The 72,089-nt window shown below is 43.9% G+C and overlaps 2 protein-coding genes across 6 annotated transcripts in view; both read right to left on the minus strand.

Annotated features, from left to right (window-relative positions):
• Window positions 1-28,958: 28,958 nt before the first annotated feature.
• Window positions 28,959-57,178, minus strand: LOC144720576 (BMP and activin membrane-bound inhibitor homolog). 2 transcript variants are annotated; one of them, XM_078597408.1, is made up of 3 exons: window positions 56,328-57,178; window positions 35,242-35,535; window positions 28,959-32,722 (listed from the first exon to the last, which is right to left on the minus strand). In XM_078597408.1, exons 1-3 carry the CDS (start codon window positions 56,401-56,403, stop codon window positions 32,220-32,222), a joined length of 873 nt encoding a protein of 290 aa, XP_078453534.1. In that variant the 5' UTR covers window positions 56,404-57,178; the 3' UTR covers window positions 28,959-32,219. The 2 variants fall into 2 exon arrangements, with proteins under 2 accessions (XP_078453534.1, XP_078453524.1); XM_078597398.1 differs by having other exon boundaries at window positions 28,959-32,725.
• Window positions 57,179-70,396: 13,218 nt separating this feature from the next.
• The window catches only part of WAC (WW domain containing adaptor with coiled-coil), a 23,801-nt gene continuing 22,108 nt past the window's right edge, over window positions 70,397-72,089 (minus strand). For all 4 annotated transcript variants that reach the window (XM_078597421.1, XM_078597449.1, XM_078597440.1 and 1 more), the window contains 2 exons: window positions 72,040-72,089; window positions 70,397-71,082 (listed from right to left, as the gene is read on the minus strand). The exon at window positions 72,040-72,089 is cut by the window's right edge and continues 78 nt beyond it. In XM_078597421.1, the coding sequence (XP_078453547.1) occupies window positions 71,013-71,082; window positions 72,040-72,089 (120 nt within the window). In that variant the 3' untranslated portion in view covers window positions 70,397-71,012. The remainder of the gene's footprint in view (window positions 71,083-72,039) is intronic.

The following is a 72,089-nucleotide window of genomic DNA, read 5'->3' on the forward strand; positions in this document are numbered from 1 at the left end:
TGTAGGTGTGAGTCTGTGTCGTGCTGTAGGTGTGGGTCTGTGTCGTGCTGTAGGTGTGAGTCTGTGTCGTGCTGTAGGTGTGAGTCTGTGTCGTGCTGTAGGTGTGAGTCTGTGTCGTGCTGTAGGTGTGGGTCTGTGTCGTGCTGTAGGTGTGGGTCTGTGTTGTGTTGTAGGTGTGAGTCTGTGTCGTGCTGTAGGTGTGAGTCTGTGTCGTGCTGTAGGTGTGAGTCTGTGTCGTGCTGTAGGTGTGGGTCTGTGTCGTGCTGTAGGTGTGGGTCTGTGTCGTGCTGTAGGTGTGGGTCTGTGTCGTGCTGTAGGTGTGGGTCTGTGTCGTGCTGTAGGTGTGGGTCTGTGTCGTGCTGTAGGTGTGAGTCTGTGTCGTGCTGTAGGTGTGGGTCTGTGTCATGTTGTAGGTGTGGGTCTGTGTCGTGCTGTAGGTGTGGGTCTGTGTCGTGCTGTAGGTGTGGGTCTTTGTCGTGTTGTAGGTGTGGGTCTGACTCCGTGTTGGAGGTGTGCATCGGTGTCGTGCTGTAGGTGTGAGTCTGTGTCGTGCTGTAGGTGTGGGTCTGTGTCGTGCTGTAGGTGTGAGTCTGTGTCGTGCTGTAGGTGTGGGTCTGTGTCATGCTGTAGGTGTGGGTCTGTGTTGTGTTGTAGGTGTGAGTCTGTGTCGTGCTGTAGGTGTGAGTCTGTGTCGTGCTGTAGGTGTGAGTCTGTGTCGTGCTGTAGGTGTGGGTCTGTGTCGTGCTGTAGGTGTGGGTCTGTGTCGTGCTGTAGGTGTGGGTCTGTGTCGTGCTGTAGGTGTGGGTCTGTGTCGTGCTGTAGGTGTGGGTCTGTGTCGTGCTGTAGGTGTGAGTCTGTGTCGTGCTGTAGGTGTGGGTCTGTGTCATGTTGTAGGTGTGGGTCTGTGTCGTGCTGTAGGTGTGGGTCTGTGTCGTGCTGTAGGTGTGGGTCTTTGTCGTGTTGTAGGTGTGGGTCTGACTCCGTGTTGGAGGTGTGCATCGGTGTCGTGCTGTAGGTGTGAGTCTGTGTCGTGCTGTAGGTGTGGGTCTGTGTCGTGTTGTAGGTGTGAGACTGTGTCGTGTTGTAGGTGTGGGTCTGTGTCGTGCTTTAGGTGTGAGTCTGTGTCGTGCTGTAGGTGTGGGTCTGTGTCGTGTTGTAGGTGTGAGACTGTGTCGTGTTGTAGGTTTGGGTCTGACTCCGTGTTGGAGGTGTGGATCGGTGTCGTGCTGTAGGTGTCAGTCTGTGTCGTATTGTAGGTGTGGGTCTGTGTCGTGCTGTAGGTGTGGGTCTGACTCCGTGTTGTAGGTGTGGATCGGTGTCGTGCTGTAGGTGTGAGTCTGTGTCATGTTGTAGGTGTGAGTCTGTGTCGTGCTGTAGGTGTGGGTCTGTGTCGTTCTGTAGGTGTGAGTCTGTGTCGTGCTGTAGGTGTGGGTCTGTGTCATGTTGTAGGTGTGAGTCTGTGTCGTGCTGTAGGTGTGGGTATGTGTCGTGTTGTAGGTGTGAGTCTGTGTCGTGCTGTAGGTGTGGGTATGTGTCGTGCTGTAGGTGTGGGTCTGTGTCGTGTTGTAGGTGTGGGTCTGTGTCGTGTTGTAGGTGGGGGTCTGTGTCGTGCTGTAGGTGTGAGTCTGTGTCGTGCTGTAGGTGTGAGTCTGTGTCGTGCTGTAGGTGTGGGTCTGTGTCGTGCTGTAGGTGTGGTTCTGTGTCGTGCTGTAGGTGTGAGTCTGTGTCGTGTTGTAGGTGTGGGTCTGTGTCGTGCTGTAGGTGTGGGTCTGTGTCGTGCTGTAGGTGTGGGTCTGTGTCGTGCTGTAGGTGTGGGTCTGTGTCGTGTTGTAGGTGTGGGTCTGTGTCGTGCTGCTGTAGGTGTGAGTCTGTGTCGTGTTGTAGGTGTGGGTCTGTGTCGTGCTGTAGGTGTGAGTCTGTGTCGTGCTGTAGGTGTGGGTCTGTGTCGTGTTGTAGGTGTGGGTCTGTGTCGTGCTGTAGGTGTGGGTCTGTGTCGTGCTGTAGGTGTGGGTCTGTGTCGTGCTGCTGTAGGTGTGAGTCTGTGTCGTGCTGTAGGTGTGGGTCTGTGTCGTGCTGTAGGTGTGAGTCTGTGTCGTGTTGTAGGTGTGGATCTGTGTCGTGCTGTAGGTGTGAGTCTGTGTCGTGCTGTAGGTGTGGGTCTGTGTCGTGCTGTAGGTGTGGGTCTGTGTCGTGCTGTAGGTGAGGGTCTGTGTCGTGTTGTAGGTGTGGGTCTGTGTCGTGCTGTAGGTGTGAGTCTGTGTCATGCTGTAGGTGTAGGTATGTGTCGTGCTGTAGGTGTGAGTCTGTGTCGTGCTGTAGGTGTGGGTCTGTGTCGTGCTGTAGGTGTTAGTTATTGTCGTGCTGTAGGTGTGGGTCTGTGTCGTGCTGTAGGTGTGGGTCTGTGTCGTGCTGTAGCTGTGAGTTATTGTCGTGCTGTAGGTGTGGGTCTGTGTCGTGCTGTAGCTGTGAGTTATTGTCGTGCTGTAGGTGTGGGTCTGTGTCGTGCTGTAGGTGTGAGTCTGTGTCGTGCTGTAGGTGTGGGTCTATGTCGTGCTGTATGTGTGGGTTATTGTCCTGTTGTAGGTGTGGATCTGTGTCGTGCTGTAGGTGTGAGTCTGTGTCGTGCTGTAGGTGTGGGTCTGTGTCGTGCTGTAGGTGTGGGTCTGTGTCGTGCTGTAGGTGAGGGTCTGTGTCGTGTTGTAGGTGTGGGTCTGTGTCGTGCTGTAGGTGTGAGTCTGTGTCATGCTGTAGGTGTAGGTATGTGTCGTGCTGTAGGTGTGAGTCTGTGTCGTGCTGTAGGTGTGGGTCTGTGTCGTGCTGTAGGTGTTAGTTATTGTCGTGCTGTAGGTGTCGGTCTGTGTCGTGCTGTAGGTGTGGGTCTGTGTCGTGCTGTAGCTGTGAGTTATTGTCGTGCTGTAGGTGTGGGTCTGTGTCGTGCTGTAGCTGTGAGTTATTGTCGTGCTGTAGGTGTGGGTCTGTGTCGTGCTGTAGGTGTGAGTCTGTGTCGTGCTGTAGGTGTGGGTCTATGTCGTGCTGTATGTGTGGGTTATTGTCCTGTTGTAGGTGTGGGTCTGTGTCGTGCTGTAGGTGTGGGTCTGGCGTCGTCCCAAAAGTGGGCATCGACGTAAGTCGAACCGACTTAAGTCGAGGACCGCCCGTGATTTTCCTGCTCATTTCAATTTACTGTACCTTGAATGCGGATGAAAAATTGTTTGACAAAATTGTTGCTGGTGTGTCTGCAAATCATTAAATCTATGTTGCAAAAAGAATGGTTAGGGATAAACACCAACGTATTTTCTTTGATAATATGGAATAGTTTTTTGCTAGCAACGTATTTTAATTATCATTGCATTTTCCCCCGTAACATTTGTTAGTGTTGACTTTGAGTGATGTTTGTAGGTTCACCTTTTTTATTAATTTTTTGTGATTTGATTTCCTTTCGTATACTTTACACTCCAATAATTTTTTGTACTGTTTGTTGTTGTAGCTTTCTGACCTGCCCCTCATGGACATCTGTGAAAAATAGCTTCATAGCTCATCGGATTCTTCCGGTCTAAATAAATATTCTGATTCCGATTCAGCGTGATCCTTTGATTGGTGAAAGCAACCATAACTGGTGTATCAGTCTTGTATGTATGTTGAACTTCTTTCACACCGTACATCGTCAATCGTGCCAAGCGGAGGTGCGGAGGAAGGACAAGAAACTAAACACAAAAATAAATGAGTTTTTAATCAAGATTTAAAATTGCATAGCTCTAGTGTCTTCCTAATAACGGAAGGAAGCGCGTTCCAGATGGCCGCAGTAACCGCAGTGACCACAGTGACCATCTTTGTTCGATGGTATGCCAAAAGCCGCTGCGGGGATGCCGAAAGTCACGTGATGGTTTATGGTCCTTGACGAGATCAGCAAGGTATTGTGGTGCATTTGTGGCAAGCACATTGTGTGTAATGAGTCTTGGGCAATACACCTCGATATTTATCAATGCAGTTTTTTTAAAAATAGGCACATATTGGCTCAGCTAGCCAAGCAGTGGTTGCGCGCACAAAGCGGCCAAACAAGCGAGCGCTCTTCCGCGCCTTGACTTTCCTCGAACATTGTATCAGAAAGAGGGGCAAGTGGATCCTCCTTGTAACAAATGCTTATTTCCCGCAGTCAAAAACATGCCGGCACTCAGCGGCGATTGTTGTGATTTTTTTTTTCCAATTATAAGTTCAACACACACGAGGTACTTGCAAGATAACAAAACGCCTCTCCAAATGCGCTTGGCCCAGATCCGAGGCGACGTCACAAAAGCACAGATGGCCGTTGCTGCCAAGGTGCCCAGATGAAAATACAATGCATCAATTACAGGATCATTGTGGGATTGTGCCCTCCGATGATAATATAATGAGATTTGTTTTTAATTCGCAAACACTGAAAGGGGAGCAAATTAAATGAATTTTGCAAACTGTGGGCTTGACCGAGTCACACATTGTGTCTGCTGTGTTGTGGCTCTGCGCTTGGCCAGAACCTGTATCTTCAGCAGAAAGGGACATGTTTATTTTTCTCAGTAATACTTAAACAAAAAAAAGTATTGCCTTGTCCGTAGTGCAAGCTGACATTTCCTCTCTGGATGCCAGCCTCGTGCACACGATTCTTTGGCGAGCAAACCTACTCACCGCAGCAAATAAGGCAAAAATAATACTTCAAGTCAAAGTGTCTCCCATCTCAAACATTATTATTAACCATAATTTTATTAGACTTGCTTATCCAGGAAAACCTCACTAACTCATAACTTTCTTTCAGGGGCGTCCTGCCAAGTTTTCACAGTAGGGGGTGGTGATTGCTGGGTAATTTTTGCGGACCATTTTTCGCATTAGTAAAGTTGGTACCATGACGCTGGCACGTAATGGCCCACTCTTGTGAAGGACGTCATGGGATCTGAAGCAGACGACACATCTGTTTATGGTTAATAGACCCGTAGTATTAATCAGGGCGACCACTGGATACAAACCGTGAACTTCTGGAGCAAGCGGCAAATGCCCTGCAGCCAGGTCGTGGAAGCACTCGTCTCTGTCCGTGGCCTTACGTTAAATGTGGAAATTCCACACTCCCTTTGGTGAGGTCAAGTTTTACATATGGTGACAACTGTTATCGTGCCAAGGGCACTGACAAGGTGTAATGGTTAGCACAGTGGGCTTGCAATCCAGAGGTCGCTGGTTCAACCCCTTGGCACGGCAGTTTAAACAATGGGGCAAGTTTCTTAAATCCCCACCACCTCTGACCATGTAGCAGTGTTAATGGGTACACCACAGTGTCGTCGATAGTGTGGGCACTCCCACCACTTCGAGGATGTCTGACTGATGTGGAATAGTAGGCCAAATACCCCATAGAGGGGCTCTCTGGAGCTCCCTCGAGTAGAGGCCCTTCTGTAAGCAGTCATGTGAGGTAGCAATTGCAGGGCTGCACTTTTAGTGTATATTATGAAAAAATATATGACGGTAATTAATTTATTGTAGCGTCTAAACAGTTCATTTATTCAAATAATTGATTTCCAGAGTCGATCCAGCATATTGGAATGAGCGTTTAATCAATCATTGCTTTGCAAATATTTACCAGGCAGGTAAAATAAAGATGTTCCACTGGTATTTCGCACTGTGGAGTAACGACGCCAAGCGGTGATAGATCTCAGCGTGTGCTGAGCGTGCCTTGTGTCAAACATTAAATAACTCTTCCAACCACAATAATTCCTCTCGACACTGTGAGCATGTGCAGAACATGTCCATTCCTTCATTATTTACATTCAAACCCACTAAACAGAGTCCAGAAAATGTAGATGAAGGGGAAAACTGTGCAGTTGCATGTGCTTTAATGATTCAAGAATTCCTGAATCGATTTTTTTTCCAAAAATTACATCCCGTTTTTGTTGCTCCATAGCCAGACACAGAGGTCATAATGAACTGTACGGCCATGCGTCTTTTTGGGAATAACTTGGAAGTGACAACTCGAACATCCATATAATATTTTTGGTGCGAGCTGACACAACTACTGGACTACCTTTCTGTCACGTGCAGATGAGTGGTTGACTCTAAATTTTCAAATGAGTATTGAGGCAGTGCTTATCTTCACTGGGGGCCACAATGACACCTCCAATTAGCAAGTTTGGCTACGTACTGTGCGAAATAAGTTCAACACATACAACGAAGCAGTCCAGCAAATACACATTCCCATAGAAGGGATCAGGCTCTGCATAGAATGACCACAGTTATTTTCCCACAGAGTGGTACCTTCGTTGGAAATCCCAGAGGGTTGATGGACTGGTTCGATCGTCAACCTGGGGTTTGAACCAGCGACTTTATGATTTTGAGTCGAATACTAACCACAGCACCGCCTGGATGGGTTCCTCATATCTCTACAAATACATAGCGAGGTTTAGACCTCAGGCTTGGACAAAGCTGAAATAGAGTACAACTTCGCATATCCGACTGTCACGTATCCACTCTGACCAATTCACCGCCTGTAGCCAGGGCAGTATTTGTGCATTATTCGCACATAAAAGGTTTTCACCTCGAGGAATGTATTTTTTTTTATCTGGCATAGATTCACCTGACTTATAAAATACAGTGAAGTATTTCCCCACATTTAAAGCAGTTTGATACTTTAATTTAAAGCAGTTTTTTTAAAGCAGTTTGCACATATTTTCTACAGATGTTCACATATTTGCCCTTTTCACAAACAGTCCCCATTGAGCCGGATATGCGAATGTACTGCATGTACAAAATACAATTATTTAATGATGTTTTTGATACTTTCATTGGTAACAAGACTGATATAATCAACACACCAAACAGGAGCATGGGATTTGAACATTAGGTCTTTAGATCAGTAATCCCCAGCCACCACTAAAAGCATGAAAATTCCTCAGCCACGACCTCGTTTCGCACCAACAACCACCTCCTCCAACCCACCCACTGCTGCTGTGATTACAAATATGTTACATAATTATATGTTACATAATTATGAATATGTTACATAATTATGAAATACTTCACCTGGAATGGAACCTTCTACAAGCAAATTGAGGGCACCCCAATGGGCTCCCCCCTATCTCCGGTTGTAGCCAACATCTTCATGGAGAAATTTGAGACGGACGCCATCCAGACTGCCACTCTACGCCCGACCTTATGGAAGAGGTACGTAGACGACACTTTTGTCATCTGGCCACATGGCCGGCCTGCTCTAGACCAATTTCTCGACCACATCAATTCCATACACCCAGCCATCAGATTCACCATGGAAGTCGAAAATGATGGCAAGCTACCCTTTTTGGATGTCCTAATCAAAAGGAGACCTGATGGTTCAATGAGCCACTCTGTCTACAGGAAAGCCACCCACACGGATGCTTATCTAAAACCGGATTCCCACCACCATCCATCCCAGAAGAATTCCCTCATCAAGACTCTATATCATAGAGCCCAATGCATCTCCGACCATGAACACATTTCCAGTGAACTCAAACACGTACGCCAAGCTCTTAAGGCTAATGGTTACTCCGACTACACAATCCGCAAAGCCATCACTCCAACCATCAAGAAGGATCCTGTTGAGGAGCCTTTCAAGACCATCACCTTACCCTACATTGCTGGGGTCACAAAAAAGATCTCCAAAATCCTGATTAAACACAAGATCCAGGTCCGATTCAACACAGTACATAAAATCCGTGATCTGGTACCGTCTGTAAAAGATGTGATTCCAGACATACAGTACCCTGGCGTCTACAAACTAAGTTGCCTCTGTGGTAGCAGTTACATTGGGAAAACCAAACGACACGTCTCAGACCGCATTCGTGAACATAAAGCTGATCTAAAACACGGTAGGACAAACACCTCAGCCGTGGCAAACCACTGTTACAACTCAGTGGGCTCACATGACATTGACTTCTCCAAGACGGAGGTTCTCTGCAAGCCATCTGGCTATCATGAGAGATTCGTTCATGAGGCGATCCACATATACAAACACAGAGACAATTTTAACCGAGAAGATGGATTCAGGCTTAGCAATCATTGGAAGGACGTAATAAACCATTTCGATACACATTAGGGTGAGTTGAATAATACATAGTGTTATATTAAAATGTATAAAGTATAGGGTGGTTTACAGCAATACAGTATATAATTTAATGTTGGGTTTATCTATGGCAGTATATAGTACTGTATATGCTAAGAGAATAAAGTTTAGATGGAAGTGTATTATATACTTCTTACGACGTAGAATTGTAATTTATTATTTGTTGTTAGTAACTCAGCTTATTGTAGAGTATAGTAAGTATCAGTTTATATTTTAGTTTTTTATGTAGTTTGTTTTTACTTTGGTTTTCTACATGGTTGTTTGGTAAATGCAGCTACATATCATTAACATTCCTTTCCTTTATTAACGCTGTTCCTTGCGCCCCTCCGTGGTGCTGTTGATCCTGCATAATGCATGGGCATAATGGGACTTTGAAACCCCTCCGCCCACCTCCTACGCATTGCCCATTGGTATGCTAAATTCCTCTTCATATGCACATTCTTTTGTTAAGGCGCTCCTCCTCGCTACACCTATATAAGCTCCTAGCTTGATAATGTCTCATTCTTCGCCTGAGGACGGCTGCTTGCGTTGTGGCCAAAACGTCGTGAGAATTGTTTTATTATGTTTTATTTTTATTATTTTATTACTTCCCTTCTACGTGACTTTACCGAAAGAACCAAGAAGACTTATCCAGCTGCGCTGGGTGGTAAAAACAAAAAGCAATAACCTCGGTTGCTTGCCTGCCACCTAATATTCATTTCAAAGTAGCCTTGAACTTGTCTTTCCTGGGCCTGAATGGAGATTGGAGGACATTAGTGAGCAAACATCACTGGACGTAGTTGTTAATTTGTTTTCCAAGGTTTGTTTTTTTACCACAGCTGTATGTATGTTGAACTTCGTTCACACCATACATCGTCAATCGTGCCAAGCGGAGGTGCGGAGGGAGGACAGGCAGTTAAGCGGCAAGGAAATGAAAATAAAGGGACGGTTGAAAGGGTTAAATGTACACACAATAAACAATAAACTGTATTTTTACATGCACATTTTTGCGCACAAAAATGCCAAGGTGATTGTTTTTATCCTGCTCATAATTTGGTTCAGACCAGTTCTGAGTGTTTATAGGTATGGATTAAACAGCTCAGATGAGGTAAGGTAAATGCAGGTTGCTTCAAAAAAATGGTAACACTTATATGGGACTATCGTTTTTAATGGAAAAAGAACGGATAATAGCCTGTAACATAATAATAGCTTCAGAAAGTCAAAGAGTCTCCACTTGTTCGCCATCGTTGTCAACACGTGCCTGGAATCTTCTCCAGGTGGTCTCCAGAACCCCGAGGCGGCACATTTCTTGCGGTATTGTTGCAAATAATCAGAAGTGTTAAAACAAATGTAAGCACCCTGTACTTAAACGATCTGAAAAGGGCCTGTGGTGTCACAGTGACTCTAACAACGTGCAGAAATCTGATGTCCTAGGTGTTCCAATTTGATGTTCCAGCTGAGGCTGACAAAGAAGAGGCATTATATATCACATATGAACATTATCCGGTGTCTGATTTGTAAAAGAAAAACGCACCCTTGACGTCATGTTCCAGGACACACACCATACCGCATTTATACAAATGCCACGTCTCAGCCTTTTCATCGGAGATAATGCCTCGTGTTATACTGAGGTGGTACTGCAGTGTGTATACTGCACATGCCCTTGGTGGACTGAAAGATCGCATTACTTACTTCCCTCGTTACTCCAGGGCTGTTATTGACATGGAGCAAAGACGCTGCCCCTCCCAGACAGAGCCCACAGCAATCTGCAGAAGCTAACAGCCGACTTCACGTATAATCGTTTTAATTCAAATCAAAAAGCAGTGGATCACTGCTCATATGACCAATGAGGCAGCATCCATCCGTTGGTATTTATGCGTAGCTCTATACTGGATTTGATTACAAATATATAAATTAGCTAAACTAAGTGGAAATACACGTATATCGTTTTTTTTTACAATAACTTTTGTTGAACAATTTAAAGTGACGTGAAATGACCATTTAATGCATCCTTTAATCGTCTACACTCTACACGATCGGAATATTACACTAGCTGCAATTGTGTAAACAAATCTCTTTGTTATTTTAATATTGTGGATTAAGTTCATGTATTTACCCTCGCATTTGCTGAAAGACATCCTACCACACTATTTAACAGTGTCTTCTTGGCTACATTTCTTAAAATTTAAATTACTGCATAAAAATTACCACATAAATCTTTGGATCTATCACCATTTTGGTTTATTTACTGCGGTCAGGCATGCTAATGAGCCTTTAGATTTTATTTATTTATTTACGATGAGATGGAGCAGGTAATTCACGTTGTCACTTTACATCAAAGTTGTTCTCAGGCCACCTCTCTCCCTAAACAAAAGCAAATGAGAAACCAACTTTATGTTTTGCTTCTCTGTACGATGGTTAATTCACCATGCCACTGCCTCCAAATCTGTTATCACCGTAATTATATTTCATAGCAGCATGCACAGCACCCAGGGACATAATGACATTTTTATGAGACCGTGGGAGCTTATTTATATTACTACACTGGAATGTCTGTGTTTAGGCCCCCTCCGAAAAACAGGCTTCTGCGTTCAGCACAACCTCTGCGGGTCAGCATTTCGAAAAATAAATACTGTAGAACTAAACTCAGACTCAATGGCAGAAAAAAACGAGCTCAAACCAAGATGAGGCAACCAGGGAAAGAATGGTCTTGCATTCACACCCAAAAGTCAATCCACTAGGAAGAAAACACGACAAAAGTCACAGCAGTAAAGAAATTACAAGCTTTGGAATACTCCATAAGGTTTTTTGTAGCTTGTGTCACATCTGGTGGAGAGTTGTTTGGATTCCATATATTTCATCCTCCTTTAGAAACCAATTCCTGTCTGGGACTGTGTCTGCAGTGTAAATTGTCAAAATTAAACAAAACATTGATTCTTACAGGCCTCGGGCCATGAGACAACAATATGTCAACGTTCATGACAGGTAACACGTTGTCCTGCTGCAGGCTGATGTTTTTGTGACTCTTCAGCTGCCCATTCTAGTTTGAACGTTCGTTTATTGCAGTTAGAATAACGTACATGTACTTAACAACTTGGATACTGTGGATTCATTTCTTGGGGATTTGGCAACTTCGTTTCGCTTCACCCTCACCGTGTTAAACCACCACACTGCCGGCCAAAACACTTCTCCTGCTGCTACTTCCACGCACTGCTCACATTAGGAATTCCCTCCCATCGTATTGTTTCTTAAGTTCTTATCACTTCGATTATTGCAAGTAAAAGATTCACTCATTGATTGTACCTTCAATCGTGCTGTTTGTTGCTTGTCCTTTGGCGTTTTGAGTCTTTGGGCTTTGTAGTGTACTGTATGTATATAACTGCTGTAGGAATGTGTCCCACTCCACCTGTTTGTGCAGGACGGAAACATGCCTTCTGTTGCAATTGCAGACGCTGTGCACCTTAATGTTCGGAGACATTCAGAGGCAACATTGGTTTCATAAATATCACAAAACATCCATCTCGTTTGCCAGCAAACTTTAATTTGGTTTTGAGATGTGGAATAAGTAGCTTCTCGCATGTAAAGCACTCTGACATGCCAAGGAATAAAGGGCAGTCAATCAAAAACCAATCATTACCATTATATAATTCACAAATCAAAGTGTCAGTATTGGCAAAAGGAGGACAAGAATGGCCAGGCATGGTGCTTTGTCTGCCATGCCGTCCTTAGCAAGTGCTCACTAACAGTACTCGTTCCAATAGTTTTTAAAGCTAAATGTTAAATCTTGGCTGATTGAGGCCTGGGTTTGGCCAAGGGATTGCTCACTACTTGTCAGCTATGCCATGCCCTCTTTTCTCTATGGTTGTGAACACCTCTGCCACCTGTGTATGGAGACCTCAGTTCGATTTCCAGCCATGGTTAGCGTCAGTAGTGAGTGTTATCTGAATCAGTCAACGGTATCATCTTGGTCAACTCAGCCATAAGTTAGTAGCTAGTGGATGTATAAACATTAGCACTTCGGAGACAAAGGTGCCAGGCATAGTGATCGCCACACCACCCCTTTCTCTGCCGTGCCGGTCTTAAAACGTGCTTGCAAACAGCACTTGCCCTAACAATTGATATAGGCTACATGGGGAAACTTTGCACATTTTATTTGTGTATTAAATTCAGCAGCTAGGAGCCCATTAGTGGTTCCCGCAGCGGGCCCCAAAAACCCTTAGACCAGCGCGGCTGCCCACACAGAATTCCCAGCATGCTCGTAACATTTTCCCGTGGGATCCGTGCTCCATAAAGCCATCTTTAGCACAGCTCGAATCTCTTTGGGTAAAACATTGCAACTCACTCACTCTGGCTAGCATCAGGGAGAGTGAATAAACCAATGTTTTTCTTCTTCACCAGAAACAACCACTAAACCACAACATTGGAAAATGAGCAAACAAAGTTTCATACATCCCCATTCATATCTGTGTAAAGATAATTTACGCCGCTAACAATTAATAACGTGTTTTAAAAATAACATTCTTTGCATTTTTTCCAATTGTGTTATTGGCATTATGTCATGAGATTAAGTATTCGTTCAAAACGCTCACAGAATATTGCATCATCCGCTGTGAAAACCCCGTGGAAAGGGATATCGCAGAACTACATTTGAGATACGTTCAAGGGTCATCTTATTCACAATAGGAGCTCTGCACTTTCCCATGCGTCCTGCTATCGAGATCTTTGTTGTAAGGCAATTATGTTTTTTTATTCTCGGAGCTGGCAAAGGGAGTGGAAAAACAAACTTAATATGAAGGGGTTTTTAATGCACGTCATTGGAAACTCGACTAAACTATCCACTTGACCTGAAAATCAAGTTTAATAATCATAATCATAATTTGCACTTAATTATAGCACCTTTCACAATGTCTCAAGGCACTTCGCAGCTGTTTTAAACAGATGTGCTTTCAGTCAGGACTTAAATATACCAACACCGTCAGGAGTGCAATAATTATAGATGGCTGTCTGGATTGGAACCCAGGACCTCAATGGTGCTGTCTGAGTGATCTGATCCCTGAGCCACTTGGCAATCTCAAACGATGAACTTGCAGAGAAATAAAAGTGTCCGGATGTTGGAATCAATGTTTGGGAGCAACTGCTTGATATATTTACATGTTTAGAATTCTCCTTGTACAAACAATATTCAATATAAGAAAAAAACTACGTATTTCAATTACAGAACATTGTAAGACGTCTAGTCCTGCTGTGGAATTAAACTACTTTATGTCAGTAATAATGATGTTAGAAAGACTCAGGGTGTTGATGTGTGTAAAATATTTACAGCAAAGTATGTTGTAGACTACAATAAGGCATTTGATTCAGTGGAAACTGACGGATTCATACAATATTCTCACAAACCGAGGCCTTAATAACATCATATGATAATCAAAACCATGAAAATGTAATAGCCATACTGAGGTTGTGTGAAAAATAATAATAATATATAAATCAAGTTAAAAGTCAGGTAAGGAGATATGATCTGACCATGGCTATTCATAATGGCTTTAGAAGGCTATTCACAGTGATATTACATTTTTTTACAATATTAGATTGAGGAAACGAAGGCAGAAACATAAATGGGGAAAGTATTACCAATATGACATTTGCTAATGACATGGTCAATTGTTGAACGAATGCTACTGGAAAACACGACAGAATAGGGATGCTTAGGGCAATTATTGAAGACTGTATGGGATTAAAGTTTATTCAATAAAGAGGCAAAGGAAATAAGGTTGGAGTGTTTTTAGAAACTTGAATTTAATAATGAAAAGCAACACACCAAATGTGCCTAAAGGTGTTCAATCAGCAAGTCCCAGAGAAGAAGCTCCCAGCACTTGGAGCTAAAGATTTGACACGCGATAACAGACCCAAGAACACATGTGAGAGCGACGCTGATTAAACTATTCAAACGGCCCTTTCTGACACTCCACCATAAGGCTGCGGTCAGAATCAACCACAAATGCAAAGCGAAAAAGGCCTCACACATCTGCTTTGTGGGTGTCGAAGATTCTTTCACATCCACAAACGTTTACCCGGATGAGACACTTACCCCCTGAACATACTGGCTATCGATCTCGTAGCCACCGAGCACAATATTAACGCAGGGTCAAGCATCCGATCGGTGAACGTTGAACCATAACGGCAAGTGAGTTAAACCACTGCACTGCCCAGCAGCAGCAGCAGCGCCCTGCGGTGAACACGAGATGCTTTGACAGGTCACGTGACAACCGATCGATTTGGCATCCATGCCAAACCCTGCAGACAAACCGGGGGATTTGTGGAGAGAGGCACTGAGTCTGACATGACATAGCAGGGATTTTTAACATTGAAAAAGTCAAATATCCACAAGAGATTCTAATGGCCATGTTACCATTGAAAGATCTAATACAATTCATTATTACGTGCACATAAAACGCCAAAAAGTTACTTTTTTCCTCTTTATGTGCAGAAATCTGTTAACATTAAACTTGTGTGAATGAGAATCAGTTTCCAAAATACAGTAAGGTCTGGATCTAGTCTATTTTGAAACTTTGCGGAACAGCTACATTTTTAAAAGTTACGCCTATTTAACGTTGCACATGTTGCATTTGTTTTGTTTATCTACGTACATTTATCTGATGAACACTTTTAGGGGAAAACTGCTTGTCGGAGGCTTTTACAGGCATTTGTCATACTATATTCTCCATATTATAAGATGCTCCAGAAAGTAAAATGCCTCCAAACGTAAAATGCGACAACTCAGGTAACAATCGGGAGGATATGTCTCTATGGAGCCGTCTTGCAGAACGCATATTTTCTGAAACATTATTCTAATTGGGTTGGTAGTGGTTTTATCTGTCATCTGGGTTGTAATGAACCACTATTAAAAGCTGTGTGACAGAAGATAATGAGAATACACGAAGTCAATTGATTATTTCAGGTTAAAACTGTTTTTTCCTTGACCTTCACCCACGTTAAACTAAATGTGCATTCTCCAGATAACAAGACAGACACACCACCACATTTTATAGCACGGAAAAATTGTATTATAATCCAGAAAATACAGTATTTTGTAATTTCCTTATTGAGAATTTTGTACGTGTGATGCAACGTTAGTGTTTAGATAATCCATATATATCTAAAATAGAAAACACCCAAAATACAAATAAATATTTCCGCAATCTACTTTTTACTTATCACTTGCCATCTCATAGTCTTCCAGGTGGGTGTCTTATGCACATGACGATCTATGTATGATCCAGAAACTCCATCTGCAAAGAGGTGGATTACATGAATGCTTAACCACGCCCGGAAAATTATACCATCACTCAGTAAGCACGGAGACAAAAGTCAGATTTACCCAACACACAAAAGGGCATAAGGCTCACGCAGAATTGTGGTATTTCAGAGCCAATCAAATTGTCACCATTAATAGCAGAGGTGGCCAGGAGATGCAGTGGAGACTTAGCCAAGTCAACTTCTCCATGCTCCAATAAGCATTGGACAGTGCCCTGAGCCAATGGTGGAAATTTCACATTCTTATGATGGTGCCAGTCTGGGCACATGACAACCAACGTCGATTTACCCAAAAAAGTTAAACTCATTTTGCAGCACAACAGGGATAATGGACTGAGTTGAACTACGCATGGGATTTTAGGTCGCAATTTTACATTTGTGAGTGAAACACTCTAAATCCTTAATTCATCTCAAAATGGCTCGGGACATGAACACGGCACACCAGAACCACCCAATGTGTTTGCCAGACACTGAGAGATTGTTCACTCATAATCCCAGCAACGCATCGCTCGGTTCACACGACGCAACGACAAACTCCATGCACTGTACCTAAAAATGGCTTCACCTTTAAGTAGTCAAACGCAACAACAAAAAAACATCAAGGAAAAATGTGGGCTACTGGCAACGCCCTTTGACCAGGAACACTTAAAACACAAAGCATGCTAACTGACAAGAGGTAATCCTCTAGATAAAGGGCAGCCATATCCAGTGCTACCCCCAAGGGCAGAGTGGTGCATGGTGTCATTTGCCTTCTTTATGTGTGTGTGTGCATGCGCGTGTTTGTTTCTGTGAGAGACGCGACAGGTCGAGGCAGGGTGAGCTGTTTGTTTCCATGTGACCATAACACGGGGACATACAGAACACACACGACGAGAGATACTCCCCCCCACCAAGCCAACCATAGAGACATTGTCTTGGTGCATCAATTATATTATCAATGTGTACGCAGCGCACTGGATCTTCAGATAAAAAAATAGAAATAAGTCCATTAAATGAAATGTACTCCGTTATCAGCAGTGTTTGCATAGGTTTAATGCGATAGGGGGTAATGCTTTTTTTGTTTGCATTTGAATCTTTCCTTTGAAGAGAGGGTTCATCTCGCCTCCATCTCATATGGGGCTCATGCAAAAACAAAGACTGCAAAGCAAAGCGAGGAAGCCTGCGGCTTGATACATGAGGGCTACTGTGTGAAGCATGGGTGGATTGCACACGCAGTGGCTTCATACGCCACATTATGTTAAACACACTGCATCGCTCTCCGATGTGTTTTAGGGTTGAACACCGCGTGCTGTCGGCCAAAGTGTCCGGCATTTCATTCCATGTCCTTGTTCGATAAACTTTTAAATCCGTTCTTGAAAAAGCTCCCAGCATTTGGAGCGAAACTTCGTCCGTTTCTAAACATTGTATTTTACCAGGTAAGGCCCACTGAGCAATATAGCTCTTTTTAGAAGTAACCTGGCCACAAATGATAGCTCAACGAAGTGGCTTATCGTGTGGAAATGTATCAAAGCCAAATACTCGAAATACACATTTTAAAATGTGGAGAGATAAACCGAAGGGCCCAATGAAAAATCCACACGACCAGGGGGAGAGAGACATGCAAACTCCAAATATACAGGTATCAGGGTTGGGATTGAACCCACGACCTCCTGTATACCAGGCGAGGTAGTTAACATCTCGCCACCCTGGCGCCCATCATGCCAAACAATATGCAGTAAAACACTAAAACACAGGAGAGCGCTATACAAAGCACAATCGCAAAAAAACCTGCACAGTGGAACATAGTGCACTGTTTAAAAAAAAGTCTGGATCCAGTAAATTAGTCCTTTGGAGAGCATCCTTAAGGAAAATCACTCAACCGAACTGTTCTGCGAAGGAAAGTAGAGAACCTGAACATGTAATCAAAACGAGTGAATCCTATTCGACTACCCGGACACAGAAAATACCTGGCTCACTTCTGACTCGATCAGCGTTATCGCTTGGAAACCATACAAAAACAGCATACTGCAGAGAGACACACACATCCCAAAACAAATGCACCCGGATGTTGAGGATCCTACTGGAGGTCTTCCTATATATGTATGTTGAACTTATTTCGCACCGTACATAGTAAACCATGATAATCGGAGGTGCTTTATACAGTGGTACCTCGGTATACGTCGTTAATTCGTTCCAGTAGGTAGGACTTATACCGAAAATGACGTATATCAAATGAATTTTTCCCATAAGAAATAAAGGGAAAGGAAATAATCCGTTCCAGAGTATAAGAAATTATATTTTATATGGCACATTATACATTAATGGGGTTGTATATAAAAAAATTAGACACTACTTATTACTAAAATGCAACATACATTTAAATAAATGCATAAATAAATTAAAATAAATTGAAATAAAAATTAAATGTAACATCACTTTACCTTGCTGATAGGAGTTGATAGCATACGAGGAAGGGGAGGAGGAGGAGATGATATTTTTTGGAAGGAGAGTCCCCTTCCATTAAAACTTCAGGAAGCTGAAATTCTGGGGTTTTTTCTATTTCTCTTTTCTGTCCTTTTTCTTGACTGGACCTGGTTGAGGCTCATCAGGTTTGAGTTTTACCAAAAACCTGTCCATTGAAGTTTGTTTTTGCCTTCTTCTAAGAATGTTCCTGAAGTGTGACATTGGTCATTCCACACAATACTGTTACGGCTTGTTAGAGCCGTAACAGTATTGTGTACGCGGGTACTGTACGCAGTGACTCATCCCGGCCCATACAAGTTCTGGCAAGCGCGTCGTATCCCAAGACATTTTTTTCTCGTCAAAACACGACGTATACCAAATTCGACGTATTCCAAAGCGGTCATATACCGAGGTACCACTGGAAATATAAAGCCTCCTTAATATACAGGACAACTCGTATAATGGTGATGGTTGTTTAGCGTCACAGTTCAAGCCTGGCTAGGGCTGCGGTTACATTACACAATTGTCATAAAAAAAGTAGCTGCAGATGCTGGGGCAGATAACTCTTGAAAAGGCCTTACACCCACAGCTGCCCTCCAGAATTGAGATGTGATGTAGAGGATTTGCCATTCTACTGAGATTCTAAGCCCTCTAACACGATGTCACTATCATAGCCACTGTCTATTTACCTGTGGCACGAACCACATTGAATCGTGATGCTTTTCTAACAGTTTGTTAATTCTGTTCTTGGGTCTTTCGGTAAAGTCACGTAGCTAGGTTCAAAGAAAGACCCAAGAATTTGAATTCCTACAGTCACGAAAGCTTTAAGTCAAAATTTAGTTTGTGAATTATAAATAATATTTCGTGTGGGCATTTTGAGCTATGGGTGGGGACCTGCACATCTACAGAACAGCCACTGATGACTTCCCACAAAGTGGTATATATTTTGTCGACAACATTAATGATGGGCTGAGACAACCCCAAACAAGATTTTATCTCTTAGCATTATAAGTATGGGTTGAGCTCTGCAGCATAGCACAGCCTAATTTGGTTTTATTTAAGAAGAAACACATTTTGTACTCCATTGTTACATTTGTAGTGGAGTAACGCGCGTGGGGTTTTTCAAACAGTGTGCATGCACTTATGAGCAGCTGACAGTGAGGTCACATCAGGGCGAACAGGAGCTGAGAGAAAACAACGCAAGAGAGACGACCAATTAAGATGCATAGCTGTGATTGGTTGGCTGCAAATGCAGGAGCGGAGTAGGCGTCTTGGGGTCTGCAGATTGAGGCGATAGCAGCGGACGCCACGTACAGGAGGTGACTGGTGGACGCCAGCTTTATTACGGCGTTTAATGAGGAGGATAAATACAGAACGGGTGAGGCACGGAGTTGAGTTTGTTGGAGTGAAGAGAAGAGGGGAGACATGAGAAATCCGGGGCCCGCTCTCCACACCTCTTCCTCTCCAGCGGTGATGGCTAAACTCCCACTGGAGGCAAGGTCAAGGTTGGAGAAGTGAGGGCAGACAAGCTAGCAGTAGAGAGGCTAGCGGAATCCTAAGTGTGAGTGTGTGGACTAGCATTAGAGAGGCAAGCAGAGTACATAGCGGAAGGCTAGCAGTGGAGAAGCTAGCAGAGTATATAGCTGGAGGCTAGCAGTGGAGAAGCTAGCAGAGTATATAGCGGAAGGCTAGCAGTGGAGAAGCTAGCAGAGTGTATAGCGGAAGGCTAGCAGTGGCGAAGCTAGCAGAGTAATTAGCGGAAGGCTAGCAGTAGAGAAGCTAGCATAGTGTATAGTGAGACGTTAGCAGTAGAGAAGCTAGCAGAAGATATAGTGAGAGGCTAGCAGTGGTGAAGCTTGCAGAGTGTACGGTAACAGGCTAGCAGCAGAGAGGCTAGCAGAGTTGTACGGTGGGAAGCTACCAGAGTGTGTAGTGATAGGCCAGCAGCGGAGAGAGCGAAGCGAGCGGAGCGTGGCAGGCAGGCTAACAGTAGAAAGGCTAGGAGAGATAGAGCAGGCAAGCAGTGGAGAGGCTAGGAGAGTGAGAGAGCAGGCTAGCAGTGGAGAGGCTAGGAGAGTGAGAGAGAACAGGCTAGCAGTGGAGAGGCTCGGAGAGTGAGAGAGAGAGAGAGCAAGCAAGCAGTGGAGAGGCTAGGAGAGTGAGAGAGCAGGCTAGCAGTAGAGAGGCTGAGAGAGAGGAGTGAGCGAAGCAAGCGAGCAGCGCAAGCGGGAGACTTGCGACGGAGTTACGGGGTGTTGAACGCGAGGAGTTCTGTTCAATAAAAAGTTACACAGGAGAAAAAGGAATAAAAACACTGGTTGCATTGCCCGCAGGTGCCAGTGGGCACATCTCCCAAATTGCTGCAACCATAGAGAGGGCCGGTTGATGTGGTTCGAGTTGTGCGGCTGCAGTGTGTCCAGATTCGGTTTGGTAAACGGAGCTGGTTTGTACACCCCTATCGTTTTAAGCCGTTTATCGCGCCGTGTGAGTTTGTTTCATCTCCATATCGCAGGGGCCAAGTGTCGGGTGTGCCCGATGTGCTGGGGCGTGCGTCTGCCGACGCGGGTCCTGAGGAGAGTTTTTCTGTTCCGCCCCCAGGCACCGCGCAATTGATGCCTCGCACGCGGCCGCTCATGTCGGCCTCGCGTTCTCTGGACGTGAAGGACCTGACGACCCGGCCTACTGCTCTTCTTGAGGAGCCGGCTTCGTCGGTTTCTTGTTCCCCCCGGCCTTTCCAGGGCGGTCGAGCCCAACCCGCCTGGAGGGCTGGCGTCACAGACTCGTTCAAAGACTCGATTCGCGTGATCCCCGCGCATTGCACACTCCCACACCGTAATGGGTTGTCGCGCTCGCATGAGTCGTGGAGAGTATTTGGCTGATCCTGCTCGCCATCGAGCTCACGGGCGTTGTTACACGTTGTGGGTTGGAGATGTTAATTGTGGGGATCTTGTACAATGCGATTGTTGAGTTCATTTTTTTCTCTCGCTGTTGTGTGGTTTTTCTCTCTCTCTCGGTGTATATACTGTACAGTTGGGTTTGGGTAATTTATTGCATTGTTCTGTTATTGATGGAGCACACTTGTTTGTTATTCTGTATAATTGTACGTCGGTTGCTTACTTGTGGGGGAGTTGGCAGCTGGGACGGTTGGAAGCTACGGAGGGGGGGGGGTGATATAGTGACTGTGTATGTCACTGTGTGGTGCCGGGCTTACGAAGCCACGGCGGATAATGTGTTGGCATTATGTGTAGCCCACTTACTGGGCATAGTACCAGCCCTAGCAGGGCTTGGGTGAGCGCTGGTCAGCGCGGAGGCACCACGTACAGTGTGTGGTGCGGGCTCCCGGTGAGGGAGCGAGAGGGAGTGTCAGCCAGCCACGGTTACATTGGGGCATTATACGCTGGTTGACCTGCCGACACGTGACCGGATGATATTGGAGGGGGGCCACCAGTGAACGGGGCCACTGGGCGGTCACGTGGTATAGAGGAGCTCTCGGGAGCCTTCGGGAAAGAGCTCGAGATATCTAGAAGGTGGGCGGGGCGTGGGGCGGAGCCAGCCCCAGCCCAGGCTGATATAATGGTGGGCCGTGAGGGGCTTGGGGTTCTTCGGTGTTGCTGGTGATGAAGATCCACGTCGAGTAAAGGAAGTCTCTAGCGACGTGGTCATGGACCCAGCTTGTGGTCCGGGCCGGGATAGCGAACCGTGTCTAGTTCTGCCGTAGTGTGGCTAGATGGGCATTCAACACCCAAGTGTAGATTATGTTATGTTATGTTGAGTTACTGAAATAAATAGTGTTGCTCCCAATACATAGTCTGCGACTCAGTTGGACTCACGACACATTAAAAAAGTGCACCACAATTATAAGACAACAGCAAGAGCAGTAAGACTCCTAATTGGATTAGTTATTCCTGTCACATTGATTTACAATTTGTGATGTGGGACTATTCTCTTTGAAGCCTCTAAGGAGAGAAAACAAAAATTTGCTTTATGCAATAGTCAAAAAAACGAATGCCTTTCAGGGCCCATATTTATTTCCTTTTACATTTCAAAATTCCACCAAATCCTATCACAAAGCTGTCCACAAAGGCAATCCATCACGTCAATTGCTCATGCGCCTCATCTCTCCTTATCTCTCTTTCTGCTACATTAATAAACAGCAAGGAGCAGGGTTTAAGCAGCAGTGATTGAGGCAGAAGTAATGCCTCTTACTTCACAGGTCACAAAGCTGCATTTCAACAAAGCAACCAAAATGAAGGTTATAACCTTTAGAGATACATCTATGCACAGGATACTTGGAATGTTATTGTATCGTAGGGTTAGCATCTCGGATGTCTGGAATAAAACAATGCAGGAAACTTTCTGGAGGTGTAATTAGGAAGAGTTTGTGACGCATAGGGGTTCGTGTGCAGGTTTGAGGACAAATCACAAATACAGACATTGGAGTGGGAACCCAGAAATCAAGAAGCACACAAAAAGCTCTATGATGATGCAAATGTAAGAACAGGTTTTTGAGGTCAGGTGCAACAGTTTCGTGAACTGGCAGTCAGAGGCAATCGCGAGGCATGGTGGTGTGTGCCGTGATGATTGCTTAACCTTAAGCAGCCAGACAGCATATATATTCAGTATTCAGGTACATTAGTACAGTATTTAGTATTTACACTGCTATTTATTGTCTCAGAATGTTTTTGTGTAAGGTTTTTACATGTTTATTTCAATGATTTTCGTTTTAGTTTATTTGGCATACGGTAACTACTTATTTCAATCGTGGTGTCTGGTTTTGGCTGCCGTGTACCTAACCCCATCCTTTTAGGGATGGTTTAAGTATCGACTTTCGCGGTTTTGGGTTTCACAGCTCTTTCCAAAAAGGTAACCCCCGCGATATTCAAGGGTCGTCTCCCCCTGTATTCTGTATTCAGCCGCACAAATCGAAACTCATTTTGCCCACACAAACTGGCTCCATCGGAGACCAACCGTGACGGGCCCACCAGGGGTGCTTTCACCCCCACCATTAACGTTGCTTCGAATTCATTCCCAAACACTCCAAACTGCCAACAGGGCTCTCAGAAATAACATTTTCCCTCTGAAATGTGTCTTCAGCACAGCTGTAGTTTCAACATTCCTTGAGAAATCCGCACTGCCTGATGAAACATCAGTTGGCTTTATTTTTCTTTCCCAGCACCACTTTGATGCGCCCCGATGTTTGCTAACTTTAGATTTTGCTTGACTTTCTCATAATTTCTGCCAGTACCTTGTTCACAGACGTTTGTGAATATGCTTTTTTTATTTTAACCATATATCTTTAGACTGTTATTTACCAAAACACCCCAATTCTTTTATCAGTATCAAAGAAGATAAACTTTTTTTGTTAATTTATAATGTTTATTTTAGTCACACTATATTTTTTGGACGAACCTCGTAGGTCTTGCTACAACCTCTAAACGAAACTCTTGACTTAAAGCTTTTATGACTGCAGGAATTCATATTCTTTGGGTCTTTTGGTAAGGTCACGTAGATAGCTTCAAAGACAATAACACAAAACCACGACGTTTTGATCACAACACAAGCGGTTATCATCAGGAAAAGGGGGTTAGCCTCTAAAGGCAAATTGTTTATAAAGGTTTCAAATGGGCGTAGCCCAAGTGTCAGCAGCATTGGCGGGGTAGCTAATGTTAATGGAAGGGATGTTGCTGCTAGAGGTGATGGTCATATTGGGTAGTGATGGTGCTGGTGGTGGGCTTCCAGCAATTAAAGGGCTGCCAGGTCTAAAATGCAAACATTACAGCCAGTTATGACTTAAACTGGTTGATAACGTCCTACCAGTGATTGCTACGTTTGTACCCATCTTCTCGGTTGAAATTGTGTCTATGTCTGTATATATGAATGGCTTCATGAACGAATCTTTGTTGATAGCCAGTGGGTTTGCAAAGTTCCTTCGTCTTAGAGAAATCTATTTTGTGTGAGCCAACCACATTAACACAATGATCAGCCATGACCGAGTTATTGGTCGTCCCGTATTTCAAATCTGCCTTATGTTCATGAACACGGTCCGAGACATGTCGTTTTGTTTCCTCAATGTAATTACTGCCGCAGACACAGCTTAGTTTGTAGATGCTGGGGTATTGCATGTCAGGGATCACATCCTTCAGAGATGGGATCAGATCTCGAATTTTATGTACTGTGTTAAATCGAACCTGGATCCTGTGATTTTGGAAATATTTTGGTGACCCCTGCTATGTATGGCAAGGTGATAGTTTTGATTGGGTCCTCAGATGGTTCTTTCCCAATGGTTGGGGTGATAGCTCTACGGATTGTGTAGTCTGAATATCCATTCGTCTTGAGAGCTTGGTGTACGTGTTTCAGTTCACTGGCTAGGTGATGATGGTTGGAAATACATTGAGCTCTATGGTGTAGAGTTTTGATGAGGGAATTCTTCTCGGATGGATGGTGGTGGGAGTCAGGTTTTAAGTTGGCATCCGTATGGGTTGCTTTCCTGTAGACAGTGACCCATTGAGCGATCTGGTCTCTTTTAGATTAAACCACCCAAGAATAGTAGCTTGCCATCCTTTTCCACCTCCATGGTGAATTTTATGGCTGGGTGTATGGAATTAATGTGGTTGAGGAATTGGTTCAGAGCTGGTCGGCCATGTGGCTAGATGACGAACGTGTCATCTACATACCTCTTCCACAAGGGCGGACGTAGAGTGTATGCCTGGATGGCGTATGTCTCAAAATTTTCCATGAAAATATTGGCTACAACCGGAGATAAGGGAGAACCCATTGGGGTACCTTCAACTTGTTTGTAGAGTGTTCCATTCCAGGTGAAGTAAGTGTTGGTGAGGCAGTGTCTCACCAGGGCCGGTATATCAGCATTCAGTCCTTGTTGGACCATCACTGCCCACTACTATCATCACTTCTAGCAGCAACTTCCCTTGCATTAACATTAGCTACCCCGCCCATGCTGCTGACATTTGGGCTATGCCCAATTTACAGTAGCCCTTTATTGGTGGAAGCCCACCACCAGCACCAGCACTACCCACTACTCCCATCACCTCTAGCAGCAACTTCCCTTGCATTAACATTAGCTACCCCGCCCATGCTGTTGACACTTGGGCTACGCCCATTTTAAACCTTTATAAACAATTTGCCTTGAGAGGCTAACCCCCTTTTCTTGATGACGACGGCTTGTGTTGCGATCGAAACGTCGTAGTTTTTTTTATTTTAACCTATCTACGTGACTTTACTGAAAGACCCAGAGAATAGAAAGGCTTTCTGTTATGCAGATAAGTACGCAAATAAGTCATCATAGGTGGTCGTACTATAATTAAGTACAAATCCATTTTTTTACAATAGTTATTTTGTGCAGTCATTGATGACCAGTTTGAGTACTTAAACTCAGGACATGAAAAACATAAAAATAGTCTCAAGACTTTACTTCCAGGAGCGTCTTGCTCGGGATGTTTAGCTAAGTCTTTATTGCACTTTTAACTGAAACTGGAGACGTATACAATGGCAGTGAGTTGCCATATAAAAACCTACACAGATAAGACTGCTGTCTACGAGTACCTGCCTGCCACTGCAGCAAGGCATTATATAGATTGACAGCCTCCGCCATTTTTTGAAGCAATGCACTACACGTAATAGTGTTAATCTCATCAGATTTACCATATAAAACTAAAAGGTGCATTCAATACCATTGCATTTCCGTGTCTAACCAGATAATCATTACTATTGCACGAATTTGTTATTTAATTTGTAGGTTTACATGTACGTATAACGATGATATCTATATATATAAAATCGCAAATCTGTCTGTCTGTGTGTCGCCGGACCATACGCATTTTGATTGGACGGCGGTTGCCCCTGGCAACGGGTAGCGACGCATTCGCTGCGGGGTGGACGCCATTTTTAATTCCCGTTAAAAATATGCACACGCATTAACACGCGACTCTGAGGTAAATTCATTAAAGTTTCACGTCCTCTTCACTCCCCCCCCCACCACAATGTGTGAAATTACTATTATAGGGTCGGTAGATTATAAAATTATAGCGATTAGACAGCATTATTGTAGCGCGGGGGGGGGGGGGGGGGGGGTAACGGCCCCGGTACCCAGCCTCAGCCGGGTGGGCAATCTAGGCGAGGCCGGAGGCTCTGCACGGTACTAGGCCTCGACACCCCACCACACTATAGGCCGTACATATTACTGCACAGCGGCCGAGGAGATCGTGCCTGGGGGGGGGCAGGGGTAGCAGCCCATCTGTGTATATATGTAAGGTTATTAAGAAATATATTTTTCACCCGGGCAACGCCGGGTACTTATGCTAGTTTTATCATAAAAAACTAGAGGGGAAAATTGTGCAAGCAATGTGGGTGATTGCAAGGACGTTAATAGTGCTACATCTATTCAGTATTTTTGAAATGTGGGGGTTAAATCAGCTTAATACAGCATACGTTGAGATATTTTAACTCACATGTTTATTCGAAAATAAGATCTTGAAAATAACCTAGTAATTGTATTACTTTCTTGATTTGAAGCTTTCGTGACTGCAGGAATCCATACACTTTGGTTCTTTCGGTAAAGTCACGTAGATAGAAAATTAATAGATCACTACGTTTCGATCGCAACACAAGCAACCATCATCAGGTGAGACAGCAGTTCTCCTGCTGTGTTTGTCTCACCTGATGACGGTTGCTTATGTTGCGATTGAAACGTCGTGATATATTAATTTTCTATCTATGTAACTTTACCGAAATAACCGAAGAGTATGTATTACTTTCCTCAATAAAACAGTGCCACTTTCAGGATTACAATTACCTGACTTAGGAAATAGAGTAATTTGCTGTTGTATCCTTCTGACTGGACATCTGTGAAAAAGAGCTTCATAGCTCATCGGATTTATCCAGAATAAATACAGATTCTGGTTCTGAATCGGTAGAGGGAAAATTACTTTCCCTAGAAAACCTTTGCAGCACTATTAGTCTTCAACACAGACCAACTCACAGCTTGTTCGCCTTTAGGCTCAGGCTTGGAACAAGAACTAAAATTCTCATTACGATTCCTTTCATTTCATGAAAACCGTCTTCTTCTTTCGTACGGCTGATGTAGATGCAGAACAACAACTATAATTTCACATTCAGGTGGTCAAGCCATATAACCTCATCAGGAGCAGCCGAGTGGATCGCTCCTATGTCTCCTTTGTATTTGTGGATTGGGCATTGCGTAGTTATATGCTGTTATGGTCTGTTCTGGATGACCACGGTCGCACACTGTAGAGCTTTTAATGTATCATTAGTGCATCGGGTATCCGCATCTGCCATGGTTTGTACGAATGCAGTTTAGGGTGGTCGATGAGCTTTGTGGAGGATCAAAACCAGGGATCTTCTACGTTGGGTCGTTGTGAGTTCTTTTAAACTCAATGGAGCCCATGGAAATACGGGAGTGTGCGCGGTAGAGGCTGCTCCAACTGATTGCTGCGCGCTGTTTTAATAGCGCTCCTCTCGTCACCAGAGCCCAGCTGCTCCGCCGCCGTCAGACATGGTCGTGCAAATTGGCGACATGGAGTGGCAGCCGCCCTGGAGCTCGCGGAGTGACTGCTGGGAGAGCATGCAGCCGTGGCACATTTGTTAGCAAGACCTGGTGGGCACTGGTCGCGTGTCCCCTGCGTTACGTCATAGTTGCCACTGCAACTCCACTGAAGGGCTTGCCATCTCGTTCTCATGGTCTTTGTCGCAATGTTCAGGTTCTACGCAGTCATCGTCATCGTCTTCCTCACAATCACCATTAGTCTGACCTTCATATCTGAATTGCACGCTTGGCCACAAACGGTGCGAAGGAAGTTCAACATACATGCAAATCAGTCGTCATAATCCTTGTCCTCATCATTTAAATATTCATGCAACCATTACAAAACCTTATAATTATTTAAATGCTTATATTATCAGCACCATTATTATATTATGCATGGCTGGTAATTGAACTTTAATCATGAATAACTAATTGATTTAGACATTTGCATGACTTTCACATTGGGGAAATAAAAGTATTTGGCAAAAAAAATCAGACGTGTTCCATGCACACAGCACACTGTGAAACTGCATTCCCTTCCAGATGGATAGTTTAAAAAAATATATTAGAATGTTTAAACCATGAGTTGGAAAATATAAAAATATATTTCAAATGCTAGACACATAGTTTTGCCTCACTGCTAGTTAGCAGCAGGGCTGGTTGTCTCCGTTAGGGCTGTATCTTGCCTTGTTAATGGAAAAGCTCTATCATCTAATCAGTCCCCACCTCTGTTTCAAGAAAATGCATGCATATGCATGGATTATGTAGCTTCAAAACATGTATTTGTCCTCAGAGTATTTAATTAGTGATAGCATTACCTCCTGAGCCATCCAATGGGCAAATGGATCAAAGAGCAACCCTTTTCTCAATTTGGCTGGCTTTATATAGGCCGAGGTCCCTAATTGCAATACGTACATTATACTCATATGTATTAATATTGTATCACGTTCATGGAAGTTATCATGACCCCTTGTTACAGAGTTAATACAAGTAGGAACAACAGTTCCCCACTGCCCACCAGGGATTATTTGTCTGTCTGTCGTGCATAACCACGCCCTCGATTTGTATTTCATAGAGCGCTTCGGGCGGGCTCAGCACCACGTGATGCGCCGCCCCACGCAGCTTGCGCCGCTTGACACGGATCGTACAAATGCGCTGTCCAACCAAGTTCCTACCTGCCCACTCCGAAGGAACGTGTTTAGTTAGAAAGTCTCCAAAAGAGTAGTTTGAGTCACAATAAGGGGGGATTAAACAGCTATGGCTTGCAATCGGCATGCCTTTGTTGTTTTGTCGACATTCAGATGTGTGGTATTTAGTGATAAAGTGTTTGCGGAATGTCTCTTCAGGGTACTCAATCTGAAACGTTGCTTGAGTTGCAGTCTGGATTCTTAATTATACGCGAGATGCATTTCAAATGAAAACGCCCACAGATAACATTCGAGAGTTCCGAAACAATTGTTCATTGACCAACAAGTCATCCTTTGGATAAGCCAACCCACGCCATACATTCTCACACGTGGCATATGGTAGCACGGAGAAAGGAATGGCTCCAACAAGTTTGCTTATTGGGAAGTTGTATTTTTAGTACAGCTGGCACGGGTAAGGGGATGGTATGTAAATGTCACTTTCCAATCAACCAATCATCATTATCATCCCAAGATAGAAAGCACGCCACCTTTGAGACAAATAAGTCAGCACTTGCCCGACTGCAGGCATTTTATACAGTAGGCCTCTAAAGCTTATGTTAATACCATTAGACATGCCTGAGAGGAAATGGGATGCCTTGGCCTCTAATCTGATGACTTGACTTGAGGGAGGCAGGGTGAGGGGTTAGTGCCGCTTGTTTGCAAACACAGCCAAATGAGGCGTGTGGGCCAAGGGCCACCCAAACATGATACCCACCTTATTCACATGGCTCCTCACAGCCCCAGAGACTAGGTACTAAACAGCCCACATGCTGCATACACCGATTGCTGTGATGTCCAATCATGGTCTACATGCTCAACAACCACTGTGATAGCTTGCGGAGCCCGTGGCTATAGCTGACTATCGCCACCCATTTAACAAAGGGCACGTCCTGCTGCGACATGAATGGTAGAGTCGGAGGCATCAATCGTAGTCGAGCAACTACGCTATAGACCAACACGAAAAACATAGAACTTTACGTGGGAGATTGGAATTTTAAACACATATCTCAAAACCCAGCACACCTCTTGAGAAGAGGGTGAGTGGGGGCTAAGTGCAGGAACTCTATTGGCTGCCTCGCCACTTCCGCCACGCTGTCCCTGTTCCCTGTGTTGTCAGAAACGAGAGACCGGCTTGTTGTTCACCCTGATCCCTTTCCCATAACTCCCCTGTTTTAAGTTGGGTTTCCAACTTGTGGACTTTCACTTCCCCCGTGCTTCCACACTGCCACTGGGACACGCTGTCAAACACGAGAAGAAATAAATATACAGCGTGCGTTTAAACAAAAAATATAACGGATTGGTCCGCACAATGTGTGGACTTTGCGCATGATAATATGTAAAGAAAACAGGGGAATGTTTTTTTTTGTAAAATAGCTGGGGCTGCGTGGTCCGCTGCATGACGCTGTTTTTCGTGAGGGCCGCAGGAACGGGCCGAAGGCGACAGGCCAAGCAGACTCCGCACGTCGCTTGGACAAAAAACAAAAACTGCTGCACTCCGATATCCGCAGCTCTGATTAGCACTTTCGGCTACATATGGTAGGAAAGACGTTCAACGTACATACGTACGTGAATTGCGCTCAACGCTTAGCCTTTGTGAAACAAAACTAAACCGCCTAAAAGGTCACTTTTGTAGGTGCATAATCTCCCTTTAAACAAATACATTTCTCCATTGTTCTCTTTCTCATTGAGCCTTGCAGATTGCGAGATCCTCCAATGAATTTTCTCAATGTTTTGTGTGTGTTTAAAAGACCATCCCGCATATCAAACCCTCGTGGGGACAGAACGTGCATTGAAAAATGTTATTTTCCCTGCCTTGGTTAGACAAAAACAGCACAGCTACTTTTAACATTGTAAATACTGTGCTAATGGTAGCCGTGTGGTAAATATAAATCGTATTAAACTTTTATCTCAAGACATCTGTAGCCGAGAGAGGGACATGGAACTGCAAAACTGAATGGAGCTTTAAAAAAGAATTTGTGCACAAAACCACTAACTTCATAACCACACTTAATATGGAATGGCCACAACCAATATAAACATTCCTGCATATTATAAAATAAATATGCACATCCGATATGTGGGATCAGTGGTCACAGATAAACAAATACATTTGTAAGAGTAGTTTTCATCCTGAAGAAAGAACTGATCTACCACATTCCATGTTTAGCGGTTATCAGGAAAGCGTTTGCAACGTTTTATTTATTGCATGCCTTACCCTCATCAATAAATCGTAATAAAGTACTTTAAATGCTTCATGAAATTAACCATTTCCCACTCCAAGACTTCCGCAAGTTGCAAGGTAGGTTTCGTTCACCACTGAATCTCGGAATGCACAAGCAGTTAGCATGAATTTTATTTAGAAAGGCAGAGAGCCATTGTTTTTAAAGACATTGTACTAACTGCAGAGAACTGTAGTAGCACGACCGCACTCTGTGATAGCTGCAGCCAAACTGTCCCACGCAACCCCCCGCATGGCCTTGAGGGAGCCTCGGTACGTCTTCCGACTTGAAGACGTACCGATAAAGTTTTCCTTCCGATTCCGTTGTGATGATGGACACGTACGTGTGTGCACAAAAGCGCTAACTTAATAACCACACTTAATATAGAATGGCTCCAGGCAATATTCAAATGCATGCACATAACAAAAAAAAATATGCACATGTACATCATCGGAACAGAATCAAAAGAAAAACGGATGACGTACATGTAGGTATACGTCATCCCAATTGGGAAAGGGTTATTAACATTACTTGTCATATGGGTTTAAAGTTCTGCTGGAGGTGTTCTGTAAAAAAATATCCGAATGACATTGCCGGAAGTGTCGTGGACACATTAAATAATATCGCACGTTAATAAGACAAACCACAAGTGTTCTGTTCAACAGGGAAAATATATTATTTTAAAATGACAAGCAAACCCAAACCAACTTTACGGACAACATCCAAACGCACCGTAAAATTGACGTACTACATTTTTTTTAGAAATTACCATGACGTCATCCTTGAAGAATAATGCGTCCACACGTGGGGAAAAAAAACACACACTCTACAGTATTTTACCAAGTGGCTTCAGCCATAGTCCGCTCTGCAAGACAGTAAACATAAACTTAAAACATAAACATAGACAAAAAAGATACGTAAAAAAGACACGTGTATTTGTCGTGAACATGCACTGCAGTTCACAAAGTTTCAGTTCCTCATCAGCAGTGATTCCCTTCGGCTGTCAGGTCACCACGAGGAGCGAAGATAGTCCGTGGAGCAAAGTGACGGCTCGGTCCACACACGGGGGCTCTGTGGCCCGGCTCTTCAGGGCTTCCTCCCCAGATTTCACAAGACTTGCCCTGAAGTCTTCCAAATAGGCCTATAAGTTATTCTTGTTTTTTTACCTTTTTCTCTTTTAACTCCTTTCAACAACATCAGGCTTACACAAAAAAGTGAACGATATATAACCATGCTGTACTGAAAAACAAGCCCATTTTAACGACGGTGAAACGATGTGCTCTTTAAACTTGTGTACAATTGAATAACAACACCGACAGCATCTCCCACTGTTAGTCTGAGGCCACAGCAGCCAACGCAGCAGGAGCAGCAGGAGCAGCAGCAGCCTCCCCACCCCCTCTCCGGGCTGTGCCTCAAACAAACGCAACTTTCTCGTTGGCGCTGCCAGACGAGCCCCAGCGTCCAAGGGACCACGGCATCGGCTTGCGAATGCAGCTCGCGCCGCCCGCGCCGCCATCCGTCTTCTGCCCGCCGTAGACGTGGCCCCAGGAGGGCGCCAGCGAAGGCCACGCCGGGGGAGGCCTGCGCACTGGGCGGACGCACCCCAGCCTCTCGCACGCCGGGCAGCAGCAGCGGCGGCGGCGGCCTTCCCCAGGCGGCTCGCGGTGGGGCCAGCTGTACGGGAGGCGCCGCCGGGCACCGGCGTCGCGCCGGCGGCAGCGCGACTCGCTGCGCAGCATGCGCAGGGCGAGCACCACGAGCAGGGCGAGTGCCAGGGCGCCCGCCACGGGCACCGCTATGACGGCGGCGCGGAACCAGAGCTCGCGCGAGCCGTTCGCGTCCGACGGGGGCCACGCCGCGGGGAGGCCTCCGGCACCACGGCTGGGACCGCCGGCGCCCCGCGGCGCATGCTCTGCTGCTGCCGGACCACCGGTGGGGGGGGGGGGCAAGGGGGGGCAGCAGCAAGGGAGGAGGCGGAGTGAGAATAGCGGACGCGCACGTGGGCCCTGATATTGTGGTAGAAGCTAGAGATGGTGCACGTTTAGCAAGCGCAGTTCTGATATAAGCAACACTTCCTATATCACACTGATGGGGGAGGGGGAGGCAAAGGATAGATTCTGATACAAGCACACTTTGAATATCAGCACACATGGAATTGCTCCCAAAGCAGTGTGCTTGTGTTTGGCTACATGGTTTTATTTTATAATAATCTTGAAACCCAACCAACTTGTGTTTCATATAGACCATGTTGTTAATGCAACAATCATTGCTTCGTCAAATTTGTGGTCTTTGTTTGGATGTCACATGATCAACTACAGGCACTGCAGTGACCTCCAAGTCTCTCTGCACCCAGGATGAACTCATATACATCCACACATCAATACGGGCATGCACATGAGTAGTCTAACGTCTCTTTACATTGTTGCAACGAATGCTGTTGAGGGGCACAGGATAATTATGCGAGAGGGCGGTTTCTGCAATGTAATACCAAACTCGATATGAATCTTAGTCTGAGCTAACCCACAAGATACACAGACCAGGTTCAGGTGCATATCATATGATGCAATGCCTTGGAATTGAACCTCGGTCACTGGGGTCATAGCAGGGTTCTAACTATCATAGCACTGATGCACTCACATACCCACAAATGCACGCAAACGTGCACACACGAGCACCCATACACACGCGGAATGCAGGGTCTCAGCTAACCACACATTACTCTCCCTCCATTACCAGCAAGGTCACAGGAGACAAGAGCCATTAACCTTTGGGGGTTTTTAAGAATGACTTCCCCGACTTGTCCAAGCATCCTGCCGATGGATTTTTAACCCTTTACATTGAAGCTGCTAAACCGTGAATGAAACTGATCTGGGAAGCTACTATACCGTGCGTCATTGTTTTAGCAGCCATAATTAATAATAATAATAACATTGCCAAGTTGCGTAGCATGTCAGACGCGGTTGTTTTTCACATTTGTCAGGTCTACCAGCACAAATAACATAAAAATTATGTATTTTAAGAACAGTTTTTTTTAAATATATGATCCTTATGGCGGTACCCCGGGATAGCAAATAATACAAAATGGCCGAGGCAATTCAATATTTTATTTCTAGGACACTATTTTTTCGAGGGGTTTACTTAACTCCGCGACTGGAGTTCCAATCAATCCGAAATCAGTGCTACTCCGCGATGTCCAAACGCAGCGAGGACGATTTCGCTGAAACCCTGAACGCACCGTAGTGGTGCATCATGTACAGCTCGTCGAGATGAGCCGATTGCCGCATCGACGACCATCAGCAGACTAAAAATTACTGCATCACGGACATTATGCGAGAGCCGAGGTATTATGGTACCCCGGGGAACTGCCATAAGGTTCATATATATAATTTGCTATTAAAATCAATAAAACAAGCAGTTTAATAAAGTTTTTTTTTTAAGATCAAGAAGTCACCTTGGCTAAAGCCAATGCTGCGAGACACCAAACGGTAGCAACCATTTGACTGCCCATCAACATTGGTTTCACCACTTGCAGTGTTAATGCACTTTTTGTCGTTGTACGAAAGGTGTGGATGCTTTTGAATATTATGAGCAAAATCAAGATTGAAAGAAGATTGGCATCATAGCCAGAGCCATTGATGTCACCACACCTCTACCTGCAGTTGCTGCACAGTAGACACATGTCACCTCCAAGAAGGCAGCACATGGAACTTACAAACAACACTCGAATTTCATAGCAGCAACCCTTTTCTGGACTTTCCCATGTAATTGTATCATCAACTACAACCTAATTTGTGAAGTGGCAAATGAAGAATATTCCAGAACTCTCAGAGCGAGCAGTCTTATAAATTAAGTCGGGGACCAGCCTTGGAAGATGACATCACAGAACTACATCTGAATCACTTCAATCATCCTCTCTCATTCAACGATCAATGACGTGCCCATATATTCCCTATCAGCAGTGTTTGTCGTATAGTAATTCAGCCAAAAATGTGGGTGCTTTGGTCCGAGTTGGAATACATGAATGTAACAACAAAATACTGTATCATGACATTCATGTCCAGTCAACGTGGGAGCAAATTAATCTTATTGACGATCTAAACGTTTTTTCTCTCCAAAAGTATGTTATTGAACAATCACATCAGGTACACACAGAGGGCATGTATGGGAATTGACACCAATAGTATAGATACAATGCAAAGTATAACGATTATTACCAACGTTTTATATTTAGAACCTATCTATGCCATGTGTTTAAATAAACTCTACATCCCTGGTGTCTTATTCCTTAACTCAGATAAGCATGAGGTGCAGGGGTTATGATCTCTATGTATGTATGTATGTTGAACTTATTTCACACCATACATAGCCAGCTGGGCTAACCGTAGGTGCTGGGGAAGGACAACAAATTAAACACAACAATGGTGCAGTTCTCACCGGGGGTGTCTGCACGAGCCGGCAGTGCAGGCAGCCGGTCGCTCAGCGCGTTGTAGTTGCACATGTCGTCCTGGCAGCAGCGCACGACCGGCCAGCGGCCCGTGTGGTTGCGGGGGCGCGGCGCGTGGCACGGGTGCGGCGGCGAGGGCGACAGGGCCTCGATGCAGCCGTGCGCGAGCGGCGAGCGCGGGTCCGTGGGCTCCAACAGGCGACGGAAGCACACGGACATCTCCGACTTGCACATGTAGCCCGTGGGCACGCAGTGCGCCGCATCGCAGTAGCAGCGGATCTCGCCTGCATTCACAGTGATATCAGTGTCAGCATCACGGTGGCGAGATGTTATCTCCATCGCTCAACATAAAGGAGGTCGTGGGTTCCATCCGGAACCTGACTACTGTTGTATATTTGGAGTTTGCATGTTCTCCCCGCGGTCGTGTGGATTTTTCTCTGGGTCCTCCAGTTTTTCCCCTCCACATTTACAAAAAAAGCGTTTAGATTATTTGGCTGCTATAAATTGATAAGCCACTTTGTTGAGCTATCATTTGTGGCCAGGTCGCCTCTGAAAAAAGAGCTCTGTAGCTCAGTGGGCTTGACCTGGTAAAATAAAAAGTTGTACCTGTTTTGTGCAGTTGATCATCATAATTACCATCAATATCATCATCAGCACTTGGGCAAACCTAAACCGCATCAATTTCAGGAGCAAATGGAAAATAAAACAACTCTTTGTTCAGTGTGTGGTGACTGTGGTCGCACAGAACAGATCCTTGGAACAGATCATGACTCAATGGCTGATTCACAAATACGAAGGAGGCATCGTCACAGAGATACACTCCGCTAATTCCAGACGCAATCATCTGGTTCCACCACATCATGTATAATAATAGTTGTTGCTCTTCATCTACATCAGCCATACGAAGGAGGAGGTGGAGATTCACCAATACTTGAGCTGGATAAACTGTTGAAAGGTCATAGTTATGCATATCAATATGTAGGTTCTTGTAGTTGTGCTGCATAGCTCTCAGATACAGTTTTTGTGTTTATCTTGATACTGCAATTTCCTCCAAGATGAAGTAAATAAATAACGTCACCCAGCCAACAGCAGAAATCAGCAGCAAAAAGCAGCAGCTCACAATGCTGTATAATTGAGGGAAAATACGAGCTGCTTGCTCAATTACATTCCTGAAGAGGCTCCCAGCACCTGGAGCGTTGAAACGTCAGGCCCGAAAAACATGCAAGTACAACCCGCAACGCATCAGAGAGCTGTTTAAGTCATGGAGTTCGACTGGCAGGGCGATCATTTGACTATTTTTCAACTCCCGCGAGTGCAAAGTTTTCATTCACCAGACAGTCTATGCAGCATGTGCGGTCAGCTTGCCCTTAATACGCTTTGGTCAGAGCATGTATTTTTTGGTGGCTATAAGTAGTGCAAATTCCACATTATTATGGCAGGGTCCAGTCCTTTATCAGGACAACCACCGTTGGCTTCTAAAAAAAAATGTTTTTGCTGTTATACGTTTTCTACTCCGAGGCATAACTCCTTGGCCCAATGTCATTTAAGAGGTTATCCTCTGCCACACATTATGCTGCTTTTGTTCGCTGTGTAAAAGAGAGAGTGGTGCACTCAATGGGAAAGGTGTGTCAGAAGGGCCTACACTGGATGAAGCCTCCAGAGGAGTCCTCAATATAAAGTAGTTTGACCTACTCTTCAATGCTGGCCAGACATCTAGGAAGAGGATTACCCACACTTTACGCCACCAGAAGTGACCTGCTAATCGCAAAACTGGAGTATTCATGTTTACTGGTGGTTTGGCAGTGGGGGGGGGATTTTAAGGAGTCCTTCCCATTGTTTCGTATGTACGTTGACTTTCTTTTGTACCATGCGTAGCCACCCGTGCTAATAGGAGATGTGGGGGAAGGACAACAAACTAAACACAAAAAGCAATTCTAAATAAATGAGTTTTCAATCTATATGATAGCTTCAGTGGCTTCCTAATATTGGAAGGAAGAGCGTTCCAGACGGCCGCAGAAGTGCATCTGGAAACATATGCAGTAACCGTCTTTGTTCGATGGCGAACCAAAAGCCGCTGCGAGGATGATGGTAGTCCGTGTGTGATGGTTGATGCACCTTGACGAGATCACCAAGGTATTGTGGTTCATTTGTGGCAAGCACTGTGTGTGTAATGAGTGCAGCCTCATCATGCATTCGTTCGGGAATCATAAGCCAATGCAGCTTGGTGAGCACTGGACGGACATGATCGGATTTTGCAGTAACTGTCACGACATGCACCAAGGGATTTTATACACGCTGGACCTTGGTAATGTTTTTTTCCAGACGTCCTCTTGAGTAGTGAGTTGCAATCATTGAGCCTTGGCGATAGTATGTGACATGCCACTGTGATGGCTACGTTATAACTCAATAGTGGTCGAATGTGCTGGGAGATGGAATCAAACCGGCGACCTGTGGATATCAGGCACAGTGTGCTGAACAGTGCACCATGATGGCAGCACCTTAGCATGTTTTAATAAACATGCTATCGGTGTTGGGACTGAAAAATAACGTGCTCCAAGATTTACAATGACTCGAGTTTTCACAGCAGTAATTTGTGACCTCGCTGAGCAAATCAAATTATTTTTGTAAAGTTTCAACATTCTTGCACACTTAGGTATACTCTCACGGAAACACACAAACACCAACATTTTTGCAAGCTTCATTCTGTAAATGTCCCTTAACACAGTTTGGGTATTTTGGCTCGTGGAAGCAGTGCATACGTCATCATTTCACACTCTCCAGCTAAAACCATAAACAATGACACACGGGTGAGTGACTGAGTGTGACAAATGAATTTAGCATCCCAGAGCAAGAATTGTCCAAGTAAAATGTAAAACGTTCACACATTGCTATATAATTGTGAATGAAATATATAATACATGCCCAAGGTGTAGAGGAAGATGGGACACAAACATTCAACGTTTGTTAGGCAAACTTTAGTTATGTAAAATAAAAACTGGAAAAATAAAATTGGCAATGATAAAATGTGTTGTAAAATGTTATATTGCAAACTCAACACCAACGCTTACTTAAACTGATTTCCAATAATTAACAATGGACAATTTCAACAGATGTTTTGTATGTGCATAGTAATGACGTGAAACTTCTAATGCATTTGGTATGACAGAAGGTTACTGCCGAACGTTGTGATACAATGATTGTGCATTAATTGGCATTTGGTATTTCAATTGGTATTTGGTATTTAACAAATTCGAGATGTCAACTCCCTCGCCTGGTATACAGGAGGTCGTGAGTTCGATCCCAACCCTGATGCCTGCTGTATATTTGGAGTTTGCATGTTCTCTCCGTGGTCGCGTGGAGTTTTCTCCGGGTCTTGCAGTTTTCCCTCCACATTTACAAACATGCTTTTAGAGTGTTTGGCTGCAATACATTTCCGCGTGATTATCCACTTCGTTGAGCTATCATTTGTGGTCAGGTCGCTTCTGATAAATAGCTATATATCTCAGTGGGCCTTACGAGGCTTTCGTTGAATGTATGACTCACTGTTTGGCGCGCATAGCTTGCCACCTGCGAGAACGCTACGATCACCACACTCCGGAACATAAAGGTTTACGCAAAGAAAAGTAAATACCATAATAACTCCCAGCTTGACACTGAAACAAACAGAAAACAACCCAGCAGTGCCCTGTAACAGCGGAACATTGCATTCCTTTTGCTTGTGTTAAATAAGATTCGTTTACTTTGAAGGTATAGTATTACGCGAAATTAGGGTGTACGTTTATTTAGAAACCGTTTGTGATTTGAAAAAAAGAAATGCCAATGATTGCATGCTTCCCCCTTTTCATGTGAGATTAACGTTACGCTCGTGAAAAAAATCTTTAGCGCCAATGGACACTTTCAATCGATTTGCTGAAAGGAAGGAGAGGTTAAGGAGGAAAGAGAGTGATTGAGGAAGAGATATGGATGAGAAGCAGTGAGGAATGGAAAGAAAGCAAGAGTTATGGATCTAAAGTCTCGGCGAGAATACAGTCCACAGAAAACAAAGAAACACGCCGTGTTTGCATGTGTGAGTAGATGTATGTTTCTCTGCTGCAAGTAAGAGGAGAATATGAAGCAAACGGGGACATGGTCGGAATAATATTAGAGGGGCAAATTCTGAGATGATAAACCCACAGCATAGATAAGCAATATGTCTCGTTCATAGATCTGTCTGTCCACATAACAAAACAATCGTGTATTTTGCACAGTATGTCGGCCTCCCATTAGCCCGACAGCCTTCTGGGCGTGCATAATTTCAGCAGCATTGGTTCAATACAAGCAGACGGGTTATAACATCCAGGCTCATCAGCAGTCAAGCTTATGAGAACCAATGCCGGTGAATAAACCCACGTATATAAGGAACCCAATAACAGGAAACTAAGTGTACCAAGTCTGCCTGTTTGCTCAAATATTAATTCTTGATTGCCTACAAGCGACGAATGCAATTAAAAAAACTAAATAAGTTAACCGCTTGTCCTAAAACTTGATTTGAAGCTTTCGTGACTGTAGGAATTACTCTTTGGTTCTTTCGGTAAAGTCACATAGAAAGAAAATACATTAAATAATAGAATACGACGTTTCGATTGCAACACAAGCAACTGTCATCAGGTAGAACTAAATTGAGAGAGAGACAAAACACAGACACGGAGACACACAGATAGACACACAAGCAGAGAGACAACACACACACACACAGAGATACACAACATAGACACACAGAGACCCAATGCCTCTGTGTCGAGGCCTTACATAGAGAGAGAGGGGGGGTCTGCTGGATCAGCTGCTGGAGCAGAGAAAATGACATGTAATAATAGACATTGGTGTAATATCATCGACAGATCTATCTTATATAACATACACATTCCACTCTCATTATGTTTTGTTGATGATAGGGGTCGGATTTGAGGCTACAAAACTCGGAAGACATGACAATATGGCGTTATTATAGCAATAACTGGATTGGTGAAGTTCCAAAAAAACAACACATTAGCTTTAGAAAAGCAATCACCACAGTAAATGTTTGAGAAACTCAACATTCTTGCAACTGCAGGAGTCATTCCAAATAATAAATGTAATACAATTAATTAATAACATTATATATTAGTATTCTTGGTTCCTTCGATAAATTAAAAGCAAAAAAACCCACGACGTTTTGATCGCAACACAAGCGGTCTTCATCAGGTGTAGATTTAGATTTTTGTTTTCTATCGACGTGACTTTACCGAAAGAACCAAGAATATGAAATCCTGCAGGCACGAAAGTTTTAGGTCTAAATTATATATTAGTTCAAATTCCTAGGCATGTCATTTTACAGTGATTTTTGGGTGTTTTACATTATTATTTTAACTAATCACTCTCCTTACATTTACATGAGCGATTTAGTTATTTCAACATAATCTTTCACCAGGAATTGATATCCATGTATCTTATCCTTTGGTTCCCTCTGCAAGATGGATTCATCTCAATGTTCAGTTCAGTTTATTTCTGAAGTACCCCATGAGACAAGAAGCTCTTAAATCGGGTTTTATCAACAAAAACAACACCACTGCTTCCCCCGACAAACACAACATGTCACAATAAAATAAATCAATAATAAACAATAGCAGATAAGAGAGAAAAAAATGCTAGCAAATCATAATCGTTAAATAAAAATTAAGTTACATTTATCATCAAATACCATGCTGTATCTCTAATTAATTCTAATTTAAATCTGCCATGGTAATTATAATGCAGATAGCCTCAAACATAGCATTATAGTGGGAATAAAAAAACAGCATCATTAAAAACGTCGTGTAAAGCATGCACAAAAAGTAGTTGCTTACAGGCAAATTATATTTATACCTCGTCTAATGCTTTATACATTGGCAGCTAGACAAGAATTAACTTGAAAGTAGCAATGACTACAGACAACGCTTTGGCCAATATTCTTCCAGAGACGAGGGGCAGCCACCGAAAACGCTCGTTCGCCAAAACTTGTTTAATATCTAGGAACGTTCAACAGAAGGAATGATGAAATCCTCAGGTGAGGTCTGCCCTCCCGTCGTGTCAACAGATCCAACAAATATTCTGCCGAATTACAACTAAGGATATTGTAAATAAACAAGGCCTGGTGAATCGTTCTACAATCAATGGTCTCTCACCTCTTATTAATGTAAGGAATACCCTTTATGTAAAAATAACAAGTCAGTAATCCTTTTCCTGAACAGAAAAGCCTTACAAATTTGAATATTCTTTCAGGGGCAACTTGCATTTGGGTGTTGGGCCACTACTTGAACAAATACGAGTATAAACCAGTCACTGTTCTAATTCTTTCAAGAGATGTTTTTTTTCTTCCATAAAATGTAATTTTCATAGGGTTGAATGTCACTCAAGAGAGAGAGAGAGAACTCTGAAAGCCAGGAGATAATGCAATCCAGGCCTTCCCTGGATAAGTGTTTCAACCGAATGCAGGGCTTCTCAGTAACCCAGGAAATGGCACAGCGAACTCTGACATGCTCGCCCTAAGAGCCTGTTTCTTCTCTCGTGTGATTTGCTACTAAAATATCCCAAACCTTTTTTCATCGGAAGCCGAGACCAGCATGGCATGGGCCATTAGCAATCTTTTAGTCTGTGTGTGCATAGGCGTAACTGCCATCTATCCACACTAATGGCTAAAGCAAACCATTTTTCGTCATAGTTCTACTTGAATATTATGTCACCAAAGAAAATGTTGGTTGGTGAGCAGTGTGAAGTTTATGGCCCGCTGAAAGGTTCTTCCAATAATACTTGAAATATTACATTAATCATAATCATCAAACGCAAAGTCTAAAGTGTCCCCATACTCAATCATTTGGCAGTACTCACCTTTGTTGGCAGTACTGACCCAGTGGTGAAAATTAAACAATGTTATGGCAGGGGCCAAGCTATTTATATACCAACCACTTTTACACATTCTACAAAGTGCTGTTCATTATATCAACCAACTCAAGTATGATGAGTCAAGTCAATACCAACTCGAGATTTGAACTCCTGACCTTTCAATTGTGAGACAAGCACTGCCACAGCATCACCCAGGCCAGGCATAATTAACAATAATTATATTGTACTATACTCCACCCATCTCACATGTTTGTCCACCCATCTAAAAAGTATCCTGGTTACACAACTTGAAAATAACTGAACATTTTGACGAACCATTGAACGCTCTTCCTTCCGATATTAGGAAGCCACTGGGACTATTAACTTTTAAATCTAGATTTTAAATTAATTTCTTTACAACTGCTTTTAGTGTTTAGTTTGTTGTCCTTCCATTGCACCTGTGAATAGCACGGTTGGCCATGTACGGTGTGAAAGAAGTTCAACATACATATGTCTCTATTAAGAAAAATTACTTGGAGGCAAATGCAGTTTTGGAGAACTGAGAGTAAGTAAAGAATCGAGCTAACGTTTTGGAAAAGTCTTTGTGGGGAGGGTAAACAGTGAAGATAATGACTTGTCTCGGTGGCAATGTGAAGAAAATACTCTGGTAGCTAAGAGACAAGTGGAAAACGGGGAAAGCCATGCAAACTGTTTTTACCTCTCCTGCTTTTACTACTATAAATTACAATCTCACAGCTGAGGTTTACAACAAGCGTGAGCAGTCGGCGAGTAAAACAATAATTTTGTCCTTGAACAACCTTAACTCATAGAGGTGCTACAAATTTCGCCCGCCGAGCAATGTTCATCGACACCGCAAACTCCGCAGTGGTGGCCTCTCGAGGCGGTGTTTGCTGCACGTACTAAATTACTCGAGGCTGCGAAACGCTGGAAGAAAAACCCTCTAGATGTTTCCACGCTCGCACTTTATGTTCAAACTCTTTTCCCAAATCCTCACATTGACCCCCGCCAAAACTCCCCCAACCTTCTCCGCTCTTGCTGCATTACTAGTTCTGTTGGCTTCATGCAGGACTCATTGTTATTTTCCACATCTCACAGAGGCATCAAGCATCTTCATTGCCAGCAGGTGCGTTTGATAATGTATAGGGTTATCAAGAGATTCACGAGCTCTTCGAGCAAGGGGGACTTATACACACAGTTAGAGGGAAAATGTATATATAATAGACAATGTGTTGGGCAATGACCCTTCTTCATAACACATTGTTATGAAATAGGACCAATGCTCAAAATGTTACTTATTACATAATGATTCATTGACAAACGTGTTGTGTTCTTGTTATCTGTGCTTGTGCACCACTGCCAATGCAGTATCACCGAATACATTTCAAGGGATACATTGTACTGTACTCACAAGTACACCTGAACATGCATCTGCACTATGCAAAGCGAAAAAATATGAATTAAAAAATAAGTGTCCATATGGTGTGAATAGCAGATATCTCTTTAAATTCAAGTGACAAATCTGAAATATGTTGGTACATTCCTGACATACGTGTCACTCGTGTAATGCGAACAATAAACGCCTGATTTGAACCAGCCGTACAAGTGTGCACATAGCACGTAACAACTAAGTGGCATAATTGCGGTACAACAAATGTTAGCACAATGACATTGTCTGACCAGCTTAGAATAATTAATTTGGTGTAATCCACAAACACGGCAATCCAGGCGGTTTTGCCAATTTTCAATTAATAAATTGCGGTGAGCTAATATGACTGTCCAGAGCACTTGGTTCTGGAGCATAAAATATCTGCAGAACGTGTCAATACCTAGTGGCCTTTGGGTACACTTAGAACACATTTCTAAATATGTAATGGACCATACACAACAATTACATTGTGTTTACAAAACATGAGGTAAGAAAGAAAACAAAATAATTATTGTAATGTGCAGGTCCTCTTTCATGTTTTTTGTTTGTATATTTAGTGGATATGCATTCATTGGCTCAGATATAGCAAACGCAAATTGTTAAACGTTGCGTAAGAATACATTTGACTGGAGGAAAGTTCCATTCATAGCTAACTTAAGTTCTGACAATAAGGTGGTGCCTCACCAGAAATAGGATTTTACAGTCTTACTTAAAATCACCACATTCCTCATTATATGTTTTGTTTGTGCCAGTATGGTTTTTTTTTACATATTCAAAAATAGGCCCTCATTGCTATATCTGTTTTGGTGAGATTATACGCTGAGAGCACATAATCATATTTTATTTATTTGTTTACCCTGGCGAATTTCCCGATGATGCTGGATGTAATTACCAGCAAAACGTCGTACTCAAAAACTGTAAATGTTGTGGATTCACTCTTCAACACACCGGTGGGCTAAAGTAGTGAACTATTTTGTCTTTTGTCAACGTGACACTTTTTTGCTGATTGGCCGTGTCGGGTGGGGGAGGGTTACGACACATTTATAAATAACGCGATCTAACCCAAAAACGTTTATTATGAACTAGTGTCTTGCTTGTCATGTTTGGCAAATTCTTCTTTGAATAAATTCGCTTTTTGAGGAATGTGGAGAGCCCCGAGAAAATGGGGACAAACAAGGGAAGAACTAACCCAACACAGAGAAACAAAGAATGTACTTGCTGTACTGCCAACGACAAACGCCTCAACGGACTCTGCAGGAAGGGTGTCTCGGTCGAATGAGCTTGGCACGATCCACCAACTCAGCCTTTTAGACACTAGATCACAAGCATTTGTCCATATGCCCCGTTTTACCTTGCTGTGTGATGATGAGTTCAATACATTCTTGTTCGTATGATCAATACACCGTAATCATGTCTCCATATTTAACTCAATACATTGTGTTGTGCTCATGTTCTTAAGCACCCCAAGTACAATTGTGAAATCTCACTTTCTTATGCCAGAGATGACGATATTTCCAGAACCACCACCACCGACCTCCCATAAAGCGGTACAGTACTTGTTTGATCAATGCAAAGCCAATATCCAACCAAGATTTGAACTCGCAATCGTTCTTATTTTAAGTGATCCGACCACAGCGACACCTGGCAAAATTGTGCATAGGGTAGGTCTCCCAAATGGCTGTTTGGCAACGTATGGGGGAGACAGAGAGAAGGTGAATGTACCGAGAGAAAGCAAACAAAATCACTTGGCATTCCTGAGATGTTCATTCCACTTCGAATGGAGAATTAAGGCGCAGTGTTTACCATCCTGGCAAGTGAGGGGCTTTACTTCCTTCAAATTAGGTCTGCCCCCACGATCACCCTCCCAAGTGGAGTTTTGGAATTTTTTGCTGGGCACGTCGCTGCTACTGCAGTGGGCGCCTCGACGATGACTTGGTAAATAAAGTCCTCATGGTGTTTCGTAGGTCATAGCATTTTTTAAAAACAACAATTTTATTTTAAACTCAGGAGCCAATTTTTGCTGAAAGTTCTAACGTGATGGTGCCACAAGCATGAGGAAAATACATCGATGCAAATTAGTAGATCCACTGGTCGCTTTGGAAAGTGCACATTAAAACGTTGTGAAAAATATCACCATGCTCGTCTCATTAATACATCGCCAGTAGCTGACTCATGCATTTGAACAAATTAGGAACAGCGATATTCACGGCCATGGAAGAGCCCCTGATGATGATAAGAATCACATCATGAAGGCCTTGATATACATTCCATGGATGTTGAAGAATGTCGCAAAAGAGCTGTTGCCTCTGAGGCTGCAGCTGATATCCTGGCTAACTCTTCGATGTGAATGTAATTTACTTATTCATGCAAAGCCATGTAACATTTTATTTATTATTCATTAAAAAAATTAAGGGTGAGCCTTTACCACTAAATACATGTTTTATGCTCGTTGTGGGTGATTGCAGGAGACCATGTGGACAGCGTAGCAACAGAAGGGTGGTGATCAATAAAACCACAATTACAACACATCCCAGATGGCTTCGAGTTAGCTGGAATACACGAAGAACAAATATCCCTGTATGGCCAGATATAATGTTGGGGTAATTGCTGTTAGCAAGCGCCCACTCAGGCGTGTGTGGCGCACGAGGGTGTGGGTGGTAAACACGACCTTTGACCTCCCAATGCTGATGGTTACAAACCATGCAAAGGTACTAATTTGAGGCAGATTCGATCTAGGAAAGGCCCAGGACCAGTTCAGATATCTGTCACCAATGTTGGTTGTGAGTGGGAATCAAACTCAGGTCACCAGGGTTGGCAGTGCACTGCGCTAACCACGACACTATCATTCCCCAAACAAAAGCACACACTCACAAACACCCAGGCTACGTGCACACCCACACACAGCACACAGGAACCACATATCCAATACGTCCTTGTGGTAATTAATTGACCCATCATTCACCGCAGAGCCAGTGCGATGCTCCATTAGGGCACTGAAAGCACGTATTGCTCAGCACGCCAATAATGCATCCTGGGAAATTGACTATGTTTTAGATGGGGCATCCGGTGTGTCAATCTACGTCCTTTCTTTAACCAGGTAAGGGTCACTTCATATCCACTATATAATTCACAAGGGAAACCCATGCAACCATTGGCAATTATTAATTATAATAATGTACTGGTGGATGCATTTTTTTTTATTTCTGCATATTGTCTTGAACGTATTTCAATTGGTGATAATTGGTTATAAATAGAATGCATTTACAATTTAATATTTGGCACACTTGTGAATAACAAAGCATGAATAATCTCAGACATTACCGTGCCACAACTGGAATCAAATCATCCAGCTCTACTAAGTAAGGTGTCTAAAGGAGATAATGTAGCAAGTCGGTTCGCCGACCTATGCATGCACAGCAAGAATATTGTGTAATGCACAAATGAGAATTAAGGCAGCACAATTCTCTTGTTGGTAGCCCTGGACGAGTGTGGGACTTCACAAATTTGCATGGTGGGAGCCAGTTTATCCATTTTATGATTACTGTTGACTGTATAAAATTGGTAATCGTTTGATTCACCTGGAAGGATAACAACTGTAAATACGTTATTAAATGCTGTGTTTCACATTTTGTATACATTTCATAGTGTTAAGTAACCCATTGGCATTGTACGATTTGCTGGATATCAGCTTTAGTATAGCGATTTGTTTTAGTTTAAAATGAAAGCAGAAAGTACAACAGATTAAAGCCACGAGACCATCCTCAAGAGATATCCGTAAAGTCAAATAAATAAAACATTAAATACGTTTCATGTTCCGAAATTAATTTTATCGCTACCTTCTTTTTCTGCCAAACTGGCAATAACAAAAAACACAACATGTATAGAATAAGGAAGTACTTGTGGTATTGCTTAAAAATAGATCACACATTACATACACAGGAAAAAATATTACCCTTCTTTTTACAAACACCTTTTGTTTCTGAATGCAAGATATAACCTCCTAGACCGCACCTCCGATTACCATGGTTGGCTACGTATGGTGTGAAAGAGGTTCCACACACATACATAGCGCATAAACAATGCATAACTAGATTCTAAAGCCTGCATCAGTGTTTGCAAACAAAAGAGGAATGTATTGTATTTATGGTACTTAAATTGAAAAGTTACTTTCAAAACTATTTTGCATACAACGCAAATCCTATACTGTTACCTAGTTTACAAGAAGTTTATATTTCAATTACGAATTTTTGCATGGAATTACCTATGATTTATTCATGGAAATCCATCAGTCCATGAACTGTGTGGGCACAAAACTCTCAAATCATATGAAGTAGCACTGTGGCAGAGCAGCTGCCTCAGTCCATCATCCCTCCAGGGCAGATAAAATGAGGACAGTTTTTTGTGGGGAAAAACAACGGAGATTGTCCTTTGAGGATCGTGGAAAGTCCACCTTTGTTTCAGAGTAACTAATAGAGATGAGTACCTCCCCACGCACGAAGACGTGTTTGTTGGACCCTCATCCACACTGCATACCACCACCACTGCACAACTATACACACTATAATCACCCAGGAATGTCCTTAACGCTCGTGACGTCACTCCACATCGACCAGCCCCCCTCACTAATATTCATGAGCAGGTGACGTCCTCCAAATGGACACCCCCTCATTATTATTACCGATTATGAGCCAAGAATGCCTGTGTGCATCGCTCGTGACGTCACTGCACGTTCACCAGCCTCCCTCATTAATAATCATGAGCAGGTGACGTAACTCCACATCGAATCGCCCCCCTCATAAGGTGACGTCCTCCAAATGGACCCCCCCATTCATAATAATTAGCGGCTGACGTCACTCCACATGGGAGGACGAGGCGCCTCCTCCCCCCTCCTCGGCGTCAACATACAACCCTCACTACAAAGGCAGAACCCTCACGTCACGCGATCTCCGTAACGCTGTTGAGACATAGAAGTAAAAAGGTCGTCATGATGAACAACGGATTATAACCTTTAAATGAAATAGGTCTGTGTCACCGCGCCATTACAAATTTCACACGAATGGATGCAATGAATATCACGTCGCGGTCTGCTTTTCGCTTGCAAGTTTCATATTTACTGCACTACACCCGTCTTTGGACGGGCAAAAGGCTAATGGATACATAGTGATCAAAGCTTCCCTTGTAAGAGTTTTATGAATACAATTTGGCACCCTACCTGGTTAGATGATGAGACAAACTCAAGCAACTAAAGCAGCTTCCCAGTCTATCATGATACAAGAGAGGGCCCCATTCGATGCCAGAGCTGTTTTCTGCATTCAAAGTTTAGGATGACAAACGTCGTTGCACCCCTCAATAATTGTGGCCACAACAACCACCAGTCTTTAATATTGTCCGATGTCCGTGTATCTGAATTTTAGATTAGGTACGTTCAAGCAGCTCAGATCAATGCTAATTTTACACCCAAAGTCTTGATTTATTACAGTATATAATTAGGTGATTTATTGTCTCCTGATATTCTACCCTTACACTGCACAGATAAAATTGTGATGTGCTTCGACTAAAAATAAAGACTCGTTTCGAGCACACGTCTAGAAGAGCATTTTCAACCAAAAGCATTTTGAGGATAAACAGTGGAAACAACTCCACAATGTAAGCCATTCAATCAAGCATCCACAAGCAACACATCCGCACAAGCAGCGTACGTTAATTTCACAAAACACATATAGTTTACTTGCAATATGTATATTGAGTTACTCCAATGATAAACGTAAAAACGAAGGGCCTAAAATTAGGATTTTTTTTCCTTCAGAAAATCCTAATACAATCAGTTGTGTCGGCATCATTTGAATATATATTTTTGAACTGACGTATTTTATTAGTTAGGCACGTTATTTTTTTTTATCTTGTGTGGCTTATTTAATATTCTGCCTGGTGGCTGTGATCTTCTTGCCTTTTCATGTTCAACACAGCTCCCATTGTGCGCCGCACAGGTAGGGTTCTCCGTTCCGTGTGGTCTGGCTCTTTTCACTGGAGCCATTTCTCAACGTTTTCACGGCAGGAAATTCCAGCCCACAAACTTGAACCGAATGAAACACTTACGTGCCCCAAAGGAAAATATAGTACCATTTTCCTTTTCCCACTTCCATAAAAGTGTACTTGTTTTCCTGAAAGCGTTTGCTTGGTGTGGATTTTGTTCTCTCGTGCGAACGCCGAGCACCAACGCCCGCTAAGCGGAAGGGCAATGGATTTTTTATGCAGTACTCGCGCTACTGTAACGCGCTGCCTTCCTTGGGACGCTGACCTCTGTATCAACAATCCCCTGAATCCACAATCACCCAGCCGGTGCTGCCAAGGGAAATGAGTTACGACGTGGGCCACAAGCTGAATCTGGAAGGAAAGTTAGAGCAGCTATGCTCGTTCCAGCCCCACCGCACGTCACAACCGCACGCTCACAACTCCGTGTCGTCACGCTTGACAAGCAGCCACAGTAAACATTAGAACAGTTACTTTTCATTAGAACGTTTTATTCGTTTTCTGCTAATTGCAGGATTTTGGCAATTAAAAAAAATACCTTTGCACGCTCTGAAAATTATATATATATACACATATTTAAAAAAAAACATGCTGCGAGAGAACAGAGCGTTATTTTGTCGGAAAATCACTGCCCGCCACTCCGGCGGCGGCGGTAGCCACAAGCTTGGACGCGGTTAGCGTCACATAAATCACGCGTGGTGCCCACTGTCCAGGTCAGGCTCGCTAAAAGGAGGGCGGCATGTGCTGTTCATCAGTTTCACACTTGCATGGAACAATTACTGGCCCAGCACACCACACAGTGCAGCAGAGAAAACGTTGACAATCATTCAGAGTTAAACTTAATGTCGCACGGCACAGTAGCTGGAGTACTGTATGGCTCCATGAAAAAAAATGGTTGTGGCTGGGTGGAAGAGGGAGTTCATGTCCAGGATTGCAGTCAGTGGTACTGGTAGCCCGACTTGAAGCTCTTCTTGGAAACGTCAAATCAAGTGAGGTGTTCACATTTAGCGAGTTATCGTGGGTGGATCATTGCTAATATGTTTAGCATGCTGCGTAATGGTGATTCAAAGTCGATGTCAAGCCATGGCTAAAATCAGTGGCAATGTATGCATGTATTTTGAACTTTTTTCACACCGTACGCAGCCAACCGTGCTAATCGGAGATGTGGGGAAAGGGCAACAAACTAAACACAAAAAGCAGTTGTAAAAAATGAATTTTCAATCTGGATTTCAAAGTTCATAGCTCCAGAAGCTTCCTAATATCGGAAGGAAGAGCGTTTCAGATGGCCGCAGAAGCGCATCTGAAAGCGGGCGATGCAGTGACCGCCTTTGTTCGACCAGCAGCCAAAAGACGCTGCTGCGAGGATGAAAAGTAATATCAGAACTGGTCCTGATTCCTTCCCCCCTCACCAACACGCACTGACCAGTGTGGAGAAATTAGGTCCTCTCATTAATCCCAATGGCAAAAGTCGTAACTACATTCCATCATAAGGTAATTTTGTAAGCTCAAAATTCATCTGGGCCATATAAAATGGCTGAATTTGCCATATTCTACATTTACGCAGTAAATAATTCACTCGAAAGATGATGTATTGGTTCTGATGAGATACACCCAATGAGTACTGTAAAACGAAGATAAAAGTAGACAAAATGTGGAATTTACACAGCTGACTCAGGGATGCCTAGGGAAATGAGCACCACCGCACGTGTTTACATGGAGACTTTATGGTTACACTAACCCCTGCACTTTAGAAAAAGTTTGGTTAAAAAAAATCTGTTGAGATTACAAAGTTATTACCACCCCACCCAAACATTGCTGGCAATGTGCGTGTACTATGTACTGTATATGCTATTCAGAATGAATAGCATGCTGTCAAGAATCGTATCCGTAAAGATAATAGCGATCCCAAAAGCTAAACCACTGAAACCGATATCTGAATAGGCTTCCAATCCAACCGGCAATTAAAGCTCCCGACACAAGGACAAAAAGTCACCAGCACTGAGCATCCAGCGCATGTCCATTTTCAACTTAACCAACCAGAAAAACAAACTCGATTGGTATAAAATAGCCCACACAATATTCCCCGCCATAAAAACATGGACTTTCTACCAACGGTGACAGATGAGCAATGCCAAGGACTAATTTGATTGCGGGGACGTTGAGTACTCGATGAACAAACATTATTCCAATGGGCTGCGTATGGTTATAACTTGTTCCTTTAGCTACCTTTTCACACGAGAGTAGATCTGCTTCCGACTGAATCCTGACAATCTAACACATTCTGGGATGTCACTGTGCAGTGCCAGCCCTAGAGAGGCACGGCGTGTGGTGTAGCGACATCGCGGATAACACAAGGGTGTGAGTGTAGTACCGGCCCTAGAGGGGCCCGGTGAGCGCTGATTGATAGCGCTAGATGGCACCATGCTTGGCGTGCAGTGCCAGCCCTACAGGACAGGGTGTGGGAGTGCTGGCCGTAGGAACGAAGTTGCTAAAGGCCATGGCACTCTGGTTGACCCGAGAGGACACGTGACCAGTTAAGTCTACAAAGGGACCCCAAGTGGGGGCTAGGGGGGTCACATGGTTGGGATCCAAATCCTGCCCGAGGATTCTGGAAGGTGGTCGTGGCCAAGGGCAGAGCCAGCCATGCCGCATAGAATATAAGCCGGGTCTCGATAGGGACCAGGGTTGTTGTTGTTGTTCATCCTGAAAGAAACCTTCGTCTACGTTCTCCGTTCAACGAGTCTCCAACACGTGGACCTGGACCCGAGCTGTTGGGCCCGGTCCGTAGTAGCTAGTTATGTTGTAACTAGTGTAATTAGGTTGGTGGTCACCACCACAGGTTGTTATTCTGTTAAGGGGGAAGTTACCCCATGTGTTGGAGTTAAATAAATGTGTTGCCTCCAAATATACATCTGCGACTCAGTTGAACTCACTACAGTAGTAATAATTGTATCACCCTAGGTGGGATAATGGGCTGAGTCTGCCACTAACCGGAATGAACTTTGCAACCATTAAATTGTGAGTTGAGCACTTTGCCACGGATATTATTCCAATATACTCTACATAAGTGAACAATTCGTGCCTTAGCCCTGATGTTTTAAAATATTGTGCCATCACATTAATCTGTCACACATCTTGAGACATCGTTAAACGTAAATACAGTATAAAACTATTTGCTAGAAATAAAATGTAATTTCTGACATGCAGTGCACTGCAGCATTGCAGTATTTATGAATGCAGCTTTTAAGACCATTCCAAAAGAGCATGAAATCGGCTGTGTGTCTCTCACCAACGACAGCTCTCTTCATTCACTCTGATGACATCTGCAAAGTGTCTGGAATTGGGACCGTTTCAAATTCACTCTGGCAGGCTCACTCAACAAAAAGAAAAAGTGTTTTTATGTCTCAGATAGAATTCCTTAAAGCTGAAGTCTAGACAACCAGATGAGAGGGGAACATTTTCAGTATTGTGACATTATTTTTTGATAATTTTTTTAAAATAAACAAGTACTGTTCAACCTCACAGGCAGCTATTCTGATGTTGGAAATTCCACATTACTATGGAGGGGGCTGCCACGGTTTCTCCATAGACAACCTCAGAGAGATTATAGGCTGAGTCAACCATCGGCTGGGATTTAAACTCACGTCTTCGCAAATTGTGAGCCACGAAGAAGCATCACCAGATCAGGCATTATTATTATTATTGTTCCTGTACTATATCATACATTTTCAGGCCAGACATTACAGAGCCCGTCTGGAGCCAGGCTGATTGAGGGAAGACTATACACACGCCCCTGCAAGATATCGACTGGGCTGAGAGTGCACACCTCCCCTGCATTTCAAAGGGCAGCGATGCAGGCATAGAGCGTAATGAGCCACGGCAGGGAGGAGACACCAAGCCAATGTAATGTTCCGCTGTCAATTACAACACGGAGCCAATCAATCTCTGTTTTTGTCTCTACAACGCAGGGCATTGATTTTACAACAATTTGCATTACTTAAAGGTGGAGAGAAAAAACTTGGGATTTTTTATAAAATCTTTAAGTAATTGAATAACAAACTAGATTCGAAGCTTTCGTGACTGCAGGAATTACTCTTTGGTTCTTTCGGTAATGTCACGTAGAAATAAATAAAATAAAATAATAATCGAATACGACGTTTCGATTGCAACACAAGCAACCATCATCAGGTACAAATGAATGAGAAAACAAACATAGTAAACTTGGAAATATAGTTCAATACAACACAGAGAGTCGGCCAACAAAACAGTCAACACCCCACCTGGCTGATTACGTTCATCCAAAGATTACTACATTTGAGAGAGAGACAAAACATAGACACGGAGACACACAGACACAAGCAGGGAGAGACTCCTACAGAGACAAACAGAGAGAGACACACACATAGGCACAAAGAAAGACGTCTCTGTGTCGAGGCCTTAAATAGAGAGAGGGGGGGGGGCAGAGGGGGAGTTGTGTGGAATTACTGCCCATAGGTGACGGACGAGCTGGACACTGGACTTCTAAACAAACAAGCACGGAGCGTTGTGTGGAATTACTGCCCATAGCGGCCGGAGGAGAGAATGGACCCATTAACAAGCACGGTAGAATGCTAATTTAGTAAAGTTATGAAGTGGAATGCAATGCAACACAGAGAGTCGGTTACCACACAGTTAACGCATAGCCTGGTTGATTACGTTCTTCCACAGATTGCTAAATTAGAAGTTAAGTGTGAAACAAACAAGCACGGCAAACCCTCCCCGTAGAGGTGTTTCAAACTCGATTCGAAGCTTTCGTGACTGCAGGAATTACTCTTTGTTATGGGCATTATTAGTATACTATTTTTCTTAGTATATTAACATGAGTGGAAGACAAATTGACCCTGTGATGCATTAAATCATTAAGTTATTTTGAACGCACTGTCCCAATAATCAATCTAGAGGATGTACAGCACAGTAGTATCAAAGTCAAGGCAACGTGTCGCTGCCTAAACCGATGGTGCTCATCTTCTTTGACAGTCCTGAGCCTGTGATTGAAACTCCACCTTCACATGGCAAGGTCCATTCCATCCAGAGCCACACCACTGTTGACTTCCGAGAAAAAGGTCGTACTTGTATACGCTGCATTGTAAATGCAGCGCCTCGCGTCCATGTACATTAGTAGCACTCGATATGTAAAAAAAAAATAAAACTTTTGTTCGTCAATGTGTTAAAGTGTAATCAATTGTTGAACATTTTATATATTCAGGATTATTTTGGCTATTTTTGGACTATATAATATTGATATTCCTAAAAAGTCACTTGATTATGATATATAATGTAATATTGTTCAGAAAATTATAAATGTAAAATGGTTGTGCCAGTAGTTCTGTCATTATTAATTCAAAATCAAATAGCATTTTAAGCCAACTTTACTGTCAGTGATTTTCATATATTTTACACTTGCTAATGTTGGCATACCCATGCGATGAGTAAGTAAACAAAGTGCATCCCGCACATGATTGAAAAAAATTGACATGTACATATTTTTCTTTGGAAGTTGACACTGAGGCAAACTGCATTGCACAAGATCCAACGACACACTAAAAAACCGGTTCAGTCATCGGAGTATTTCTAATCATTTCATAGTCTGTACAAATGACTTCCTTAACAATACATCATGACCAGATGACAACGCACTGAGACTAATCTCTCGGAGTAGAATTAATAATAGAATAAGAGTTGTATTTGCATAAACGCTACTCTTACCATTAAAACCCGCACCTAATACTAACCCGATCCCTAAAATGACACATTTCACTAAGTTACCCACAAAATCTGAACTCTTTTCTAAACACGAGTCATGTGCAGACACATGAATCGTAACGTTTGCAATCTTCTATAAATCCACTGTTGCATGAAGGCTGCCCACAACATGTCGATCGTGGGTGCTATTGATTGACCAAACCTCACGACACAGGTGAGTGAAGCTTCGCCACTGACGCATTTTGGATAGGGTTTGTATTTTATTTTAGCACAGTGTATTTCAATCGGTGTCTAGAATACATTACTATGCACTCTTAAGCGCACATCCGCGGAACCGCATATATATACAGAGAACTAAAGTCACCAACAAGCACGGAAGTGAGTACTGTGCTGCATGACAGCTCATTTTCAGCCTCTAGATTGTTAGACAGCAGCTGTCAGCGAGCATCTATGAATAAGGGGAACACGGCTGCCAACTCATACTTCAACAGCGCCGATGCCCATGACACTACTACTGCTGCAGCAGGCACTTTAGATGTAATGCCGAGTCAACCGAAGGATGATCGAGTTCACATTCAAACACAGACGCAACAGATCCCTGTTGTATATACTGGTGTGGTACCTGGATTTTGTATGACTGCGTCTCATATCGTGTCACAAAGACACCCCGGCATAGCCTACACAGCCTGTTGCGCAAGTAATGTTCGGTAGCATCTATTCACGGCGCACGAGGGGACGCGATGTGGGTCAGAACCACACCGCGGCCGCCTTTGTCTCCCTAGTGGTGATGTTAACAACAAACCACCCAGACACTCGTGAAAGGACGACGCCGACCATGGAGAGGCGCAGGCACGGCCAGGTATCATTCGCCGTGGCTGGGAATCGAACTCGGGTGGCCGGGTATTCGAAGCACTGCACCACCGCTGCCCACAGGGAATGCACGCGGAGCTGCACGTGCGCGCTCGGTACTTGTTGCGGTACCTTTAGTCGCGGCCAGGAGGAGGGTGAACACATCCAGATGCAGCCAGACGTAGCAGAACCCAAGCAGTCGCTCCATTGCGGCGGCCTCCGCGGAGAGCGCTCACGGCTGGCTCTCCGCGCCTCGGAGTCGACACAGAAGCGTGAGAGATAGCAACGTCCCGATCTACCCGCAGCGTATTCCTCCTCCTCCTGAGCCCAGCTGATAGCGATACACGCGTACAGCCCTGGCCGGGCGTTTAGAGGCTCCCCGCACGAACTCTGCCGTGATTGCGCGAAAGCGTGGCTTGCTGAAACTGAACTAACAACACGCCACTTTCAAACTCCGTGATAAATACAAAAACGCGCCCCCTGACCCGCCCCCTCCTTTCCCCGCGACTTCTCATAGACAGCGCATTCATTTGTCGACACGCGTACTATGCGTGCAGACAGACACTATATACACACACACTATACATACACAGCGTGTGTGTATAGTGTGTGTGTATAGCAGCTGACAGCCTCCTATGATGCCCGTGCAGAGCGGAGCCTACGAATTCGTTGCGCTCCTTTTTCCAGCCTTTGTGGCAGCGCTCACTTACATATAGTTCCGCTAATATATACACACATCGAGTTAGTTCCCTGCACGTCTATATATGTGTGTTCGCCTCTCCGTGTGTATGCGTGTACAGCACAACACACATATATAGAGAGAGCCTCCCCGACCAACGCATGCGCTTAACGCTCCGGGCGAAATGCGGGCTGACGCCGCCGCCGCCAATGCTGTTGGATGCAAGAGTTGAGGAGCGCGCATTTGGGGGGTAGGGTAAAGGGATGGGAAGTTGGGCTCTGTTGGCTGGGAGAACAGGGTTGGGGGTTGGGATGGCTGCAAGGGGTGTAAGGGGGGAGAGGGCACTAGTTTTGGCTGTGCGCGTTGCACAAAGACAAAGGTCCTCCCCCCCACCCCCACCCCCGTATAGCCTTTCCAGGCTGTGGGGGCAAGTGATGTCAGCGAGCACCGAATGAAGACGGGAACGGTACAACGCGGGGGTGGCCAGCACCACGCCCGACCGCCTTTGTCTCCCCCGAGTGGCGATGTTTTTTTTCGCGCACCACACCAGGTACTCATTTGAGGCTGAGTCGACCTAGGGGGGGGGGCAGGACCGGTTCAGATAATCCTCACTGGTGTTGGCCGTGAGCTGGAATCGAATTCGGGTCGCCGCTTTACCCCCCCCCCACACACACGAGTGGGAGCCCAGCTGAGAGCGTGGAAGAGAAGGGAGAGAATCATGAATCGGGTCTGAAAGAAACGGTTGAAGGGTTCCGATGTACTGGGAATGCTACTAGGGTTACATATTTTTGGTTATTTCGGTAAAGTCACGTAGAAGGGAAATAATAAAATAATAACAAAAAAACATAATAAAATAATTCTCACGACGTTTCGGCCACAACGCAAGCAGCCGTCCTCAGGTGAAGACCAGGTCTGTCGGGGAGACAGAGATTAAGGCGGCCGGGCGTAGTTGCTATACGGGGGGGATCTTTGTGTGCATCGTGAGTTGTGTGTGTGTGTAGGATGCGGTATGATAAAAAGGGAGACGCATGTCGTTTCCGTTTGCAGTTGCTTTGTCAATCCACTGCTGGACGATGTTCTCCACACGGCGCGTCGGTCGCGAGGATTGTTTGCAATGCGCCAGCCACTTCGCCACCGCTCGCCCTTGCTGTGGTTTGCTACCAAACGGGAAATCCATGCATCGCGTCGACCCGCTCGTGCCATGCAGAGCTAAACCGAGAAATGAACGCGCCACACACTGTAAAAAATTAACCCGTAAAAACAAAGTTTTTCACTCTAAATCCTTTATATGCGTGGCGGCTAGAGTCCTCTCGTCCTCTGGCTTGAGATGGCTGCCACCTATGGGTCAGATGATTGTCTGCCAGCATTAAGCAATTGGTAATTAAATATTTAAAAAAAATTCCCTAAACAGTGTAAAATTTTGGAAACATTTTTTCACGAAAATTAATTGTCACGCACAACGAGTCTGTGTGGAAAATGTCAGCTCGATGGGATCACGGGAAGTGTGTTAAAAAACGACCGAAAGATTTGCACGGTCGTAAGCAAGCAAGCAAGCACGCAAGCAAGCAAGCGAACTTAATATAACGGATTAAAAAAAAGGAATGGGTCAAAGCGTAACTCTTTACCAAAGCTTCGTCGTTAACCCTGAGACCACAATTGTAGAACATCGGAATCGTACGGTAAAGTCACGTATAGGTAGAAAGAATAATAATAGATCACGACGTTTCGATCGCCACACGAGCAATCTCTCCCACCTGAAGACGATTGCTTGTGTGGCGATCGAAACGTCGTGATCTATATTATTATTTTTTCTACCTACGTGACTTTACCGAAAGAACCAAAGAGCATGGATTCCTGCAGTCACGAGAGCTTCAAATCAAGATAGGAATCTTATTCGTAACTTCAGTGAAATCTGCACGGTATTTCGTATCACAGAAGTATGATCCGATGTGCAAGGTAAAGGGGGGGTCGTGTGCATTCAAACACTAAAACCCTAAATTTGCACGTTTTGAGAACGCGACGCTAAAAAAGGGAACTCTACAGTTACGCGTCGCTACTTTATCGCCCCCTCTTTCTAGCAATCCGTAAGCGTCACTCGGCTCGTCGACCGTCTGTGTTCCACATTCCGATGGCGATGATGGCCAGGCATGCCGATGGACAATCGCTGTTGAGTTGCGGCAAAGGGGCCGTCCATAAATGACGTCACGCGATTTTGGACGATTTTTGACCCCCCCCCCCCCTTCGTCACACGGCGTCACACAAAGTCAGACCCCCCCCCCTCAAATATGACGTCACAAAGCTCTGCCCCCCCCCAAAAAAAACATGCTTCAAATCGCTTCAAACTATTGTCATTGTAGTGCGTATTTAATGTAGCGCTGCACTCTGATGTTGTAGGAGAAAACATTTATTAAAAAGTATATTTAATTAAGTCGAACGTTTTGTCTATATTTATTTAAAGTTGCGCATTTTTACGTGACGTCACATTTCTCAACCCCCCCCCCCCCATCGTCACACATCGTAACAAATGTCTGACCACCCCCCCCCAGGTGCGTGACGTCATTTATGGACGGCCTCAAAGTGATAAAGAGGGGATGGACTGAATCGACCAGCCAACCGGGGTGTAAACGTACAATATCGTGTAGTAGTAATAATAATCATCATCATGAGAGTTCCTGATTCCAGAGATTACTACGTTAAACAATAAGGTGACATTTTAAGTTTTGTCTTTAGCCATGGTAAATCTACTGCTGGATGAAGGCCTCACCAAGATGCCGCTGCTACTCACGATCATGCGATGTCATAATCCGCCTAGCACCTGCACGCGAACTGATTTCATCGCTCCATCTCTTGGGCGGATGTCCTCCACATTATGAGTGTTATCAGTTTATTTGACAATTCCTCGCGTATGACGCCAGTGACTAATAGACGAGTAACTCAGACCACAGACGAGATCTGTTCCCCCCCGCCCCCATTCATATTTGGAGAGTCATTCATTATGTTTAGAGGCAAGAATGACGATATATGGACGCGGCATACGTTCGCATTCAAAGAAAACCTTATCAGGATCACAACTTTACTTGTCATTGAATGTTGCAACCGCCTGTTATTGAGGGTGTGGTCTGAAAATCATGAATGACAGTGTTAATTTAATGCCATGGTGGCCAGGAAATGAAGTTATAGCGTCGCCCTCGGCAGCAATGCAACGGTGATATGACACGATATGGCCTAAAATTAAACTAAACTTTTATTTTACCAGTTAAGGCTCAATGATCTATACAGCAATTTTCCCAAATGATAGCTCAATGAAGTGGCTTATTATGTGGACATTTCTCAGGGCATGATATAACGGATAAAGTCATGCCTTTCACGATTAAACGTGGGGTTAACATGACATAAGTAACTAGGTGTATACTGTATACGTTGCAGATAATCATATTTACATATAACCAAATCATACGGAATGCGCCCTATCTCGTCACATCTCGGAAGATAAGCAGACTTGTACCTGGATAATGTTTGGATGGGCGGCCACCACGCATGACAGACATTTTCAGTTACTGGGCTACGTTGTTTGCATCAAACGGCAGTGCAACAAAATAAATTGTTGTATTGTATATATATGCGTCAACGTCAGTTTAACACGTAGGCACGTAAACACGTAGAATAATCCACGTATTTCGGATGCTTCTACGTGTTTGCTTCCTGCCTTCAAGCGACCTTCGCGAGGAAGCATCGTCAAATAGCCCCCACGGGTGCGCACGCCGGGGGGATGCCGTTCTCATCCAGCAGTGGATTTTATGAAAAGTTGGATTTGCACAACAAACCGCGGAGCGCTGTTGTTAGATTATGAGTCACAATCGGGTTGCGAATTTACATCACGGTCACCCTGCTGTCGATCTCCACTCATTCAAATCGGCATTACATCCATCTATAGTTCTCCCGCTAGCCAGCCAGCCAGCCAGCAAATCTTAGTTTCAATTGCAGTATTAAAAAAAAAACACACACACACGTAAAGATACTCATTCGCCAGTCGCTACTTGCCCGCTGCCCACAAGTGCTCCGTTGCCGACAGCGGCAATGATTTGTGGGCGCGCGTCTGCTGCACCTGTGCACCGCGGCGCGCACACGTGCGTGCATCACCCCCGCAATGCCGGCTGGGTTTTCCGCGTCGCAACAGCAGCATTGTCACACAGAGAGCACTGCAGTCAAATGTGCCTCCCGGGATCATCACACGTGCTCTGGACGGAACATATCACTGTTTGTGTTTTGTCGGGGGCCGCACGCCAGGGGCCGCACTAAAGGCCACAAGGGGCCGCTAGTGGCCCGCGGGCCTTGCACTGAAGAACACTGCTTTATTTTCCTCCAGGCTAGAGTCACTCCACACGGTACGCATTTCCCCCTCCCCCCCCGTGTACCTGCCTCTTACACCCGTCTCATCCATACACACACAAAATAAGTCGTTACACGCTGCACGCTCCGACATGTTCTGCGAGAGAGAGCGCACTCATTCAAATTGAGAGGAGCGTTAACAACACAGTGGTGGGGAAAGTGCTGATAGCGACGAGCATTTATGAAGGCCGGAACGACACACGAAGGCGTGGGTGTCCAGCACCGCGTCCGGCCGCCTTTGTCTCCCTAGTGGCGATATTTACATTATCGCACCAGCTACTCATTTGAGGCTGAGGCGACCTGTAGAAGGTCCAAGATCGGTTCAGATAATCCTCACTGGTGTTGGTTGTGAGCGAGAATCGAACTCGGGTCGCCGGCTTCGCAGTGCGGTGCGTTAACTGCAACACTACCGCTCCCCCACACACTCCCCAAATACGCAATGTGCGTCATCGTTGCCAGTATCAATGATTCTTATGTGTGTCTGGATTAGGCCACGCAAGTAGTTTTATGCCCAAACCCTTGCCAACATCCTCCTCCACCAGACAATATCGTCGCGTCTACAAAGGCATAATTTGCGCCTGATAATGTACCGAGTCAATTCTCACCTGAGCGTTATTGATTTCATAAGTTCAAGGTGCAGGAGGATTGAGATGGGACGGTCGTGGTGCTGGACTGTGGGGGGGGGGGGGGTGGCGACGGTGTGGGTGGGAGGCCTTCACCCAGGAGTGGATAGACAGATAATGATGACTTACTGCTTGCCTGTCGCTCTGTACAGCTCATAATTTTGCTCGGCCACCCGGGGCGTGACGCCTCGCCTGCAGTTACACACCTGGGCGCGGTGGCGGCGTCACACGAGGCTGCAGCGCCTTGGCATCAACCAACACACGCACACAAAGACACCGTGCCGCCCCACGTCGCCTTAACAGGCTGCTTGGGGACAAGTGCTGTTAGCGAGCACCTATGAAGGCCTGCACGACGTATGGGCGTTGGTCGTGAGCGGGCATCCAACTCGCGCGGGGCGCTAACCATTGCGCTACCGCTCCACACGTGGGACGCTGGGACTCGTTACATCTCGCGGAGGACCGCTCCAATGAACGATATAGTCACCGCGGTTCAAGTCGCATGTGCGAGTTCGCGTTCACAAGTCGGTTAAAACAAGTAAACCCGTAAAAACAAAGTTTTTCACTATAAATCCTTTATATGCGTGGCGGCTAGAGTCTTCTCGTCCTCTGGCTTGAGATGGCTGCCACCTATGGGTCAGATGATTGTCTGCCAGTATTAAGCAATTGGTAATTAAATATTTAATTTATTTTCCCTAAACAGTGTACAATTTTGGGAATTTTTTTTCACGAACATTAATTGTCTCGCACAACGAGTCTGTGTGGAAAATATCAGCTCGATTGGATCACGGAAAGTGGGTTAAAAAACGACCGAAAGATTTGCACGGTCGTAAGCAAGCAAGCAAGCACGTAAGCAAGCAAGCACGCAAGCAAGCAAGCGAACTTAATATAAAGGATTTAAAAACACAATATCTTATGGGATTCATCTTCTTGGTTCTTTCGGTAAAGTCACGTAGAAGGAAAATAATAAAATAATAAAAAATAAAACATAATAAAATAATTCTCACGACGTTTCGGCCACAACGCAAGCAGCCGTCCTCAGGTGAAGAACATGTCTGTCGGGAAGACATTCAGGCGCTGTCTTCCCGACATTATGTTTATTTTTTATTATTTTATTATTTCCCTTCTACGTGACTTTACCGAAAGAACCAAGAAGATGAATCCCTGCAGTCACGAAAGCTTTAAATCGAAATTTATCTTATGGAAGTTCGTTCATAAGTACGGGTGTTCGTGTCGGGCGTTCGCAAGTCGGGGACTTCCTGTAATTGCAACTGGTATTGGGGATCGAACTCAGGTCGCCGGGTTTCGTAGCGCAGCGTGCTCACCTCTCCACTGCTGCTCCCAACACAGATCCCCCCGTATAGCCTGAACCAGACTTTTGGGGTAAGGACTGTTTGTAAGCGCCTATGGAGGCCGGCACGGCACAAAAAGGCAGTGGGTATCCACACGACGCCCAGACGCTCATTCCTCCCCCCGTGCTGATGTGTACACGCCACACCAGGTACTCATTTGAGGCTGAGTCGACCTATGAGAGGTCCATGACCGGTTCAGATAAGTGCCACTGGTGTTGGCTGTCAGCGGGAATCGAACTCGGGTCACCGGGTTCGTTGCGCAGCTACACGACCACTCACAAACACTCACGCAATGAAACACGCACCTCTTGTCATGAGGCTTTCGCACAGCTGGGAGCTGGGTGCGTGTTAAAATGGGCAAAACACATTTAGAGGATCACAGTTTTACCGCGATGAATATTTAAGTAAACGTTCCATTTGGCACAGTTTTTTTTTACACTGACTGTTTAATTATATTGTCGATGGCTCATATAGCATGCTGGAGATGAAAATTATGGTGGATCTGATTCAACCCTGAATGGGAGCACGATTACTCTAGAAAAATGCCCAAATGGATTAAAGGGTTTTCGAAGACATTGAGACGCAAACGCACGTTTGAAAGCGGTTAAAATCCATGCTGTATGCACGCTTTTTCTTTCATTGTTAACCAATCCTTCGCTGAGTGAGGAGTATCGTAGTGGCTCCGCATTAGCCAATGATGGAAATTTCACTTTTGAAGGCGGTAGCCAATTAAGCTCATGTAACAATCACTGCCTAAATCGCACAAAGCAGGATCTGTATTAGCAACCCCCGGAATGAGGGTAAGTAAGATTTTACAATGACCAAAATTATGAACTCGCAATATATACTGTGTGCACATTATGCAATAGGCAAATATACAGCAAAGTAAAGAAACACAGTCACCCTCTGTCGTTGCTCCGTAATCCCTACATCGCCAGCATCACGAGGATTTCGTGCAAAAGGAGCGAGAGAAAAGCTAATCGCAATGTTGGGTTTAACAAAAATGCGAGCAATGCGGACAGGCGCCTGTTTATCAGGCGGTAGGGCCGGCGTCACTCAGTCAAGCGGGCACCCCGCGACGTTAAGCATCGGACACGCAACACACGCACTGCACACAGTCTGTTTATAGTCAGGAGTCAGCATCCGCACGTTCCGGTCCCACTGGTCTCCGTCTACCGTTGTGAACCAGTGCTGGAACTTCAACCTTCCTATGACCGAGGCTAACACATTTATAGGATATCCAGCCCCGGAAGGATGACGAAATGATATGACACCAACCGAGGATGTTACCTGGTAACATTGTGAGACGAGCGCTGTTGACATGTCATCAACATCAGCAGCTATGTTCCAACCACTGCTGGATAAATGTTTCCCAACGTCTTTACCATCAGGCGTGATTTGCAATGTGGAATTGCTGTGGACATCATTCAACGGGCCTCTTGAATCAAAATGAGTTGGACTTGTAAACTAAATGTTCACACGGAAATAAAGTGTGCGTATTGTGGAATTCCAGAAACATTCCCATAATCAAAAAGGGAAACATAATTACATACACATTAGCCTCTTCTCGCACGTATATAAACTGTTCATGAAAATCATAGAAAACTAAATAATGGAAAATGTCGAGGCCAACCTAACACAATGCCAGTTGGTTTTAGAAAGTGTTTCGATCATTAACCACATACATACGGCCAACCACATTCTAGGCAGGACAAATACAAACTATACCTATTGCAAATAAGGCATTTGATGCATGACACCGACACAGATATACAAGCTGTCACAAACGAAAGCCTTATTAGCACGTACTTACTGTAATGCACACTAAAGTAAAACTATCAAAAGTGGAGTCAACCAACGAGATACACCCTCACGAACGCTATTCATTGACGCTAAAACGCATTTTCTAATGATTGTACTGGAGCTATAAAGGCATAAAGATACACTGTGATCAAATTCAACTTCTCACATTTGGCCTGAAGGTAGCAATGTTAATGTATAAATGTGCCTCTGTGTGGTTAAGCATAAGACATCTTACAAACGCTCGTGTAGTGTATTTCACCCTTCCATTCATTGAAAACTTTTGTCTGGTCAGTTCTTGATGCTCGTATAAATTTAGTGATGCACATATGCAAACCAGCGAGTTAGAGGTGAAGATAGCGGATCATGAGAATATTCAGTCATCTAGAGGCACTTCTAGAATATTTTGCAAAAAAATGGGTCTACCCATTCTGTACCGGTACGATTGCTTGCTGCACAATGATTGGGTTTTCTTTACTCTCTAGTGTCCACCCACACGCAGCACACTACTCAACATGAATTAGACAATTGTCACAAAGACCATTCTGCAGACGAGTCTGGAGATTGTGAGCTTGCCTAGGTAAATAACATTACATTGCTTAAAGTTGTCGAGAGGGGCTGTGGCAGAGCGTTCCATTTAGCCCATCACTTATCCGGTGTTAATAATATAAATAGGTCACACCATTTTGTTGGTAGTCAACAGTGATTGTCTTATGAAGTATGGCTCCTTCATACAAATGTGGAAATTCCACCACTGGCGCAGGACTGTAAAGGACAGGAGGCCTGATTGAGACATTTTAACTCTTATAGGGTTATTACGCCCTTATATTCACTTGTCTGTGCAGCGTTAAACCTGTAACTATAATGGTCGTAATAAAGCATCCACTGCTGATACGGGTTAAGAAGCCAGATGAAGGCTTTATATTGTGTACCGAGACTACACATGCCCAGTGGGTAGACGCACTCTGCACATGGGTGACGGGCTAGGGTTTGCTTGTGGTCGGGAAGGCGGCATCACGAGGAGGGTGCCTGGGGTAACCTGAGAGGCCACAATTACAGTAATTGGAGGTAATGCTGCGCGGGCGCCACCGGTGGATCTGCTTTCCATCACATCAATAGGGCGCATTGAGAGTGCTGCTGTCACCACAACAGCGGCTCCAGCCCAGACCATCGACAATGAATTATTCAGTTTGATAAAAACAGACATCCTCTCTGTTGCGGGAGGTTATCATTGTTTTTATTTCCATCTATCCATTCACTCTCAACCAATCCTTCCTTCCCAGCCACATTGTCAGAGCGAAGACAAATGGTGACCTTCCCAAGTGATTTCTGGCCGTTTAGCACATCCCAGGTTTGAAACCCAACGCTCAAATTGGCGTCATTTCAGCTCCAATAACAGGAAGCTTTCTTTGTGAGCGCAGTCGCTATTCATGAAGCTTACCTGTCGTGTACCAACATTACATTTCAAATTGCATGTGCAGACAGGTCCGGTTATGTGTATGCAAAATGGATGCTTCTGCAATTTGAACATTTACATGCTGCTCATGCACTATATTTATAAATGCACACAACCACTTAAGTTAGTTCATATGCTGGTCGAGAGCGGACAGCTCATTAGCCCTCCGGGATATTTGGATTATAACTGTTGGAAACCAAGAGGGCATACTACCCCTGTAATTGGAATGTGAAAATTTGCTAATGGCCCTGGGCCGCCAATACAGATAATCAATGCCCAATGATAGTATGATCGTGAACTACGTTTCGTTTTGCTTCAAATTCATTCGACACAGCACATTTATTTAAAGACGGCAAGGAAACGTGCATTGTATTGCTGGTTCAAACACGCCTCCTACTGAAAATGAATATGCCCTGCATCCTATTGTTTGAGACTCCTTCGGGTTACTGCGACGGCAGGTGGCTAAAATTCAGTGCACATGCTGGGCGGTGAGAGGGGGGGAAACCGAGCTTGTTTATTTGCGCCATTGTCCAAAGCACGACGACTGCTGAGTAGATGTGACCTCAGAGTGAGCCTCGTGTATACGAGTTGTTTTAAAGCGAGGGTGGAAAAACAAGGGTCGGCATGAAAATAGCTGGCGAGCGCACCAATGTCATCACCTTATATGGCCATCAGCCATAACAACTTGTCAAGACCATTTGAGCCTATTGTAAAAGCTATGTTGTGCATGAAGTGGCAAGCTGCTGTGACCCATTGCTTGTTCGAATTTAATGGAATAAAAAAGTTCATCTTCAATGTCAGTTCCGGAAATACATCTCTCGAAACTTAAATGTTTGCACAATTGTATTTGACAGGACAATGAACATATCTTCCATGACATTCCCTCATTGTTCAAATTCGGATTACTTGAAAACAAAAACTCAACGTTAGGCCAGTCTTCCTCATACGAGCATTGGGGCAACGTTTCTTCGCAGTTAGTGGCCCTGAGCCAGTGGGTGCAATTGCAGAGCATCAACTGTGACTTCTCAAAGTTGTACACCTTTTCTAACCTCGATGACTCGAGTCGACACCCCAGATTGGGCTTTGGACCCACAATCTTCCGTGAATCGACGACTGATTCTGTTGCGCAATCTGGAATGTTTTAGGTATTCATAAAATACTTCCGTAATTAAAATGTTCGTGCAAAAGGGAGATGCTTAAAAACATTATCTGCTCGATCTCACTTGCTGTACTGCTTTCTACAAGCCACCTCAAGCAGGGTGTTAGACGATCCATTTACTGCATTCCATTTTAAATGCACATATTTCTATATTGTTATTCATATCAAACTACGTAATTTTACTTTAGCATTTTTTAAACGTCATTTAACCAGTGAGAGCACACCAATATACTAAACCGCTTTGGTGATACGCACCTTGTCAACAATACAAAATAAAGCACACTTATTTCCCTCAAATTCTCCGAGTGTAATTACAAGCACGAGTCTTGGATTATGACGGCGCATTGCCCGACTTGTAAAGGTCACTGGGTCTTCAACGTGCACTATACGGTTTGAAAAAAGTCATGTTAAAACACGAACATATTGGCATTAAGTATGGGCTTAGCACGATTTATTATTTTGCCGCAACGAATACACACGGCGACAGTTGAAACATCAGTGATTCATCATCTCCGTGTTTTCACCTCCTGTTGAAAATATGGGTAACTGTCGCCCACTAGTGGCTACCTCATGAACTGTGCATGGGTCATGATTACCAACCCGCAAGGATTGCGCTGACAAAGTCCACCATCATAAGGCCCACAAACCTAGGCTGACTGCACTTCCACATACCAGATATGGCAGGCAAGACACGGTACTATTTAAATTGGCTCATATAAACGCCTTGATGCTCTCCATTGAAACGTCATGGGTTCATAACGAGTAAGCATGCAGTCATGCTAGGACGGAGGCAAAATAATCTTTTAACAAGTGCAATAGCCTCATGCTTTGCAGTGGCTGCTTGTGAAAAATACAATGCTCCAACAAAACATTTAACCAGCACTTGTTCGTAAAATTGGTTTCTCTTGGCAAGCGCTGACGGAATTTCGAGCCGTGCAGTTGGCGACCTCAACTTTATTGGCACACAATCTTTACACTCACCACCTTTAATGAAAACATGAGTTATTTCTTGTCATCCCACCAATAATTCGGCGATGGCATCACCACGATGTCCTACGTAAAAAAAAATACTAACCAATGATGAAGACCTTACATATTGTGTTAAAGCTTCTAAAGGGATTGGAAATGAAAATAAACCCAAAAAGGCACCACCAGGCGCAAAACTATGGAGGTTTTGGGTGATCAAGATGGAGACCAATAAAATTATGACAATGCATTACACACACTAGGATGTCCTTATGCACATTTCCCAAATTGCACAAAATAAACTCTTCACATATAAGCAAAGAAAAAAAAAATCACATTCATCGTGACAATCTAAATTACAAATGAATGAGTTAATTCCCTTCTCATCACTTTGCTGACCCTGTAAAAAAAACAACCCTCCATCCTACCAAAGCTTTATCATGAACAGATAGACGTTAAGTGTGTAAACGTGTGTGGGTGAGCAGTTACAGACGTGCTGCCAAGGCTCTAAGGAGATCACCCCTGCAACTTGTAAGGTTTTACTATCTGTCTACAAATTACCAAAGCCAAACCATAGGAATCTACACTTTCTGGACAAAAAATAACTAACCAAAGCCATAACTTAAATGTTAAAGGTAGTTATGTCCCGAGTAACTGATTGTGAAACACTATTGTATTCCTGCATTGTGTCGTAGCAGCATGGTTATAGGTGGGCATGGATTTAATGAGGGTGCTTGGGTGCATGTTTTTTGTTAAGATAGCAACAAATTTGGCAGAATATATTAAGTCTACAAAAGCATATCCGCACATTATAAATGTATGCTTCGTGACATTGTGTATTAATCATATAATGCTATCTATCGGTGAAGTGTGTTTAATCATTGGCGATTTTAAACAAAATAACAAAAATGCAACCACAGGATGGGGGTGTGAAGGGTCTGCAGGTAAAACAAAGAATGTCTTAAAATGTAACGATTGTTCATTTGACTTACGTCGACATCTCAATGCGGGCATCCAAAGCTTAAAAAAAAAATGGTGAGCTTTTTAAAAAGTTTAAATCTACACGTGTCCCATTGCCTGTTGATACCAGCATTAGTAATTGTTAGAATTGAAATAATTAACCATAAAATGTTTGGTAAAACAAAACTCAAATTTAAGTGTGGTCATTTTTTTTTACTATAATGAGCATCCGTGTTATTTATTAAGCCATTACCATATGTAGAACAAAAGATGAGCTTCAAATTGGACACCAAAATGAGAAGTTGCACTGCGGATGGGACATGAAACTTGTTGTATTGTCCTTGTGGAGAAACTTTAGTATGTGTAATACGTGGAAAAAAAACTGAATAAATTAATCAACGTCTATGATTACGTGCACATTGCAGCACAAGACACTTCTGGAAATGATACCGACATCTGAAGTCAGCAAAAACAATACCAAAAGCTAACAATAACTTAAAGGTTTAGAAAACTAAAATCCACAAACACAACAAAGGTTAACATGTCTGGACGTCACCCAATCATCTGCACCTCAACATGGACCACAAGCACAGCTCATGAATAGTGCCGCAAATATTTAGCATGCCACCAGTTGGTACATGCAAAACACCTGCTGCGTTTAACAGTATCTTAATTGCACAAAAGGCAGCCAACAAGTGGTTTTACAAAGCACACCAATTACTCGCTATACACCAATACTGAGCTTAAACCAATGTGATTAATGTTTCTCTACATTCAGCTTTTGTTTTCACGATTTCAGAATTCACTATACGTGTTAAGATTTTTTTTTATATTCTCCGCTTACATCCATTACAAATGAACCTGGGAATTCAGTGATGTAAGCCGATTGGTAACACCAAGGCTGATTAATTATCACAAGTCCATGCCATTTGTATGCATTATGCAAGCAGCTTACAGGAAATTATTGAAATGCATTGTCCTTTTTTTCTTTCCTTTTTTTATGAAAAAAATGCAGAATGTGAAACAAAACTTAAGGGGGAATTTTTTTTTCGTAACACAGGAAAAATGACAAAATACAATTAAAATAATAAACATTTAAAATATTACAACTGGTGTGAATATTACAACTTGGTGTAGAGTGATGTGATTACTTACAAGGTTAACATCCTAATCAGCTGCTGTATCACCCATCAAGAGTCATCCAGTCTAGAAAACGTTTATATATACAAGTGGACCTGCGCATTCACTTTGGAAAACAAAAGTTCTTGTAGTCCTTTTCCAGCATGTCTCACTCAGCTTTAGAGACAGTCTGTACATGTGAACTGAGGCATATGTATTTTCAAAGCATTTGGCCATATTGGTCGCTCAGAAGTGAAGGAGTAATCGAATCTTCTCAAATAGGCAAACGCGTTTCTTCGTTAATTACAGCTAGATTCTCACATCATGAAGGAATTTTGATTCTTCAGTTTTTCAAGCTCTTTATTCTGCTGCCGCAAGAAGAGTATCCTGTAAGACATCCATTGTTAGCATACCAAACGGTTACCTAATAATTCTAAAATAATTGCATCATTCCTACATCTGAACAATGCATATTAAGATATTAAGTTACACAGCTTGTGATTTGTTACAATTATACACTGCAGGTATTTCTATAGTATAAGCAAACTGTTAAGCCACTCCGTTTCATCGTAAACAATGTATATCAAGCAACGGGCCTTCCAGATCAATGTCCGAAAATAGCATTTGTTGAAACAAGAGAAACTATGAATTCTGTTTTTCTTTCACCGAGGCGCATGGCCTGTATGCTATTCTGAAAAGAAATTGGAAGGTCCACTTGGTCATTGGAGAGATGGCTATTAGATTCTGGCAATGAAACTATACCTATCCATTTCTGAAGAAAAAATATACCCACGATTTTTTATGGAAGTACAATTGTTTACGATTTTTTTTTGCAGAAGAACCTTGTTTGCCGTTTGTGTTGAGGCATAGTGATGTAGTCATTCATTACCATCAATAGCTTGCAGAACAAAACAACATCTACTGGGGAACAATTCTGGAACAAACCATGACGTTTCTTGCGTGGGTTTGCTGTGTTAAACATCTACTTATTTTTAAGAAAACAATCCATTAGAGTTGGTATAATCCAAATAGCAAAACCAAATAAATATATGACAATTTGTATCGGGCGGTATCTGAACATTTTCACTTGGAGAAATGGAGGCCGTGTGTGTTTCTCACCACACACAGCCCCTTGTAGTGCAAAGCTGACCTTAATAAGTTTGCTTACAGCATGTACCCCATCTTTAAAGTAAAATTGGGATTTATTTTGTCCTTTTCTAAATCACTTACTAACCAACACCTTTCCTTGACAGTAAAATAAGAAAAACAGAGGGGATGTGTTTTGTCCTGTTTGGTATAACACTGCAACAGGTGTGTTTGCAACTCCTCAATGCGAGTTGTTACCGTTGCTCCCGTAGTGTGGCTTGGATTTCTGATACCCGCACCAGCGACCT

This window comes from Lampetra planeri, chromosome 1 (assembly GCF_965212315.1).
Source record: "Lampetra planeri chromosome 1, kcLamPlan1.2.h2, whole genome shotgun sequence".
In the NCBI taxonomy this organism is placed as follows: Eukaryota; Metazoa; Chordata; class Hyperoartia; order Petromyzontiformes; family Petromyzontidae; genus Lampetra; species Lampetra planeri.

Excerpts from the sequence above, each read along its gene's own strand:
- LOC144720576 (XM_078597398.1), bottom strand. The coding sequence starts at position 56,403 with ATGGAGCGACTGCTTGGGTTCTGCTACGTCTGGCTGCATCTGGATGTG. Across the intron at positions 35,536-56,327 it reads CCTCCTGGCCGCGACTAAAG|GCGAGATCCGCTGCTACTGC; the intron begins GTACCGCAACAA and ends CTGTGAATGCAG. Across the intron at positions 32,726-35,241 it reads GGCTCGTGCAGACACCCCCG|CAGCAGAGCATGCGCCGCGG; the intron begins GTGAGAACTGCA and ends GTGGTCCGGCAG.